Raw genomic sequence first — 60,611 nt, 5'->3', positions numbered from 1 at the left:
GTTTTGTGATTCAGGGCGATGGCTATCTTGCCTGAATAACAAAACGCAGCGGAGGGCGGTTGTATAAAGCCCCGTATCGCCCCGGCATAAAGCAGCACCCCGGCGGGGGCCATTACGGGCCGGATCGGCCTGGGCCGCGCCTATAGCCCCCTCTTTGCACATGTAAATAACAACAATGCGCGTCGTAAGCGGTGGCCGTCGGTGGGTCGTTGAGGGGTGAAAAGGCCCGAGCCACCGTTCTGTCGTGCATGTCACGATGAGGCGCCCCGCGTGGCGGAGCGGCCTCTGGAGGGGGTAAACCTGCATACCCCACGGCGTTACCCAAAAACATGAGGAAAAACATAGCCAAAACCCCCAGGATGGCCGTATTCTGCGTTTGTTCCGCCAGCCGGCAGCGCCCAGCTTTTCGGCGGGCCTAGTGCTGCTGCTCTGGAGATGCCAGGCTGCAGCGCAGTTACATGCAGCAAACAAAGCCTTAAAATTTATCTTTTTTTTCCCAAGTATTCCGCTTGGAACTGAGGAGCTTTTTAGGGCTTAAAGGCAACTTGTACCCCTGCTAGCAAAGTGCTTAATCTCTGCTAGACTCCGAGGTTAGCACCTTCCCCAAGCCAGCGGGATCGGAGAGGTGAGCTTCCCTGTGCTCCGTCCTGGTTTTCCCCCAAAGCCACACCGAGACCTGTTAAAGTCAGTTCAGTTTACATCAGTAGCTTTACATCACACCCAGGGGCTTATTTGCTCCAATATAAAAATCATCCTGCCTGAATGGAGGGCATTCCTAAAATAATTGCAACTAAAATGACATGGGTTTCTTCTCTTTTTTTTAATGTTTTTTTAAAGTTTTCTCAAAATGTTCTCCCAGTCTAAAATAAGCAACGCTACACGCGTTGGAATTTAGGTCACTTACATGGCAAATGAAGATTAATCAAAAACATTACAGAATGTGGTAATATACTCACCAGGTAATTCTGGAAGATGAAATATTTTCATTGGCAGATTTGAATTCTGTTTCTAATTCGTGTGAGGCAAGATTCTTTTCATAAAAGGAAGGTCAAAACTGGTAAGGCCAAACTCTTAAAACATCTGTGTTTAAGACCTGGCCTTTTAACTAGTCATATAGGTAGATGGTGCACCCTTACGAGCTTCTTGAAAGATAAAAAACCTCTGCGTGAATCAGCTGTGTGAACCAAAACCACAGGTTTTTGCCTTAGTCTGCTGCTTTACAGGTTTTATGGCATTAGGTCTTGGTCCTCCCACGAATCTGAATGGTCCAAGAGTTTTGAATTGATACAGGAAGAAACTGATGTAGAGCTTGCCCCCGTGCAACAATTTCAGTTGTTTTTTTTAAGTTGATTTTTTTTTTCCCCAGTATGATGTATCCAGCAAGGTGTTTATACATGCATGCAAAATATTTCACTGTATTGCAAGAGCTTCACATTTATTTGTAACTTGCTGCACACTAATTTGTACTATGTGACCAAACCTGATCCCACAAACACTCCCAAGTTTAAGCATAGGAGTAGGCCAGTACACTTCAGTGGGACTTGCTATGTAAGTTTGAAGTATCGATTACCTACAAACCACAGCATGGCAAGAAGAACAAAGGAGAATTTTGCTGGAAATGGGTGTGGGAGGTACCAATGTCCTGAGTCACATGACTCTCTCAAAAATCATGACTGTTAAAAAATTAAGTCTTCAGATTTTAGTATTTTGAGAGTCCTTATATTGAAAGGTTACAAACAAGTTCAGGGCCCACAAACTTTTAAAAATAGTAAACTTCTGCTTTTGCTTTTAACTATGTCTCCTAGAAGACTCACACAGTCAGGTTTTGCAATATTTCTTGTTCTCATGACATACCAAAACCCATTACTTTTCCCCCCTTTTCATTTTTTTACCCTTTTTTAAAGGTTGTACTTCTCCAGGTGAAATATACTGACCTTCTTGATCACAAGAGGAGTTTCACTGGAGCCAGGACTCTGGGTGACTGTAAACATGATTTAACAGAGAACATAGAAGCTGTATGTTTTTTATCCACTTAAGATGTGGTACCTCTGTAGAAAGCATAAGAAAATATTTTTAAAAAGTTTCAGGAAAAAATAAAAGGCTCAGAATATTTTAAAACTTTTCTTTTTCCTTTTTGCGCAAAACGCATCATATAATATCACATTACATGACTGAAATGAAAACATCCAATTTATTTTTACAGATTAGCCACAATGACCTCTGTGATTTATGTTCATGGCACTGGAAATGTTTGATATGAGGCAAGGGCCAACTTGTAAAAATAAATCTTAGATTTTCTTCTCCCTCTGTTTTGCCTTGTGTTGAGGACATTTGCTGCCTTTCTGGAGAAGCTTCAGCAATCCATACATATAAAGTAAAAACTTCTACAACAAATGTACTGACAGACCTGTGTTTACTGTTCTGCACTATATGTTACTACACAGTCTTGCAATATTAAACCTAGCCCCAAACTAGACTTTGGAACCAGGCAGCATGCCCAAAGTTGTGATAATCTCCTCCATAACAACAGAAGAAAATAAAATAACATTGCTGAAAGCTGAAAAGTTTAGTTTCAGTCCCCAAACTCCTAATGTACTTAAATTTATAAGTTCTTTTAAATTGCATGCTGTACATTTACATTATGTAAAAAAACCATACTAAAAGTCTCTCGCAAACTGGCTCAAGTCCTGCTGTTCTGCATAGTGCACATGAGAAAACCCTCGTGGCGTGGCAGAGAGAATGAAAACAGAGCTGATCAGGCAACAAGGAAGCCTTTACCTAAATTTAAAGTCTTTCAGGATTACTGTGAACGTTTGTCTCAAACAACTGACCTGAGTAGCAAAATACCCGCTCCATACCTGGCAGCAGCAGATCAGCTAAGTTCTGTTCTTTCGCACAGGGACCCTCTCATTTTAGATTCATATTTAGGCAGCTATTCAGTCTGGCCCATCGTGTGGTTAAGGCACAAATGGGATTTAGGGGATCTGGGCTCAGACCCAGCTCTGCCACAGACTGTCTGTATGATCTCGGGCAAGTCTTCTCACAGGGCTCTCAAAATTGAGCAGGTTTCTTTTTTTAAGCCCCTGCTCTAGCAATCAAGTAATTACACGAAATTTTTCCGTTCAATGGCAGGAACAGATACACAGTGTTTTCAGCTTTTAAGGAGATAAGCTTGAAACCATGATAGAGTGTAACCTAATGGTTCAAAGTCAGGGAGCAAATTTTAGAAGGACTTTTTAAAATTATTTCAGGCATCTGGGTCGTGAGTTGGAATATAAAATTCTACAGTCTTCATTTGTACACAACAATTTCTATCTGTAAAATCAGGATCATTTTCCTTCCTTGCTTACAAAGTTGTTCCTAAGTTGCACAATGTTCAGATGAGACCCGAGACTAGAGAAAAGACAGAATCTCTTATGAGAAGGCTTTATCAGTGTTTTGTGGCTTGTTTTTTTGAATTTCCCCTTTGCACAAATTACTTCTTTCAGCATTATTTCAGCAGCAAGAAAAGAAAATCCCATCGTGTCAGATGATTCTCCTGTTTTTGCCTCTGCAGAAGCAGAGGCAGTAGTATGTTTACAGGAAACGCTTGCTGCAGAGGCACTCTGGTAGTTAGACACGGTCTCAGATTTGACTAACATGCTCACATGATTAGATTTACTAAATGAAGACACAGATGAGACAGTGATGAGAAAGCTGCAAGCAATCAGGTTCTTGCAACATCAGATAATCCATGAAGCGACTTTGTGCAGTAACCATGCAGAAGGCTCTCTGAGCCCTCCCCCCCAAGAATGTGCCTGGCTGTTGCATTAGTAACTATCTCCTCAGCCCATATTCAGTTACCAGGCTCCCTCTCAGCAGCAGCAGCGCCCCCCCCCCCCCCCCCCCCCCCGCCCTTTGCATTCTAGACCAAAGTGCTGCATTCTTTAAAAACGCATTCGTAGGTATTTTTATGCTCAGCTACAATTTGAAGGTTTAGTTACTTTCTAAGCAGCACATTTAATGCAGAACATCTTATTTTTATAATGAGAAAGAAATTGCAGGGTTTTTCTTTCACTGTTTCATACATCCTGTCTGTATAAACCCATAGATTTCAAATCCTGCGAGGCACGTTGACAGTACAGCTATTAAAGATTTTCTATTTGACCTTGATTTTGTTTTGTTTTTGCTGCGTATGAACTTTAACAGACTTGAAGCATGACATGTCTTTTCTTTTCACTTATCACAGTACATGCAGGGTAGGAAAAGACATGTAAACAGGAGCTTGTTAATAGCGTGTAGATTGCTGAAAGAAAATACATCACTTTCCTGAAGCTCGTTTTGCTCAACCTACAGTTTTGTTCCTGTACTTTGCTCTGCAAATGGATCCTTTTCAAAATGATGGCACACCACGATGTGTATGTTCTCTTTTCTTATAACTCATGGGGTGAAAGATCTCCAGGATCTTACTGTTCTTTATTAAAGCACACATTAGCTGTTTGATAGGGTATATCACAATAGCAATAACAGCAACAGTTGCTACTGTGATAGAAAGAGAATAAAGATTTGCATGGAGAAGCAATACCTTTTATTAGATGTAGTTGGAAGAGAGAAGGGCTTTCAGTCATGCAAGCCTTTCCTCAGGACTGAAAACAGAAACAAACTTTGAGCATGCATACATGTGTGCTGTGCAGTGAATGAAGACAGATACATGTATTTGAAATACAAATAATGTAAAAATAAAAGGCTGCTTGAGCAGATAAACAAACTGAAGGTAATGAAGTCATACCCTCTGCCCCGAATGGCTGTTATCAGCACCAGAGGCCCTAAACTTTTGTTGTAACTTTCCAAATTGTCCTTCCCGGTATCACATGGCCTTTACTCTGAATATCAAGAGTGGGATCTACAGACTGGCTGTTAATCCTCTCCCTTCCTTGATTAGTTTGAGCTTCCAGCCTTCTCACTCTCAGTTTATAAACTACATCTTCCCATTGCTTGGATATAGCAAAAAAAAAGCATATTCACCCATGCTAATTAGCACCTGACACCATTCTTCAATTAAAAAAAAAGTTTAATATTAAAAGCCCAACCCTGAGCTGACTACTCACACATACAGATGTAGGTATACACTGAACTCATTCTATAATCAAAGCCCAAATATATTGTTTTGAAACAATTACATGCTTAAATTCTGTATTTGGTAATACAACTTTCCTCACTCAAATAGTGTGCTCTGTTCATGCTTGGTACAAAATAAGTTGACCTACACCAAAAATCCAAGATCTTACAGAGCTCACAAGTCTGTAAAACAAAGAGTTTTACAGCCACATTTCAATTCTGACATTCATGCTGTGCTGTAGGTGTAATTCAAATGTCTTTTTCCCCTCACTTCTCCTTTTGGTGGTCATTTTCCGTTTTGCCTTCCATTAAAGAAGTTTGCCTCCTCTTTGTTTTGATCTAAAATAAATTGAATCAAAATTTCAGGCACACCAGTAATATCTGGAGCAGGGTATATCATCAAAATAATGGAAGTAGCCTCTCAGTGTTTGACAAGACATTCCCAGATTGAGGAAGGCATCTCTACATTAATTCCTTTCCTTTCCATGGCATATTCCACATGCATTCAAAGACCAAAACTGCCTTAAAGGGTGGCAGTTACTGCTGCTTGTAATTGCGATGTGAGGCAGACCCCTAAGAGCTGACCCATGGGCAAGGAAACAAAATTATCTGCCTTAAGACAGCGGAGAGCCTGAAGACATCTATGCATATTAATTTAGAATTAAGGAAGTATTTATTTTGTAAAGCTTTTTATGTAAGATTACCCCAGGTGTGAGCCCCAGCAACAAGGTGGTGAGTTCAGTTAATTTGAGTTGTATTTTTGCAAAAGTGCTTTAGAGTATGTCCTCAGAGTCAGCTGCAGTGCTACTGCAGCACTTAAATGCCTAACTGTAGGGCAGAGAGGATGGGATACAAAAAAACAATTTTGTGATTCTTTCCAAAACTTTCATTATGTTAAAAATAATAATTATCTCTCAAACTGAAAGTGCTGATACATTAATAATGGATGATAGAATTCTTGCACATGTGTTTATTAATTTATAAACACTGCACAGCTTCAGAATGAAAGGTGCTCTATAAATAGAAAGCTAATATTGATCAATCCTGAAGTGGTATTACCATTCTTGGAGGGTTGCAACGTTTTTTTCTTCTTCCTAATCTGATAGCAGAAAGAATTCCCTGAGCTTGGTTCTTTGTTATCATTATTTGTTTCTTCCCATTGTACTTTCATCAACACTTCCTCCTTGTATCAGAAAGGTAGGAAGAAAAATTTGAGGCTTCTTAACTTTGTGAATGCCATAGAGCTGGTATGACAAAAATGTGCATTTGAAAGGTTATAAAAAAAAAAGACAAGCAACTGTTTAAAATGAGGTATTAGCATGACAGTTGACAAAGGGTGGTACGTTGCCAGATCTCACTGGTTTCTAATGCTGGTTAAGGAGAACGAGTATTCCTTGATCCAAGGGAGCGGGAGTTGCCTTGCGTGTTCTTACACAGTGAATGTGCTTCCCCATTTTGAGAATTATCGTTCTGACACTTTAAGAAGATATCATTTTACTTCAAAACACATTAGCTTTTTTTTCCCCTTTCATGACTGACTAGTAACCTGATCCCTGTCCTTACATTTGTTATGTTTATTTGATTTACATTTTTCTGCTTCCTTCTTCTTGCAAAAATAACGTTCTTGCAACTGTGCGAGACGAGGCAGTCGGTGCTCTCATAAACAGGTGATGAGCATTTGCCATTTATGTTCTGGGTTAAAGGAGGAGGGGGAACAGAAAAACCCACACTTCCCAGATCTAAGAAGCTTTCAAGAAACTTTCAAAACCAAGCCCAAAACACAGCCTTTTTGCACGGCTTCCACAACTCCTGCAGCACTGACTTGCGCCAAAATTTCCCAAACAATCCCACAAGGGAAGTTTTGTCAATACGCTGCCAATACTCCGGCTCAGGCACAGACAACTCTCGAGAGCCAGCCAGTATCAGAAAACCCTGCCAAATTGTAAGACATGTAAGAAAATACTGAGTTCCTGCTTACCTGGTGTGCCTTCCCTGCCAGCCTTCAGTCACTGCTGGGATGCAGTTGGAGGCTGGGACTGGGGCTCTCTCTGCTAATGGTGCCAGCCAGGATCTGCTCCGAGCATGGCTTCAGCTGGTGCATATCAATATCACACTATTGCCTTTAATGGAGCTACAATAATTTCCAGCAGCTGTGACTTCACCGCAGCATTTTAGCATGCTTAAGAGGAGTTTTGATTTTAAAACCTTAGCTACTCTGTGAGGCCTAATCCTGCGGTGATGGGCAGGCGGTCGTGGCAGACCCCTGAAGTCTGATCATCAACAAGCAGGATTTCCATTCGCATGTGGAAATTCAAAATTTGACATTGGTGTTTTGCTGCAATGGTAGTATTGTGTATGGGACAGAGTGATATCTTCTCTGCAGTCTGTGTCAGGATATTATTCAAAGCAAATCATCAGATTTTGCTTCATTTTTGCCATTGTTACATTATTTCCTGTATGACCTTTTTTTTATTTCCTCAAAAGAAATCAGCTATTACTTCGTATTGAAGTTTTTGAGAGGACTTTATAAAAAGAAATTATGAACATAGCTGGAAATGTTTCTACAGTTAAAAAGCCTGTTTTCAAACAAGACACTCTGAAGCCTCACAGGAACATGTGAAACTGAGGACATTTAAAATTTAAACTACTGACATTAGGCAAAGAGGAGGGTGATTTGTTCTGTGGAAGCAAATGCAAAACCTAAACCACCAGAAATGAAATGACAAGTAGAATTGAAATGTAAACTCCTTTCAGTTTATTCATCTGAGATGGTGTCACTGCAGATTAACTAGGAGAAAAATTTTCTATGGGACTTCTTAAACATGGGAGCGTTCTTGCAAAGTTACATAGTAATTAAGTTTCTATCAGCAGTTTGGGAGAAGACAGCTTGTTTCTGTGATTAAGAAAGCAGGACATTTGGTATAGACTATATATAATAATTGGAAAGTATGTGTACATGCATCTTTACAGCAAAAAAGAAGTATATTTGCCTGAAGCATACTGCAATAGCTAGCTATTAATATTGTTGAGAAGCAGACCTCTCTCCCAGGTCTCCTAATAACAGCTTTTGGTGCTGACAAAATCCTTGCCCAACAGATGCAACCATAGCTTTATCAAGGACTTCTGGTGACACTATAAACCATGAGAGTGAAAAAATGCTTCCTACTGCAGACTTCCTGCTTCTGCTGCTGGAACAGCACAGACCAGTTTGTGTCAGACGTTAGGTTTTTATCAGGCTGCGTGGTGAATTAAAGCCTTTAATACAGCACACAGAAGTTTAGAAAAATGTGTAAACCACTGATGCTCCATCCTCTGGTGTTGTACGTAGATTTAGATAAATACCTTAAGCAAATGTTGAAAGGTAATAGTGAATGTGATCATTTTATAGTGTGAGAAAAGCTCCAAATCTATTCTAGAGTTAGAGACCAAAATGGCTTTAGACATTCGTCATCAAAAGTGGATTTTCAACAGAAATTAGGAACTTGATGGAGTATTGCAAATGTGCGCAAAGTTGGATGGCTGCTTTAGGCATGTAATTATTTTAATTCAGGTATGTAAACCAGATAATTGTACATGGAAACAGCTAATTGGGCAAATTTTCATTTTCCTTTACCCGTACAGGCACTCAGGAGAAATCGGCAGAGGTTGCTATGAATACGTACCCTCTGCATTTCCTACCTGCACCAATACCAAACAGATCTAGAGTTCTGTATCCTGCTATGGGTCCCCGTACCGGAGTATCTTTGAAGTAACCGTACAGTTCTCTGTGCCCCCAGCCATGTCAGCTCGCTGACACACACACCCCCCCCTTCTCCTTTCACGCTGCCTGCCAGGAGCACAGCTTTGCTGCGCTCTTCCTCCATCCCAGGACTCTCTTCTGACTTTTTTGCAGAGTCGTTTTCTGTGCTGCCCCTCATTCTGGTACTTTTTAGACCTGTGCACAGAGGCAAAGAGAAGAAAGGAAACGCAGGATGTGTCTTTCTGGGTTTGTCAAAAGGATATTTTTTTTTCTTTTCGAAGTTGCAGTGAATATAGATAGACGAGGGAAAGAGCGAGTGTGCATATGTACCATGAGATACAGGAATATCTCAATAGGCATTTTACTATAGTCTCAGTTTCCCTACCCCTAGCAACATGCTGACAAATCAAGAACTGCCATCCTATATACAGTACTCCAGCTGTCAGCCTTAAGCAGTGCATCTCCTTGCCAGAGCACAGCCTTTCCTTTGTTTCAGCTTTGAAAATAAAATCACAATTTGTAAAATAAAGGGAAAAGAATTCTTTTCTCAGGCAGGAAAGTCACTAATCCCTTTTAAAGGTTCATAACTGCATTAACTGCTTTGAACAAGAAGCCACACAGTGAATGATAATGGATTTGTTGTAACAGTATGCCTTGTATTTAATATAATTATGAGTTACACAAAGTCAAAAGACTCACTATACTCACCTACTACTTAATTTTGTAAATATTTTCATTGATTTAAATTATTCTTAGTAAGAAGTATTTGTCATCTTAACAGACTTTGTTTCTACTTGATCATTTTTCAAGGGAGGAAAAAGACTTTTTGAAGATAACTGTGACTATATGAGATTTCTGAAGCTAGCTCAGAGAGGGTCATGTACTATGTTAACATCCTAGACTTTCATGTCTCGCGTCTTAGAAACAAGATAGGTCAAAGGTAACATGAGTTTTGTGGAGCTTTCAAAAAATCTTTTGTGTAGGAGTGAGTGACTTACAGAGGCACAATCTGCATAGGTAGCACAAGTCTTACTTAAAACCGCCCACAATTTAATTAAAAGTCATAGATGGCTGTAAGAACAAGAGAACCACTGATGCGTACTGGTACAAATACTTTACAAATAGTGGAAAGCATCACCATACCCATATTATACATGGAGAAACAGAGGCTTGGAAAGGCAGAGTGTTTCCCCCAAGATATTACAAGTATGAGACACAGCCAAGTGTATAAAACCTTTAAAGAATACTACACAACAGCCATATGACATCTTCTAATGAACCAAAACCATGGATCTGTCAGTAATTAGCCAAAGGAGGAACAGAACGGGAAGATGCAGTACAGTGGGATTAGCTGGGGCTACTCCATGCTTAGATATTTGCGTGCATGTCCTTTTCTGTCACCGACAAGGGAAAAGTAATTTTTGTCCTTTTCTTCTTTGTTCAAGAAAAATTCAAGGGCTGGATTTGCCCTTCTGGAATTTCTGGCTAAAAGGGCAGCACAGTTAGAATTTTTGTGCAGTAGCGTCAGGTGAATGTTCACATAACCCAAATTCCCAGTATCTGTGTGGCAGATACGTAGATGTTGTACCATTTTCTTGGAAATGTTGGATTTATTGAGCATGCGATGCATGGTTGATTCACACACATGCAGTGTGTTTGGTGCATCCCAGATCTACCAGGTTTATTCTACATGCCATTACACAGCGCATGTCTATGTCTTTCTGTCCAGGATGTCCCAGACAGAAAAGTGTCAGCCCCAGATTAGCTCTTCATGGCCAAGGAAGGGCTGAGTGGATTAGGGAGCCACTGGCTGTGAGGAATTTATCAGCTCATGGCTTCGGAGACAGTACCTATCATCCCCAATGCAAAATCCCAAGGGGAAATATGGGAAATTTCCATTAATGAGTCAGCTTCATTTCCCCCCATTCATTGTGTAGGTTTATTTTAGGATGGAATCAATCCAAACCCCCTTTCATCCCACAGTATTCAGGAAGTACCAGCCAGGCTCTGTCTTCTAGAGAAAGGCTGCACAGTGTCACTGAGAGCACGGTTTGGGCCATTGCAGTCAGATGCAGGCAGCCTTAATCCAAGATTTTTTACAAAAGGAAACAAAGGCATCCTAATCAGATTGCGTATTAGAGATTCACGTCTGGGACTCCCTCATTGTCTACAAGCCAAAATTGATTAGAAAAAGTCCATGATTTAAAGAAAAATCCCTGAAACTGCTCCTTTAGTTTGCAGGAACCACTCATTTATAACAGAAGAGGACAAAATAATGTGTAATATTTCCAAAGTCTGCTCTAAGGGTGGTGTCTTGAACGGAAGTATTTGTTAATACAAGAGTAAAGCCAGTTTGCACATGAAATGAATCCTAATGAAATGAATAAACTCAACTATTATTAATATAATATCATGCAAAGCAATAAAAAATAGTAAGTACTGCAAAAGCAGGAAATCACTAGGGAAAATATCTGTTGCCCCAAGACTTTAGTTGGAATGAATGCCTAGGATCTTAAATGCTAATTTGAAACTGCTTCATTGCAGATTTATTTTGAATATCATATCCTGTCAATAGACAAAGGGTAAGCAACACTAAAGCACTGTGTTAAAAAGCAGTTGTAATCAAGGTCAGATGTCTCCATAAGCTGAGAAGTAGTTGCATGTACTGTATTTCTCTGGTTCACTTGTAGAATTTTCTTCTCCTGTATCTTTTAATTTGCTAAATGATTTGAGAGAAATCAAACCACCTACATTTAATTAGCTTTATAAATCAAAGGTGACAATTCTTTAGTAACCTGTATTATTTCCCAGCACGGCAAGCTAGAAAAATGCTGACAAATTTATTTATTGACCTGTTGTGTTTTGCAAGGACAGCCAATGTTATATTGATCCAGCTATCCAAAATACTGTAGCAGGGGCAATAACATGCAAGTGCCAGTGTCTCCACATAATCGCTATTCTGTACTCTCCCTACCTCAGTGATATCCCCCACTCTTACGAAAATGCAAATGCACCCATCCCCCAGAGCGACCCTCCTCTTGCTTTCAGGAAGGATCCTTATTGTTAGAAATTAAACTGAGAAGAGAGCAGAGACCTTCAAATTTACTTGGCAAATAGTTTGCCTCTTTCATCGGAACTGATCATTAGTAACTACTGTTGCAACTTTAATTATATTTTCAATAACAGCTCCCCCACCCCCAGCACTTTCAGTAAACCTCCCTTTGTAACACCCAGGAATCCGATCCTACAATCCTTCATGGGAAAACCTCCGTTGAAGTCAATGAGGATGACTTCTGATTTCCTTAGGTCTCGCTTCTGTAACATATATACTTGCAGCGTAGGCTTTTCTTCCTAATGCTTAAAAGTATGAATGTGTGGCAGGCTTTAGGAGATCAGAATTTCCATTTTTAGTTCATGATAAAATGAGAAAAATAAATGAAGACTTCAGTATTTGACCTATTGGGATACCTCACTTGACAATCACTCATGAGTTAGGGTGACAAGGTCACGTTCCTTATTCTTTATTCATTTAACCGTTTTATAATTATAAGTAGCAGTGGAAAGCAAGCAATCTTCCCAGTTAATAATACTCCCAGACCCCAGGGTACAGATCTGGAAAACGGAGGAAACAATAGGGAAAAGTTAAAAATTGTTTTCCATAATTTATTACCATCAGGTAAAGAAAAAAAGTGTCTTTGGAAATGCATGTTCATTTACATTTCGAGCAAAACCCATCCTGAACATCCCAGTCAGCTAAAAAGACACTGAAAATAGATCTGGAATATTATTACCCAGTTGATGTTCTCTTTTTCCCATGTGCATTTTTATGCAAATATTGTTAGTTTCACCACCTCCGATGATCCTTAATTCCCACTGAAACCTCTGAAAGCTGAAGGTCTTCATCATCACGCAATTATTTTATATATTAAAACATGACTGAGGACAGGAGGTTAGGCTGTCTTAATTGCGTGTGCGGCTGGCGTTCCCCATGCATATTTTTTGTGTTGCAATGACAAAGGCCACAAGTCAAGAAATCACTTTCGCACATGCTCAAATCCTGCCCTCCTCGAGACCACATTTAAGTGCGTGACCAACTTTAAGTACTACCTTGTGCGTGTTGTTAACCACATGCTTAAGTGTGGGCTCAAACAAGGATGCATTCCTGAATCCAAATCAATCTATCAAAATAGCTGCAGGTGAAAATTCTTCATACGTGCTTTCTGTGTACGTAATGAAATATGCGTGGTCATACAAGTACAGGCCTGTATTGTATTGCCACTTATTTAAGAAAAAAAAGAAAGTATTTAGTTTTACGTGCTATGCAGTTTAAAAGCTACCTCTGGAAAAGGCTTTTTTCCTGAGTGTTAAATTGGTTAGATATTTCATGCTTAGAAAGAAGGCCAGTAATTAAAAAAAAATAAACAGCGTTTCAAAAATACATATAGTTTTTGTATTTCAGACTCTGATATTTTTTCTGTAACATTTCCTTATGAAGCCTGCTTCAGACAAATATGTAAATTTTAAAAAAGTAAAGTGTTTGTATAACCTTGTAGTTTGAAAATAATCAAAGTGATATGAGATACATGCTGAGTACCCAGATGGATAATATTTTGTTTTTCTTTGTGAACGTCTTTTGTCTTAAAGCTGGTGTGAAAATCTAGAAGAGGGCCCCACATGATTGATCACCACAAGCATCAGAAGGAAATGATTCACCACAACACTGTAACTGAAACTGCTTCAACACCTGATTGCAAACTTCACACTAGGGGACTAATTAACTGCTGTACCTGCTCAGAGATTGCTGTAACGAACAGGACCCCTCATCTAGTATAATTCCAGCTGTGAATACCCACTGCTCTGAGTCATTATTATCAGTAGAAAGGTACACTGCATTCAGAAGTGAATGGAGAACTTTTTTCTTTTTTTTAACAATAAAAAGACAGTAAATTATAATTCCATCAAAACATTGTTTCAAGAAAAATTAAGTGCAACAGGACTTCAATAGATACTTAAAGATAAGTATACAGATTTTTTTTGTCTCACGATAGGACTGTTTTCAGCTTCATGGTTTTCCTGCTTTTTCCATGAACTGCATTTCAGGTACAATATTAACATTTGTGAAAGCTTTTCAGAATTGGCAATATTAGGAACATAAGGGTCATATTGTCTGAATTTAGATATAAAACAGTACATGAAATATCATCCAGCTACCCATGCATTGTGCTCATAACTAAGCCAATGTCTCAGCAGATTTATCATCAGAAATACAAGCCTGCAGTCTGCAAACAGAGATAAAGTATTCCTAGCGAAGCACTTATACGTAGTGACTAGAAATAATGGAAGAATAGCTGGCTGTGGGTTTTTTTTCAGGGGAAAAAAAAAAAGACAAATACTATTAAATTATTTCTTTAGCCTGACAATAGTTACATGGCAGCAAATTAATCTACTAAAATACAGGTTTTATAACCAGAGTCCAGCATTATGCTGTACTTTTTCACTACATGGACAACGTCAGATGTTTTGACAAAATCTTTCTTCCCTTTCCCCTTTTCTCCCGTCTCCTCTGCTCAATTTAAATCAAAAAATATTTTTGAATACTGTGTCAAGCAATTAAATAAAAAGAAGTCCTACAGTTTGGCAACAGCGTAGAACAATTTGGCAATAGCAGAGAGCAATTTATCCTTTGTTCCGTTTTTCTAAATGATTCCAGTAGTTTGTCTTGATGAGAGGAAGGAATTGGTGAGCTCTTCAGGAAAGAAACACAAGAACCTGTGAGTGCAGCGTCACAGTGCCATCACTTTGATGCTTCTAAAACTAACTGTGCACAACTCTCCATTAAAGTCACCTGTGTCACCATGAGCAAAGTTCATTAAGCAGCTGTAATAACAGGTACACTTCTTGTTCATCAGATGTTACTTTTCCTTTAAAACCCTGCTAATTGTGTGCATACAAAGCTCCAATCCCTTCCATTAGTATGTATCTGAGGGAGGGTTTAGGTAAAGCATTTTTTTAACCTGCCCTATGAAGTTAAAATGTCTATAAACCCCATAGTCCCAATGTCTGTGCAGTATTTGAAAAAATTTTTAAAAAAAAATTAAAAAATTGCTATTTGTTCCCTGTGTGGCCGGGCCAGGCAGAACTGCGGGGTCTTCCCTTCCGTTTTTCCATACGCCTTTCTTATCTCCCTGCTCAGAGCACGGCTGGAGAAGGAGTGCGGGAACACATCAATACACAGCTGCGCGATTTAAACATACGATGGCCAGTCATCTCGCAGCCGGCTAAGATAAATTACATATTGCATTGCAAATTTGCCCTAAACTGCCGACTTCTGAAGATGTTTCCCAATAGGCATGCATATGCATATTTTTAATGTAAATGAGTTTGAGGACTAAACCAAGGTTTGCTGTGTATTTTGCCTTCTGAATCCGCAGCAACCCTGAGCTCAGTAGCAAACTGCTAATTTCATAGTTAGCAAATTCATTTTATGTGTGTAGACAGTTGGTAATTTCATCTATACGTGCTTCCAATATTAATCAGAAATATACTTCTGTTCACAGTGTTTTGCCAAGAAGACAAAGTATACATTTGAGGTGGGACTGCTCCAAATTTTACTGGCAATCAAGCTCAAGATTTTGGGTCACACTTTCCAGTTATCTGTAATCAGGTATTAGATTACTGCTTGAGTTAACACTAATCCTCAGGGAAGAAAAGTAAGAATCTAGTATTTATTAAAACTTCACAACCCTGAGAAATAAAGGTCTTTCTCTTAAAACAGAGCAAGGAGGAAACGTCTCCTAAGATACCCTGACCGTTCAAACACAGCCAGAAGCTCAGTTTTGAGCTGAAAACAACAGCTCTGGAGAGAGAGACTGAATCACCATATCCCCCCAGCTCACCTCCATGGGATTCACTCATCGCCACTACCACTGAGGGCTCTCAGGTGTAGAGACTCATGCAGCTGGAGCCACTAAATTAATAGGCCAGTCTCATCAATAGGCAACAATTTTCAATCAGAATTAATCTGTGTTGGATTCACATGCAATTGGTTTTCACTAGTAGGCTCTGTGGCTGTTATTGCATAAACATTATGACTCAGATTGAACAAAATAAAATCAGACACACACCAAATGCAATAGCTTAGTGGTTAATAAAATTATGAAGATAGGACGCTTGGAGAAAAGTTTTCTGACAAGGTCATATGATCATTTTGCAGAATGTGTTTTTCCCTTTTTTTTATTTGGCTGAAAAACACCCACTATTTTGAATAATGTGCAGTTACTAGAAAAAAAATAATTAGTGAGGATATGCAAAGTTACTGATTATTAGTCTTCCTTACAATAAATTCTAACTCGTGGAAAAATATGCACAAGTTCATAGAAACATACAAAAAACTACTCACTGCTGTGATTTGGCCCCTGCGGAGATTGCAGGGGTAAGGGCACAGGTTAAACATGGCATCAGTGTCACGAATGGGTTTCAGCGCCTGTTTCACTGCAAGTTTTTAATGGACTTGCTGTAATTTGAACATCCCCAAATCAGCAGATAAAATCTATGGCTTCTGGCAGAAGAGCAGTATGGAATAGGTTTTTGTGTGTGTGGAGCTGAGAACACCGAATCTCTTACCTGGGAAGCAGAGCGAGTCATGTCAATAACTATCGGAGGAACAGGTCCATAAACCAGAACAGCTGCAAGAAGCACTATGATCCGCCTGGGAAGGGGCTGGGTGACCAGCAAGGCAGAGACCAGCACGCACAGCACGAACCTGGGCAATGCCAAGAGGACCAGGCTGGGGCTGCACGTGGCCTACAAGCAAGCAAGGGGGATACTGATAACATGCTAAAACTTTATACCCAGGTGAGGGGGAAGATTTGGCCTGCAGAACAGAAGCAGGCTGCTGGAGAGAAAGTGGTGTGTGTCTTTTCATCTCGCCACCTTCCTCAAAAAGCTCCGGTGATGCCGTCAGGCACCACCCAGCTTCCTGCTGGCAGCACTGGCCATCTCCTGCTCTCCTGGCTCCTTCTGCAGGTTTACAGCAGCAGCTGATATACCTCCTGCAAGCACAATGCCCCATCATCAAACAGAAACACCTCTGGACTCTTTATTCAGTCCATCAGATCATTCTTCTCACCTGTGGTCCATTCCCCGCTGTGCCAGCCACATTTAACGCTTCCCCCGCAGCCGGCTCTCTAGGACACATGATTTTATGTTAACCGACAGGCATCACCACAAAGAGCCTTTTCTCAAAGAGCCTTTTCTCGGTTTACACAGGCATTTTTCATGACAAAGCCACACTTCACACTTTGCAGATATTGGGCTAACTCTTCAACTCCTCCCTTGCTTTTTACACCCAGTCAAACTCTGCGCAAAGATTAAATTAAACGTGAGCTAACTTAATGAGTTTTTAAAAAACTGTACAGTTAATTTTTTATCGAGGGAAGTGTAGCCACTTCGGGAGTCAAATGCAACAGCTCGTAAATAACATGCAAAAATTTAATGCAATAGCAGAGGGAATTTTAGGTGACTGCAATGTAATTTGTCAGTTGTGGACTAATGGAGATTGCATTGTAACACGCTTTTGCTTTTCTGCCTGGGTTTGAATGAGCATCTTTGTTTTCCAAGCATCCTCCTGTCTAAAATTATTGTATGCTGTAACGGAGGGTGATCACAGGAAAATACAAAAGAAAAAATATGAAAATAGAAACCACGAAAGGACACGACTCTGTATGAAAATGCTGTTCCAAATATACACAGGCAAAATAAAGAAAGATTGAACAAAATTTCAAAAAGAGGATGGAGCAAACAGATGTAAAATTATTTGTGCTGCTTAGCTGATAGGTATGCCAGGGTCAATAATTTTTATTGGTGATTTATGAATAAGTGAATAAAGAATTATTTTATCAGTCCATTTCTCATATGAATATTTCATTGGTACTAATGTTTAACTGTGATCACGGTGACTTAAATGCTCAACATTTCCCAAATCAGAAGAAAAGCATTTCCGGAAAGAATAGGAGGAATTAGTATTCCTTATTCATTTTTGAGCAAACTATCAGCATCAGATATAATTTAGCCCAAAATGAGAAAATAAATCAGTGGCATAGTTAGAAATAATTCCCCTGCTGGAGAGATGCCTATAATAGGCTATATACATACTGTCCAGTTATGTTTCCACATTCTAATTATGCATGCTTCTTAGTCATAGCATTAATAATACGCATTAATACTCTACACATGTATATGACTTCCACCCAAGAATTTCAGAGCACTTTTATAAGGATTCATTTGTTAAGCATTACAAGTCAACTTCGTATATGCAGAAACTGAAGATGCAAAGGACTGATGAAATTGAGTCATACGTAAATGCAGTGGCTGAGCTAGTAATGTAGCCATGTCTCCTAATTCTCAGCACAAGTTTTCCTATAAAATTTTAAATATATTATACAACTTCTTTTTAATATTTTCATTGCAGAACTGTTTGTACGTTTCTTTATTTTATAAATAATAATTCAAGGACAACAGAAGTGGTGTTTTGCATAGTGTGTCAACTCTAGCAACATCACTAAGCCTTACAGTAATTGGTTTTGGTTTTTTTTAAGATTCAGTTCTGGGAGGCAAAAACATTCTTATGTGTTTCCATGAGAACTGTAAGTACTTTCTCAAAGTTATTCCTTTATTGCTTTTAGTCTTTCTGAATGAAAACAAAAACTTGAAAATATGAACTGAGAATACATAAAGTCTCAAAAATCACAAACAAATAAAATGAAAACTAGTTTTAAAACTTAAGGCTTTGGAAAGTCAATCTTATGACTTTGTTTCTAACGCTGTTGTTGGGCGACAGTCTTGGTAGTATTGTACAAGTAGTGCAGATAGGCGGTAACTTTTTTAAATCTCGCCACTTGTGTTTTGTCAGTTACAGAGTCTGCAGGTGTGTACATTTGAACAGAGAAACTCATCTCCCTGAAGCTCATGTATCAAGATGAGAGTGCGTAACCAAAGATGGAGCCCTTAGAACAGGCAGACACAAAATTGCAAAGGGTTTTGATTTGAGGTATCAAGTGTTATACATATTTTTTTACTGTCTGAATATAATTATCCACTGGAAAACTGATTTAAAAAAAAAAAAGCTTGTGTAGACAAGTTTGCAGAGCATCTGTTCTTTTTATTTTCTAAATAAAACAGAGCAAAACTCTTACTTAGTATCTTGACATAACGCACTTCATCTTTGTATATGCAGAGAGGTCTTTCCTCTTATAAACAAACCTCTTCCTGTCTCCTTCATTTTCTTCCGGTATCATCTATATATCAGCATATTTGTATTACGTACTTTTGAATTTTCTTTTCCTCCTCTGCCATATGCTCCGCTGACTTCAACTTGAAATGAACTTCAATGCTTCTCAATAATACATTAGTAGCAACTGGGGCTGTTTTAGACTATCCATAATAACAATTTTTATGGACATACATAGGTGAGTGTATACGGGTACATTTCTGGGTGTATACTGCCATCAGATTTAGTAAAACTGTATTTGATCAAGGCTTAGGAGTCAATTGTAAAATTCCAATTGACTTCACTGGGGTTTGGATTGCATCCACACTATTCAAGGAATGAAAAACCTCACTAGCAAGGCCAAACCTAAGAGCTACTGCCCACCTGCAATGCAGGGGTAAACGCATGCAAGAGGACATGCAATTAAGCAGGAGTTTAGTTAAGCATAACCCAGAGCTGTTATGAAAACAAGTAGAGATAAAAGCGATCATGATAGGTATATTTAAGGAGAAATAAAAAAGCTTGTAGCCATTAGGGCCACCTGGAAAACCGTCCAAGGGAAGCTGTGAGGTGCCTTCATAGGACACCTGCTGCTGAGGGGCTGATTCTGCCTCTCCGCCCCATCCCACTCCGGCCTGGCTGGTACCAGCCTGGCCCTGTGCTCCTACCTAGGGCAAAACAGACCTTAGCCTTCATTCTCCAAGCATTTCTATAGCCATGAGATGAAGCCCGGATTAACAGGGACTTTCAGACCCTGACAGGAGTCTACCACCACCAGGGACTTGCAGACCTTTGCGGGAATTGCAGCCAGAGCTCAGTGCTACCCAGAGCCTTTCCCATGGAGCAGTCTCCAAAAAGGGCAGGCAGGAGCTCGGCGTTGCTTGCGTTGAGTAGGGAAAAGGCAAAGGCCTCACTCACCTTCCCCCAGTCCCCTGTTACTCTGACACAGACTTTCACTCCTCTTATACAGCAGAGCTCCTCTCTTATAGGGAGGTTTCAGTCCACTGTAATTAGATTCCACGGATTTAATCCCCTGGGAATGTAGCAATTACCATATACCTGACAAGTGCTAAATGCTGCATTCCGTAGGGATTATCACCTCCGGCTGAACAGAGAGAAAAGGGGAGGGGACGAGAAATTTCCACTTCCCCATGGGGTGGGGAGCATGATGAAAACTGCCTGATTTGCCGCAGCTGCTGGCTCTGCGCAGGGCAGGAGAGAGCAGGGCATCCAGGAGGAGGCATTCCTGAGAGGGACCAGACAAAATGTTTCTAATAAAAAGAATATGGTTAATGCTGCACATGTGGGTCACCCTTCTCAGTTCTTGTGTTGCTTGCTCCAGCTGGCATGTGTTTATAGAGGGATTTTTTTTAATACTGTTGCTACACAGAGTAAATAGACTGCAGAATAAGTGAGATTAAGACAATTGGTTTAATAGACTTCAGAAATAAGTGACATTAAATCAGAATCATATGCACAAAATATAGCATTAGCAAAGAAGGGGCATTTATGTAGTGTTTTTGCACCCAGTGATGCACAATTTATTACAGCTTGTTAAAAAGCATGGAGTTGGTGTAAAGCTCCTTCTATTCTCTTGCATTCTCTTATCTCGGTTATTTATGAGATTACAGTGATGTTGTGAGGCCTCGTTCTTTGTTGATAAAATACTTGGGATCATCAGGTAAAAGGCATAATTTAACAGTAATAATGGTAGCATTTATGTATACCAGCATTCACTCTGGCTGATTCTGAAGCGTTTTGGAGGTTTAGCAAATTGGAATTAAGGGACAGATTCTCTACTGGTCTAACCAGCACTCTTCCTAGTGAGATTACACCAGGCCAGACCCAACTGGAGGTAAAGATCATCAAAGTAATTTGATTTTGATATGAACACCCTGTTGTTGCAAAAACTGTTGCTGGGACTCTGACAAGCAGAGTAAGGTAGGATCAGCTTGATATTTCATGGCAATGACAGCGTTTTGTGGCCGGGAGCATGCAGTGTGCTGGCTGGATGCAGCTGGGGAGGCAGCACCCGCTGAGCTACTTCTGCTTCCTGCCACACCTTGGACCAAGTCCGTACGATGGAGACATGGTCTGCCGTGTCGCTGTACTGCGCCACTTAGAGCAGTGAACCCCTCCCAGGACAAATACAGCTTGTCTGGGCAGTACCACACTCTTCTCTTGTCCTAGAAGTGAAAAAGTACTGCTGTATTTAAATACAAAATATATATAATGCATATGTGTATACATTATTGTGGAGAAGCGAGAACAAAGAAAGAAAAGGAAAATGAAAAACATTTTAACAGTGTGTGAGAGTCGATCAGGTCAGAGGGTGAGCAAGCACTGGAGTCCTGATACAGCCTGAACAGGAAAACCTTCGCTGCCTGTGAAACCATTCCTGCATAAATCAGTTTATGACACTGATTTAATGTCACTTATTTCTGAAGTCTATTAAACCAATTGTCTTAATCTCACTTGTTCTGCAGTCTGTTTGCTCTGTGTAAGCAACAGTATTAACAAAAAGTTAGTCCCATATTCCTACTAAGGGTTTACCTATTTTATCGCACAAAGTGAAATTCATTAACGTAGTTGTATTAAAACTGTACTAGTATTAAAATTTATGCACACCACTGCAAACGTACAGCTCTATCTGAGGCACAGCAGCGGCTGACCCCAGCACAAACGACCTGATCTGCTGGGTTTGCAGTGGCATCAGTGGGAACTGAGGAGGGCTGCAGTCCGCACCCACCTGCTGCACTGGCAGGAGCCCTGCCATATAGACAGCAATACTGGGAGGACTGTGACGTCCTTCTGGAATATTTTTGTGCTATATGGGAGAAAACCCAGCTCTGCATATACAGATGCTTGCATGCCAAGAGCGTATATGGATGCTGAAATCGTATTTTGAAGATTTCAGGATCAGAGAGCCAAGCTTTTTGTTGGTCTTTCCTGAGGGCCAAGGTCACATATATATGTTTACTGCTGCCTAGATCCATAAAGGGTTTGTCATATGACACCATCTGTGTTCTTCATCATGCACCAAACCATTGTATGGCTGAAGTCAATCAAGTACAGGGCGTGGTGCTTCTGCATTTCCTAATTTATTAGCAAGACTTTTAAGATTACTCCTGTCTTTCAGTAGCATGATAAACGTGCTTAAACAAACAGAAAGTAAACAATTATTAATTGGCCAACAATAATAGGTCACTTGGATTTCTTGAAAATCTCACCTAAGACAAATCCCTTGAGAGCAACAGCAGTGTGTGCTTCTAGTTCTCATAGCTCATCTGAAAATCGGATTCAGATGTGCTAATATAGTTTCTATTAATGTTCCCAGTGGTGTCTCCCTGTTTCATGTGCTCTGGGACACAACCTGCTAATTCTGTTAGACCTCTTACCAAGTCACGCCGCTTAGGACCAATACCAGCATCAATAAGGCACACAGTTGCCAGCGGTGATAGGAAGGAATGCGATGCAAAACAGGGAAAATAGTCCGTAGGACTGCACCTGTGCCAGACCAAAGGGAAAGAAGGCACTTCGATGCCGCTCAACCCCAGGAGGGACTGGGGTGTGAATGTGCTGACATTTCTGCTGGCAGTGTCATTCCTATCTGTTTTAGGCACCCGGGAGTATAGCAAGCCAAATCATTCGCTGCTCTCCCCTTGTCTCCTCAAACTAGTTCCACCCTTATTTGTGAGAAAAGCAGCCTGGCCTTGGCCAGACTGTGGTCCTTAATTCCTGAAGCAACAAATTTCAGACTGGCCCGTAGCTGAACAGCTTTGAGGCAATTTTGGTTCTTTTGAACTTTTCATAGTCATCCCAGAACAGAAGCCTGAGAGTTATGTACCTCCTTACCCAAGAGGGCATGGCTCCCTGTCCCCGGTCACCTCCCTGCAGTCAGCAGGGCATGTCGAACCCATCTGCCCTTTTGAAACCTCAGCTGTGTCTCTGACTGCATGTGAAATCTTGTCCCTGTTGGAATCAGTCTGAAACCTTCCACTGACTTCAATAAAGTGAGGATTCGCTTCTTGGCTAAGACAAAGAAAAAAAAGAAAAAAAAAAAAAAAGGTAGGAAGAGCCTATTGACAAGTTAATCCTCTCAGTGGCTCTGGGCTGACATTAAAACTGTTGCAACCAAACCCAACCAGCTAATGATACCAAGTTAAAAACCTGTTCTTGTCTTTGCAAGCTGTCACAGGGCTTTGTCTTCAAATGGGGGGAAGAAACTATATGCTCCGCAAGTGAATGAGACACATGCATGTGATCAGGGTGATCAGAGCATGCAAAACACATGGGAACAAAACATACACTGAGGTCAAAGCAACATAAAAATGAAAGCGTTTTGTGTTCCTTATTTGCTTGACTCATTGAATATATGGTTATGTACGTGCCTGAACCAGACTTGGCTTATTTGCCTTACATACTATGAAGTTGCATGTTCTAATCGGCACCTGTTCTGCAGTAATTCTGAATTAATGTATTAGCCAAAGCCTCAAAGGGATGAACAAGAATGTTAGCTGAAAACTAGTTGCTTCTAATTGTCATGAAAACAAATGTCAAAAGAACATGTGTTTCTACTTAGCTAACTCTGCTTACTAGGTTTGAAGCTGTTTTGTGTTAGTTTCTACCATTTAAATTAAATGTTTTGTCTCTAACGTACTTGATGTGGCTTTAAGAAGCTGTGCTTTCCCCCCCATCCCCCTTATGAATCTTAATGTTTGGCTGGATTTGTTTGTAACATCAGACAAAAGAGTGGCAGGCTGCGCTGGAGTGACATAGATTTTATGCTGAAACAAAGCAAAGCCAAAAAAAAAATCAGTTAGGGGTCATTAAAACCCAAACTTTTCAATGAAAGAAATACTGTAATGGAATAGTAATACTTTGGGGTTTAGGAGTTCTTTTAATTCCTGAAAGAGCTATTTTGCACTGCCCCTCCTCCACTTCATCTCTGTGAATCTGCTGTGTTGCAGAATGAGTCAGCTCTGGAATATCCAAACTCCACAGCTGTGCATTAGCATTTGGGAAGAGTATCACTGGGAGTTCATATTTTACATGTGGATGCAGTGACGCTCTTTTTCAAGCCGCAGAGAAAGAATGGTTCAAAACATAACACGGATAGGTACAGCACTTGCCCTTCAGCAGCACTAAAGCAACTTTCTAATGGGAGTTTTCTACAGATTTCCTTGGGGCAACAACATGGCCCATCATGGAGATAGAACAAGCATAGCAGGAGCTGTTAAAAGATTTTCTGTACAGCACAATTTAGTGCTTGATGTCTTAAAAAGTGGATGTCTGCTTTTCTTTTTTTCCCCTCTTACCCATTCCTCCAGGCCATCTCATTACAAAAGGAACAGTGCATCTTTGTTTCCTAAGGAATGGAAGATCAACTTCAGTTCTTTCCATAACAAATGTATTATTAGAAAAGAAAAATAAATCCTACTAATCGCAGCACTTCACCGGAGCTTGGCAACAGGAGTTCTGTGGATACCTTAAATCAGCAGTTCCCAAAGATGAGCTTGTGACCCAGCTGGGTTCACGACCTGGAAGTGCAGAAGGAAATAGGCATGCAAACCCAGAACAGGAATCGCAAGCTGAAAGCTTGGAAATTACCGTTTTGCATAAAAACCACAGCAGTGACAATTACACTTTGTATTTCAAGGCGAATTCAGTCACCAGCACAGACCTGGGAATGGGAGCAGGACTGTGGATAGGGGCAGGTCTCTGGGAAAGGAGTGGGATGCAGAGCTACCAGGGAAGCCTGAAGACTCACTCGGTGGTGGCGGTGGTGGTGGTGGGACAGGGCTGTCTCCTGGCCAAGGCACAGCTGGGTCGGGCTCCGGTGAGCCCTGGCTGGAGCAGCCCCTTCGGGAGCCACAGCCACTGCTGGCCCAGGGCACGGTGGTGAGGAGCATGTGTCTCCTGGCCCCATGAGCTGCGGTGACTGCGGGCAAGGAAGGGAGGAACGATGTTTAAATGTCCAGCTCACATCTGGACTGCATCTGTCCCTGCTTACAGAAGCATATTTTGGAAATTTAGGCTCACAAAAATGACTCCATTTATGAAACCTGCGTTGTGTCCACAGAAGCACAAGTCCTCTTTTATGTGCTGATGGGATGTGCTTTTTTTATGAGTCTCAAAGTAGATCGTCATGTTGGCTTAAAATCACGCTGCACTTAATGGGTGAATGTTGATTTACACCAGTGGAGAACATGGCAAATTCACTTTAGTGTAAGATCATTAAGGTCTCCAAATATATTAAAATGTTCTGCACCCAGTTTGCGTTTGGGAGTGAAGAACCCGCTTCTCGCTGAGCGGTGAGCTGCCAGAGTGCTCCTGGCAAACGCACATTTTCATTTCAGTTCGCCTAATAGATGTATTTGTGCATAAGTCCCCCCCCAAGTAAACCCACAGGATGGTAGGGAAAATCACATTTTGAACATGAGAGGACAGAACAATACAAGCTACAATCGTTAGGCTGGTGTATAATTAAATCTCTTAAAGACTGCCCTGTACCACCATCCTTCAAGGACTGACACCGTCTTGCCCAGCACAGTAATTCTGCTGCACTGGAGATCTTAGTTCAGCAGGCATTTCATACCTTTAATTTGAACCATGTTAAGTGTTCATTAGTATAGCACAAAACTGAATACAAAACACTTCATTTACTGGATAACCACACTGTAAACATGTTTTGCCTGGATTGTGATGGGTGATAAGATCTATTCACAACATTATTTACAACAGGATGCCCAGTGAGTAATCCTTAATCTGTAACATCGTGCACACAGCCAAGGTAAGTCAATTCTTAAGCTAATATATTTGACATATGTCAGTTTAAAGAATGGCAAGTGAAAAGGGAAGACTTGGTGTCTGAGGACGCAGAAAAGCCACCTTCTATTAAATTACATGGGTGAGAACAGCAATTTTCTGTACACCTTAGATGGCATGAGTAATACTGCAAATGTCAGTTGGATTTATAGAGATCTGCAGAGAATATATTTGTCTTACAAAGGGAATGGGATTTAACTTACACATCTAATTTTTCATGAAGGTTTGGAAGACATTTTAAAAGTGGAACAAGTATCTCTGTAGTCTTTTTCCAGTCTCTTCTTTTTATACTCCTCCTCCCTCCTTGAATCTGGCACTTATCCCAAAATGCACACCATGTTCAAGAGAGGGAAAACACTAACCCTGTATAATTTGAATAAATGAGCTCTACACATATTGCCACTTTTAGTTCAAATTATGCAAAAATCCAAGATAAATGAGGCTGAGCATAAAAGCCCCTTAGTGTGTAATTATAAATACTAAAATGGTGTATTTTTCCAAAACAAGAACCTTTTTTTAAAAAAATTTGCATACTCTGTCGACTTTTGACCTGCAATAAAAATGTAACACAAGTTGGTAAGTGACTGAGTCAGAACAGGACCTTCTGTTTGCATCATTCCTCCTGCCTTCTGGAGTTTCAGTCTTTAGCAATTTGCTTAGATTTATAGTCATCGACTGAGCAGCTACAATGTGTAACCAAAAGCTCTTGTCTTTAAACATGTAAACTGTTAGATTAAAATTCCTGGGCTTCAGGATATACAGAAATTCCATGGGTCAAACTATAGATAATAAGTATGGATCAAACCCGGCTATCCTTTTGGCTTGAATGTGTTTTTCAAGCACAGCTGTAATAAACAAGCAGGATGCCTCCTGCAGCTCTCAGCTTCCATATGTGTGCCCAATGCAGTCCCTGTTCGGGGATGAAGCTCACTCACAGCTCTGATGTGCAGCATGAGGACAGAGAAAACAATAGTGGGATAAAATCAGGACTGAAATTTTTACTTAGCCTGTATTCAAGCTGATTTCTATTCCCTTCTATTTCTGTTTCTATTATAATTTCTAAACTATATGGATTATTGTTAGAGAAATGAGATACAGAAATTTCAGTGTTTCAGGGTAGTTGATTGGAATACAGACTTTTCCAGTGATTAATTCGCACAGACAAAAGTGCTAAAACCTATGTTTTCAAAGCATCGTACAACTGTTCATAACTTTTACAGGCAGTAAGTTAGAAAAATACTTTGAAGATCAAACCCTAGTCCTTTTTGCCTGAATTGTGTTTGTTGAACAACACTGGAATTGTCAGTCTGGCATTTACAGCAGAGAGTCCCTTCACTTGACTTTACTGCACACTCAGAGACTGAAGGTGAGCAAGGAAGACTGAGCCTGGACGGGCAGATCCAGCCATCGCTTCCAGCCCTCTGCCTGACCACTGCCACGTGGAAATCTCAGCACCTGTTAATTCCTGGTCCACCCTGGTGTTCAGAAGGTTGTTTTACAGAAAATTGTATTTGCTAATGAAAATAGTGTGGTAAATTCAGCAATCGGAGCAGACAGGAGGTGGTAAGGTCTGGCTGGACCAGGAAGCAAATGTATTTTATCTCTTTATGCCAAGGAGAAACAGCAGCAGTGTTGGGAATGGAGCTATTGCAGAACTCGCTCCCATCTCACTGTTCTGTAATCATCCAGTTAATTTCAACACATTTACCCAACTCCTGACACATTTACCCACATTAATGCTGAAATATGAAGGCTACATTTAACACAAAAATTAAACAGCCAGTTCTCTTTACGTTTCTCCAATCTCTCTCCCTTGTTTCATGCAAATAGCTCTGGTATTGGCCTCAGCAGGACATTTTCAGTAGTAAAAGTCCCTGTGGGCCCAAAAGTAGCAATAGTGGACCTGCTTCCGGTTCATATTAAAAAAAAAATAATAATTATATCTCTCATTCAGCCAGACCCTGGGAACCACAGAAATGGGAGGTGGAAGGGGAGATGGTGCTGCCACAGTAGCTGATCACTGCTTAGCATATTTTCAATCTAGCCACTGAGTCAATCCCGTTTCAGTCCTAACAAGGCCATTTTGCTTGTCCAGGCTGTTTAGCTTTTGGGCCACAGAACTGTCCCAACAGACCTGCCCAGGGGCTCTGCCTTTGAGCAGCCACCTGGCCATCAGCAAGTCACTGGTCCTGGGGCCAGAAATCCCTGTCGTGAGGCTACAAGCTGGACAAGCTCCCATGTCTACCCTTCTGATGTGTCCATCACCTCTGAAAACAAGGGATGGAGCATGGCAGAAAGCAAGGGGAGGCTGTGGTGCTCCACAGCTGGGTGTGTGTCAGCTTTCTCCTTCCCGTGCAGATAAACCACAGGAAAACGCGAGTGAAGCAGGAGTCAGCACTCAGCGCGTTCACTCTGCTACAAGAACAGATTCCTTGATAAGGCAAGCTTAGCATGGAGCAACCCATGAAGTTATTGGACTAATCATATTTCTGGTTCATTTCCACAATTACAGAAGAGGTCAAGTGGATCCTTCATTTTAATGAGTTGACTAAAATCTGGCAGCATGTTGTTATGAGGCAGATAATTTGTAAAAGCGGTGTGTGTTTTAGATCACATCTTCATTCCGTGTTGAACCGTAATAAACAAGTACCTTTCTGTGGAAATACTGTCTCTTTTAAAATGTCTGTTAATTTTACTTCTGTTATTATACATTTTGGTTGTTGTCTGGCCTGCAGTTTACAGGCAGACTGGTTTCCTTCTCTGTATTCTAATTTTAACTGATTATAACTGAGTGGGAAAGTGCAAGACCTCTAGTTGAAATTCAAAAGAAAATAAATGGATTTTTTATGGCCTGAAGAATCTATTCATTACTAAATCATTTATCTTTGCAGAAGGAGTGCCTATATTCAATATGCCTTCCTATTTCCCTGATTTTATTTCTCTGTAAGAACGCTTTGTGCTTGCAAATAAATCTCCATTGAACTTCCATTGATAGGCTTTGCTCTTTAAAGTCTGATCAAGAGCATAATTAACAATATTAAATGCATATCAAAGGTTGCATATAAAGCTTAGACGTTGCTGTGTCTTCCCTAAAAATGAAACTTGGATGAAAACGTAAAACAACAGTGTATACTCCTGGGATTATCAAAGGCATATTGCACCAAGGGGAAACGGAGCAGATACACATGACCTTTAAACAGACTCGCTCGTGCTTTTTGGCTTACTTCAAAGGTTTCTTAAGGGGACGAGAGTCATTAAGAAGGAGGGGAGGGAGGAGAGGCATTAAGATTGTTTAAATTGCTTTTTCTTAATTCCAAATTGTCTTTCTCTAGTGAATCCTAACTTTATTACTTCTATTGCATTTCAGGCCATGTAATTACATTCTTACCTTAAACAAAGAATGAACTTTGGACAGTATTTGGAAGGGTTTACAAATAAAGTAAACAGCTCTGTTGCATAAAGCGTATGTATCTGAGGCAGAACTTCCTTCTTCCCAGATTAGACACATTCATGCAATTTAATTTGTAAGCTTCTTCAGCTTTTCTGTTTGTGATAAAGGGAAAGTTAAAATTCACAAACAAATCCCACACAAATTGTTAAACTTTTGTGATCCTGTTAAAGTTATATCAAATGCTGTCTTTACCAGTTCATATATTAAATACTGGCTTTCAGTTTCAACTTGAACTGCTGTCTTTGTGCAGGCTGGATTAAACCCAGATAGGTTATCCAGTTTAGTTATTACTGTATTGTTCAAGTGGTGCTTATCTGTGTGTTTTACATTCAAGTGTAGAAATGGGGAGGGGAGGGGGGAGGTTTGCTACTTTTACATCTTAATTGAAAAAAATCAGAACATTTTCACATACCCAGGTTAAAAATTAACAAATGTGAATGTTGGACTTTTAACTCACTAGTCAGAGAGAATGTAAGGTTGGAATATATTCTAAGTACAAGATTGAAAATGTATGTGAAAATACGCTGGCCACTTCCAGATGTAATACTTCAAAGGTGCCACATTTATTCTAGTTGACTTATATTCTACTGCAAACACTGCTGAGATAGCTGTCACCTTCACATCCCCAGGTATTGTGCGTGGCCAACAGAATTATTGGATTGTACAAGGTAGGATTTGCAAACATTTGCAAAGAGCATTTGCTTTTTACAATCAATGTTGTGCTCCCTTTCATTTGCTATTTGTGAGCATTGGCATGAATGAGTTTTTATTAGCAGAGATATTTGAGAATGTGGAGAAAGGGTGGCTGTGTGTATAACTGACTTCTGTTAAGTAAATTTGTTATTTACTATTTATTATACTTTCACATTCTAATTATCCAGGCCCCCCAAAAAAGGCATGTCATATGACCTAGGTCCTAGGGAACTGATTGTACGTACCAAGTAATGAATAGTGAAGGGAAAAGCTTGGGAACAATTAGTTGGTTGAATTTGGTTTGAATAAATAGTTGGTTAATTTCTAGATGGTGATTTGGATTCTGCATCTGCATATGACCAAAGGAAAGAAGCAAGAACAGCGCTCTTCTGTGGTGCAGCCTCTGGGAGCCAAGGCAGAGGACCAAACAACCTCCTGCCTTATGTTTTAATGTGCAGTATTTGTATTAGTCTAAACAATTGGGATTGCCGTTCCCAAGTGTTCAGAAGTCAAGACATCCCTTACCCATACACCCCCAGCTGGCCTAGGATTCATAAGGTTCTTAGAAAACACAACAACTATTCATTTGTTTTTAAGCTGTTTGGCTGCATATAGATCTTAATTTTAACTTCCCTCTGAAATAACAAATGCAGACAACCTTTTTTTTTATTATTAGGAACGAAAAATTTTACACTGAATCATGGGAGTCTGATAGATGGGGCTTGGGAAAAAAAAATAAAATCCAGGAATTCATCAAGCATTGCAAAATTAACAGGTGGAGGGAGAGCATCTCCTGGCAGCTTCCCCCAGCCTCTGCCAGGACCGTGCTGGATGCTGACGCCTGCCTGTGCGCCTGCCGGTCAGCATGATTATTATCTGTATTGTACAAGATAAGCAAACTGAGTCACTGAGTTAAGATCAGAATACAGGAGTTTTGGCTTACTGCTACATCTGCAGTCTCCTAGACTACACTGACTATCTACTGCTTCCTATAATTACATATATAAATAACATTAGACTTTGGCACAATTCAAAACCACTTCTGGACTTACTGCTTGGGTCTGGGTGTGAATTTTGCAGTTTGTCCTATACCAAGTTGAAAGAATCCCCTGTGCCTGATGACATCTGAGGCTGGACAAAGGTCCAAGTGGTAAAGTCATTGTGCTGTGATACCAAACTTCTCCAAAATGGGCTGAGTTCCCTTTCCAGAGATTTCTGAGAGCCAGACTTTTGCAGAAGTTAGCTTTTGATGTTGTAGTGACAGGTACTGTATAAAATCCCGAGAAAGTTCGAAGTGGGCACAGGATTTTAGGGCACTGTTTAACCTCACAGTGCAAATGGTTTATGCTTCTGGCAGAAATAATCATATGGTGTGCAGAGGGCAGGCTGGAATGTTGGCCAGCATTGATGCTATTTTAGGCATATTAAAGCCCAATCGTTTGCCACCAAAATTAATGGAAGACATCACTAGTGCCCCACCATGCCCAGAGATCAAAAGCAGCTCTGGGTTTGCTTCAGAAAGGTCCACCCTTTCTCCCTCCCCCCAAGTCGTAATTAGGTCTCTCTCTTTCTCCTCCAGTTGCGGTTGTTCCCAAATTTGCTGACCTCATGTAATTCCTAATTTGACAAGCTGGCTTTTTTTTTTTTTTTTTTTTTGGCTATTTTTGTCATAACAAGTTCAAAACAGAACAGCCTGTCTTTAGAAGCCTCCATTCATAGGAATGCTGGGACATTTCACGCAACACAACACCGCCACAGAGGAAACCCAGCTTTGTCTCCATGAAAATAAATGCTTGCAAAGGCAGCAAAACAACAGGAGGGGAAGCTGCTTTCTTTTTGTTCCAAACAATTTTGCCAAGAGCACACACAGGGAGGAAAAAAAAAAAAAAAAAGGCACCTTGGGAAAACAAAAGATGAACTTGTTAATAAGAGATAAGTTATTGGCCTTGTATTTCAGAAGAAAACAAAGATTCTTGGATGCCTCTTATTTATATAGCTCAAGTATTTCCTCCTAAAATATGTGCTGTTTAAAAGTCAGATATTCAATGGTAGGAATTACTAGAATGCTGATGTGTTGTTTTGGACTTTTTAAGCGAAAAGTGTTGTCTTGGAAATTTTTTGTAAGTGATTTTTTTTGGAACAACCAGAACTAGCTGGCGTCCTGATTTTTTATGCTTCTGCTTTGCTTGGCTTTACTAATATCCTTGTTTTCCTACTAACATTCATCCTTTTTCCCAAGTTAGTTGCTTGGTGACTAGTATTAATCTTCATGTAGCTCAGAGTTCAATAGCATTTTTATTACCATCCTATTACAGAAACAAAATTTAGTCAGAAAATCTCTGGGAATCCTTTTTTTCCCTTTTCTTTCTTTTTTTTTCTTTTTCCTTTTTCTCCCTTACTATATCAAAATTAATCAAAATGCTTGACCTAGCCCACAAAATTTATGGCTGGAGACCCAGCCCTGCTTGGGCAAGGGCTACCAGCAAAATGTTTTGTTTTTCTTGCTAAAGCTTACTGGGAAAAAAAAATGCAAGTCATATTCAGACAAAGACCTAGTTGACTAGAAGAAACTACATCCATCTTGCTGTCCTCTGTCAGCACGGTTACATCACTGATGAGTCAGTGACTATAATAGCTATATTAGCAAAAGTCAGCAGTTGTAGCAGCACACACTTATAGTAACATCTCGTCCTCTTTTCAGCTCACGGTAGCTCTGTAGGAAGGAGAGGCGCGGGACGTGGCCGGCACACAGCACCCTTGCCCCACTGCAGTTCCCGTTGGAGCTTATAGCAGCACAGGCAAATCAAACTGGTGTGCTTGTGCTGGTGTGAAAGCTGCATGTGGGGCAGACCTGATCCCATCAAAGTCAATGTGTATGCTAATTAAAAGAAAATAATTAGTAGGATCTTCAGGATATAGTGAGATCATGGGAACCTGGGAAGTAATGTCTGAACCTAGCAGGGTTTATGCAGCCAATACTTTTACTATCAGCTGTTTAGCTTCTGCATCCAGTGTCCTTGCTAGTCTTTCTGGAGGGAACCAGGTACCATTACACTGAGAAATGCAACATTTTGGATTTTTTTCCATGCCTGAGTGACTGGACCATGGGACTTCACTGTATTTATTGGAGTCATACTGCTAAAGAGCATGGATGGCATGACAGGAACCCAAGGCAATTCTCAAACCACAATATTTCCCTTTAACAAATAGTGTGGGATCTGCTGGATGGCCCTGGAGTTTCCATGGGAATTTTATTGGAACTAGATAGGATGATTCATACGAAGAAAAATGTAGTTTTCTCTCATGCAGTATCTCTTTTCATGCAGAACAGATCTAGCTTAACACTGGCAAGCAAGAGCATTTGGACCTTGTAATTGCTTATATTCTGGCTCTGTTTTTTTCTTTTATCCACTTGTAGAGAAGATAAGAAAAATAAACAGAAAATGGACCACAGGGAGGAATGCTGATTTCATCTTGCCACTTAACTAATACCAATCTGCTCTGATTTAATGACCAGTGAATAAATGACAACGGGTTGCATCTTTGCAGCGCCGCAAACCCAAATAAGTTTTCTATTGTGTTTTGACTGTGAAATCATGCCCAGTTTCTGTTCAGATTCTTCTAGTAAAATGAACAGATTTTTGTATTATTTCCAATCTGCTTAGATTTATTTGTGAAAATGTTTTTTAATTCCAAAATGTAAGCACACTATATTTTAGTTTTGAGTCTGCAGATTGCAAATAATGGAACCCATTGGTGTCATAAAACCACAAAATCAGACTAAATCCTCTGAAATAAAACTTCAGAATACTATAGTATTCTTATGCTGTAACAGCAAGCTTCTCCCAATTTTTTTTCTGACATTGTTCCAGAACCTGCTAAAACTCATAAATCAAAGGCCATAATAGCTCTGAAACTCTCTGAAACTGTGGTATGGCTTTTTGTTTGTTTTGTTTTTTCCTGCTTCTGAGGAAAACATTTCAATGATGTCTTTAACAAATATGTGAATAACCTAATGGCTGATCTGTTGTTTTTCAGTCATAAAATTGGAGCTAGTTGTAGCAATACAGCTTATTCTCACAAGCCAAAGTTACAGTTTTGGCCTCTTGGAACATACCTAAAACCTGAAAGTCTAGTTTATAACAAGCAGATAGCTTAATCAGGAACTTTATGACCTTCTGAATGCAACATAAGATGCATCTGCTTGACTGGAAGGGTTTTAAAATTGGTTCTCCTGAACCAGCAAGGATGGGCTCAAGGCTATTCAGAGTTTCCAACTATTCCCACTGGATCCACACTTAACACAGACACAAAGATGCTCCAGCTCCTGGCGTGGATGGGCTGCACCTAATCCAGTTTCTGTCACACAGGCCATCCATCTTTTCCACGGCCATTCCCTAAAACAGAAGCTGATGAAAACTACAGGCAGCCTGAATGTGGGCGGCTGTCGGGATGTGGGCATCCTTGAAGCTCAAGGGATATAAAGGAAATGATACAGGCTGTGGGTGAAGTGGGTGCTCTGCACCCCTTAATCTCTAGGTCAGGCTTCTCAAAAAAGTACTGTCACATGCTTCAGATCAGGAGTTCTGAGGGTAGAAATAGACACAATATCCAAAATCATGGCTGCATGTCTGATAAAGTTGTATATAAAGAATTGATACTGCTCTGATGGCCATACAATCCGTACAGATCTGTACACATCTATACAAAGACAAATGTTGCCCTTTGTTATAGCTACTAGTGTCCTACTCTGAAAGTAAACCTGCAACAATGAGAGTGTGTGGAGGGCTGACAGATGTGAGAGCCGAACTCAGGCTGTAGTGAATCTATATTTTTAGCTAGCCCAAGCAAATAGCAAAGCTAAGGTGGCATAAAATTCAGAGAATTTACCACTCTGCATGTGGGAGCACTGTGGACACTTATTTAGGAGCTTTCACATCACACCTCCCAGCTGCAGGGCAGAGAATATGCTTAACCATAAACATAAATTCATATTAAAATCTTTGTTTCTTGGCAAAATATTTATCTGGAGTCAAGTTTTCCTACAATATTTTGATTTGCTAGATGAAGGTGATTTACTAAAGTGTTTTGGAAAACACACATCATAAAAATGCAGTTTTTGCTAAATGATCATCATCTGCAGCATGCGATATCTGAAATACACTTAGTTATTTTGCTGAATCGACAACATTTTATTAACAATGTTGTGGCAGTTTGTGACTTTGGTAAGCCCCATGCTTCGGGAGTCACGTGATCACTTGAGATTTTCAGTTTCCCAGCACAATACAAAGCCAGGCTCTAGCCCTCATAGCAGGGCAGCTGGAAAATATGAACCACATAGGTTCAAGATACAAAAAGACAATAAAAACATCCCAAATTTCTAATTTTAAATATAATTTTGCCACAGTTCTGCAGGGTCTGACTTACAGATTTTGAATTCTTGAGTTTGCAGTCCTGGAACAAAGTCACACAAACACTTTTCTGTTTGCTGTCTGGGAGCCTCATGAAAAGTCCCTTAAAATCCAAAGGGACTGATTTCATTGACCTTTCTAGACTTTGGGGGAGGAGTAAAACCCCAAATACACACAGAAGTTCCAGGGCCATGGGAGAAATTCTGCTCCCATCCAAATACCCTTTGAGTTTGGTGCAGACAGGTTTTACCTGATGTGCTACTGCTGTCCTGAACAGGAATGGCTTTTCCAAGCCGGGGTTAAAGTGCACAGATCTCTGACACAAATACTAATGTGTGCCAGTCTTAGAAACTTTGAACTTTTTTGCCAAACATTTGTTCCCTGACTCAATCACACATACGTTCTCAGAAAGCAAAAGAGAGACAGGATACAAGTAGAGCCAAAGGGAATGTGTTAAAAAAATTCAGCAAATATTAACAGAACGTATTTATTTATTTGCAGTTCCTGTCTGTCTCAAGCATTAGCAGCAATAATCAAGAGAAATTTCAAGCACAGCCAGCTCCTGATATCATATCTACTTATCATAGTGTTTATTTTTTCCCATCCTTTCCAGCTTAGATTAAGCACTCCAGTACATAGATTTAAAATGGACTTGGAATTATGCTTTGCCAACGAAGTAACTATTTAAGGCAGTTCTATTACCTGTGCTCCATTTTATTCTAGTCTGAGTGAAAAGGAACTATGACAATAAGCAAACCTTGTAAAAACCACCTTGTATAATAACAAGAATGAGAAGTTATCTCAGCAGTTCTAGCATGCTGTTTTCATAATTGGATGTTTTGCATACTCCCAGCATTTCAAATATGTTTTCAAGTATGAAGAGTTTTGCTTTTTTTAATCTTCCTGCCATGTTTGGTGCATAATTGCCTGCTAAACACAGCTTTATATTGATTGGTCGTATTGCTGCTTGCAAACTTATTGTTTAGCCACATCTGTTATTTTTCATATAGGTCGTTAATCCCCCATAATTAACTACTGGGAGGCCTGATTTTCTCAGACTTCAGGATTTATCAGAGACTGTTCCCTATCTCACCAGAGGTGCTCAGCACCATGCAAGTCTGCACCCTAAGAGGGATACATTGAGTTCAATGAGGTCTTATTAGTTACAAAATGCTGTAATTGGGTTTATTGGAACTGATCCTAAAATGGTATATAATCAGATGTGATTAATCTTCTTTTGATACACCCATGTGTGCAGTATCTGAAGACTAATGATAACCTGGTCAATGTCATTACAAATAACAAAATATCGATCATTTGGAAGAGGCTTCCTTCTCCCAGACCTGTGCAAATTAGCCTTTTTCATATAAAATAGATTGGACTTTTATGGACCCAAAGATGGATAGTTTCCCACAACAGCTGCATCTACATATAAAAGTAGGTGTTTTGTCTAAGGAGTACTTGCTGTGGCTTTGTGAGTAGGATTTTCCACTGAATGCTGCCCTAAAGAATTCCTTCTGGGTTGATCTTCTCAGGAATCATTCTTTCCTCACACTAAAACCCACAAGAGTCTTTGGATCTCAGAAACCACAAGACTCAAGAGATGTAAGGGTGTCAGGAGCTCTGAACTGCCTCCTAAGCCTTCTGTGATCACCTTGCAGGGTGCTAAAATTTTCAAGACAGACCAAATTGCTAATTTCCTTATGGCTACACCTTACCAGCTACTGGGGCTTGCCACTGCAATGCAAGTCTGTGCTGTGCACAATGAACATCGTCCTGATTGTACTCCGGAATGATAAAATTGGAACTAAAATTTCACACATCGTGCGCACTACTAACCTTTTTATCAATACAGTGTCTTACTTTGATGGATACTGTGTCCGTATCTTTGCAAAAGGAATTGGTCAGACTTGCTATATAGTGTCAAGTACTAGTATTTAATTAGAATTATTAATGTAGTTAGATTAAAAATAATGAAGAAGATTCTCTGCAGGCATAAGTATTCATGGTTCACTGAGTACCAACAAGTTATACTTGTTTACACCAGCCCAGGGAATGAAACAGTTGAATGTAATAAAATATTTCCTACAAAGCAGCTTGATGCAAGTACTGTGCAGCACAGCAGATACGAGGAAAAAAGCATGTACAGCAAAACCTCCAACAGATTTCAGTGTGACCTCCATCAGGAATAAAGCCAGCCCTTTCCTCCACTGCCAAGAAAGTCTGCTTTTTGGTAAGACTGGTGGTTCAACAACCTAGCACACACACTTTAAGCAAAAGGAAATTTTTCTCTTTTGGGAATCCTCTTTTCAGCATTGAGCGAGCAAGCAAACTCCCGAAGGGCACTGGACATGGACTTGGACAATTAGGAGTCAAACAAGAGCCAAATGTTTTTGCCCTGAGGCTTAAAAAGCTGATGAAGATGGTATAGGGAAGTATAGGAGCCAGGCGGGTGACCTGGTCACAATGAACATCTTGTACCCCCCCTCCAACTCCTCTGCCTCCAGTGCATCTCTGCCCCCGTGCTTCAGCACAGGCCAGATCACAAAGACCTATTGTGTCTATTATTTTAATCCACAAACAATTGTCCAAACAAAGGCATACATGCAAACAAGCCTGCATTTGGATGCAATACTTGCTTTCATTTGGAAAGTTAGGAAATGATCTGGCGTGTTGCAACAGCTGGAGCAGGAAGAGAGGACGGTGACTGCTGTTTCCCAGCGTAATAAGCAAGAAATGCATCACGGAGACGTAGGCTGTTTGCAGATGTAAGACTGCCAGGTATTCAAATGTGGCTTTCTACAGTACTAACTGGTACATACCAGCCAATTTATTCATGAAAATCTGGATTTTTGCTAAAGACTGTGTTCTGTCTAATGATAGCATGGGTTTACTGTAATGATTAAGGATCAAGTTTTCTCACATCTGTGAGGAATGCTTAGACATTCAAGTTTAAAAATAAAAATATCACTCTGGGCAGGATTTTAACATTTTTTTGAGGGAGTGTGGGATGAGGGGTGGGTGGATTAGATAGTAATCAGTTGAATAAACTCAGCTGAGCTTTGAAAGTTAAACTTCAAGCTATATAGGAAGATTTGCATCGTGGGACATAAAAAAAGAGTTTAATTGTGCCTGACATGATCTGTTTTTATTAAGGTCTACTAATATAAATGCACTTTTATGCAATCATTTTTATGAGATATCCAAGTGCTTTAAAAACATATAAATGACTTAATAATATGCTTGGAAATTCAACAAGTATAATTGACAGACAGGGAACTAAGGCACAGAAGGGTTCAGTTAAGCAGGGCTATACACGAGCAAATGCCACTTTTGGGAATTAAGTTAATGAAATTTGCCCTGTTGGTTGCTGCCAAAGGAGGAGGAAGAATTTCCTTCCCAATATAAATGTCATTACAGAACATAAGTACACACTAACTAAACATAGTATTTTGATGTGATAAGGCATGTTTCCCTTTGTTACACATTTTGCATACAAGTATGCACTGCGCTTGTGCATTCAGATGCTTATGCTATATTTAGCAGGCTCTTTTATCACACACTCTTTTCTGCCTCTTTCCACACATAAAGATTCAAAGAAACATCTTCCCATAGCATGTAAAGAAGTAACTAATGATATGCTATCAAGGAAGAAGTGTTCTCCTGGAGGAGACAGTTTCCTTTCAGAGACACTAAAACAAAACCTCTATTGAATTCTTGCTCATTGCTTCATATCATTGCTTTTTTTTTACCACACTCAAAATTGCACATGCTGACATGAGATTGTACAACGAGCTTGAGTATTTTCACATTAAGCCTGATATTTATTCCTGAAAACTAGGAAGATACGCTTTCTAACCAAAGTGCTTAGAACACAATTTAGTAGGTCACTTCTTAGCAGGAATTTCTTTGTTACAAATGTTTTGGTCTTGGAACTCCACATATGCTACAGTTCATTTCACCGCATGCATACAAATTTATTATTGAGGATGCGTCCCTGCCACTGACGCATAATCAGGCTGGTTAAATGTTCTAGTGGAAACAAAATATTCCAGGAATCTTAAACATTCAGTAGAAAGATAGTGTAAAAGAGCTTTTATAATACCAGTGAAAGAGTGTGGTACACTAAGCATTTCCAGTAAAATAAAAAATGTTTATGCTAACTGCAAACTATGCATTTCCATCAATAGCACAGCCTTTCCTAAGCCCTGCGGAAAACCAGGTAATGTTTTAAGTTTGCCAGATGTGGCAGGTCTTTACTAAATGTTGCATTGCACTGTTACAAGCCCTTGCTTGTGTTAACTTGTTGTGTTTGAAAGCAAATTTGCAAGCAAGTGGAACTTGTATCCCTATCTGTCAATAATTCCTCATCACACTCAACAAAAAGTCACTGCTTTCCTTTTTCCCCGCCCCCTAAATGTGAAATTGCAGTAAATCAGTCAACAGCACTGTTTAGCATATAAAGCAGAAAACTTCAAAGCAAAGCAGTCTTTTCTCTCCACCTACGAAATTCCAGACCATGCTCCTAAATTCAGGGAAATCTACTCGTCCTTTCTACTTACAATTCAGAAAGCCTTGGCGATGCATATTAAAGGCTTGCTGTCAGCTTACATTGTTTAAAAATGGACTGATTAAAAAAACGTTTGGGTAAAACACCCTTTATATACTGTGTGAGAAACACACTCATCTGGTAACGCTGCTCTCTCACAGCCCGCAGAGAACTGAATTATACCAGCTGACGATCCGTTCCGAATCTTAAGTATATTGTTTTACTGTTTGACTTTACCAATTCCATTTCAATATTTTTTCCTCTTTTGTTAAGGCTTTCCTTAGGATTTACTCAAAGGAAGCATGCCCACATGTGCTCACTCCCACTTTTCTTCTTTCCACATAACCCACCTATTAGCAAATATTCAGCTTTGTAGATAGTGAATCGCCAAAAATTATTTTTCCCTCAAAGTGCAGGGGAAGGGCTGCCCATGTTATTACACTATATTATGTTAATCTTTATCTTATGTAAGATAACATAACGTTACATTAAAATTCTTTTTCTGTCCAAAAAACCCCCACCGAATAAAACAACAACCTTGCCCAAGTTAAATGATACTTTCAAATCATATATTTGATACGGAGGGTTATGCTGTATGTTATGGCCAGACTCCACCACTCCAATTTATACGGATTAAAATGCCTGTAAGATTGTGTTGTAACCCAGATCATCCAAATTACCCTTTTAAGTAAATTTCTTCCCTGAAAAAAACATATCATCAAACTGTGCCCTGAGAGTCCCCCCACAATGCGCTAACCATCCATCTGTATAAGAAGGACCCGGTCCATACCGAATTAGAAGATGGCTATATTCTGCAGCTGAAATTAATTTCTTTACATAGAATCAGCATGAGGTCTATGCACTATTCAATAACTGCTGAACCCTGATGATATTAGGTTTCTTCACTCTTATTTTAACCAGTTAATTATCATGAACGATTTCCCTCCTGCTTCGTTGTGTGTTTAAGTGGTGCAGGAAGTAAAGGTATCAAGAATTCCTGCAGTTACACCACAGGCTTCTGTTAGTGAACTGCTTAAATCTGGGCTTTATGTCTACATTACGTTAACAAACCTCTCATTTGGATACATTGCCCTTTCCCAGGATCTCATGTGCAGCTTTCCGTATGCCTGATCCACATTCACTGAAATCAAAAGAAAAACTCCCATTGGCCTCAATGATTTTGAGGCTGTGCCCTGCGTAGACTGAGAGATGCTAGAAAAATGGAATAATCTTTACACTAGAGACCTAAAAAGGATATGCTGCAATACATCTTGTTTTGACAAAAAACGTTTTCTTTTATTAAAAACAACAGCCTCAAAATTCAGAGGTTCAACAGGGACTGTGCTCTCTGCGCTCCTTCACTAACACGCCTAATAAACTCAGCCTGGTTCAACTTCACACATACTTATTCATAGCAAAAAGTACAATGTTCATCATGGTTACCAGTGTAAACAATTCCTACCTGCTACTCACAGGCTACACACAAACCAGCTTGCTGAACAGGATCTAAATTAGCTGCACTCTGAAAGCCATAAATAGGATTTAAGAAGTATCCCAGCCGAGCAACGGAGCAATGTTTGCATATTTGTTTGTGCAAGTGAGCTTCAGAAAGTGTAAATGATGCTGGGGTTACAGAATCGGGGACGTTTAAACCAAATGCTCAAGTGTGGAGTTTGATGTAGTAGTTAGACTAGTTTAACAATTATTCTTTTTCATGCCAGTTACCCATTAGGCTGGCTTAAGTATAATGTTAAATTGCACTTTAGTTGCTGTCTATGCAGCAACACAATGGGAAATCAAGATAGCAGATAACAAGTAGCTATAGCAGCACTGCTTCAGGCTCAGACTGTACAAGTGCCTGAAGTCCATGTTTCAGAGCTTTCAGATCTTTACAGTTATCAGTACCTAAATTAGCTAATTTAAGTGAGGGTTAGATATGTCAACACAGCCTGCAATCATGCCTGCAACTGCAATACAGACATAGGTTGTGGGCTGATATTCAGGACAGATACAGCTGTAGCAGTTGAAGAAGTTACTGCCTCCAGCTGTTGGTTACTGCCCGGTGGGTGTACGAGGTGCCCCAGCCCCAGCGAGGCAGGGCAGAAAGGGTGCAGGTACCTCAGCAACAGCAGCTCAGAGTGGGGTGGCTTTGATGGGACGTTATGGAAGGACTTATGCCCTCGCTTGGTGTGTCCAGTTTGAGATAGGGCAGGGACTTACCTCAAACTACCAGTGAAGGTGGGCTTAAGCTAAGCCACTGAAAAGCTGTGAAAGATGCATGTTTTCAGTATACTAATTTCAGCTGTGGAAGCATATTCTTAAATGGCTGCAGCAATGTTTGTTAGATGGTGCCTAGCCATCCTGTCAGTACCAACACAGACTGAGAGAACACCTTGTTTACTGGGATTTGCAGGAATTGTGGTGGCAGCTGTTAAAATACATAAAAGGAGTCCATTCTCAAAATGCACCAGACCAAATAATAAGTCTAAGGATCCAGAATCTTCTATCTGATAAAACCACACTGTCTAGTGATTCACTTTTTTGTCATTCTACAAGATGTTGCTATTTGTACATCATATGTGTGGAGGAAGACACAAACTGCTCTGTGACTCATTGTGTCTGTGAGGAAAGGTGACTATACCTCTTGCGAGTCTGTCTGTGTGTCTGTGACTTCATGTGGAATACTGACTTCAACGATACTTGCCGACAAAGACATCTAAACAAAAACACATATTTTAAATACACTACGTCCTGCTGCCTACCAAGTTGTATCATTTCATCATAAACCAAAATCTGTTTGTAACAAAGGAGGTGCTGTCTATCCATTGATCTTCTTCCTCAGCTAATCCTGTATATGCTTTAAAAGAACTCTGAATTATCTTTTCTGCCATCATGTTAAACAGGTACATGAAGATTTTATTCTTCCCACTATTCTAAATTGATGAGTTTTCTGTAAGTTATGCTTGTATTAGCAGATGGTGATGTTTTATCCTTCATCATAGGTCCTTAAATAGATTAAGTCAATGTTGTCAAACCCAGGGGAATTAAAGAAAAAGTCAGACACACAGGAAACCTTATGGCCTGTGACAAATCAATACCTTTCTTAATCTCCATAAACATTGGGATTTCTACTCTAAGAGGCTAATAGTGAGAATTCCTGGTCTCCCTTCTGATTTTGATGCTGAATTACAGAGACAGGGTCTTGATTATCCCTCATTGTTGTGGTTCCTCATTTTTAGGAGGAAATTGGATATGAAATAGCTCCTGTCCACTAAGCTAACTGGATGCTACCACTCTACACATATGTCCTAATACTGACTTGACCTGTGGGTCCAGCCCCTTGTTGGCTTCTGAGCCACCACAGAGAAAACCAAATCAGAGGCTCAAAACTTGCTGCTCCCCCATCCTGAAGAGTCTTAGCCACAAAGTTGTCAGTTATTTTGCAGGCAGTACCTTCTCATTAAACAGCAAATCTTCACCAAACATTGTCTGGGTCAGAAATTCTATCCCACTGATCAGTTAGTTCACAAAGTTCCTACATGCAGTGCAAGTATTTTGTCACCAATATCTCGCCACCTTTTTAGCTGAATTGAGACAGATCCACAGCTCGTGCAAGCTCGTGCGTTTTTCTATGTCAACATCAAATTGAAATATTTACTCTGCGTTGTGGTTAATGGCAGTGGCTACTCTTAACTTTTGCCATCTGGATTAAATGCAGAAGCCAGATCTGCATTAATAACTCTTTCCACCTGAGATAAACCATCTGCATTACCCATGCAGACAGTTTCAGTAGCATCAGTTCCATTTTTCTTAAGCCACAGGGCCATACACTACCGCTCTTTTAAATATCAAGGAGGCAGCAGTTCACAAAGCCGGTGCAAAATGAAAATGAAACAAAGCAAACCTTCCCCATGAGTGCAAACCAAAGGCAGAAAATGGAGAAGGGGGGGAAAAAAAAAAAAAAGAAAGGGAGGGTTACCCACAGTTTATTTTAACTTCTGCCAGGTTTGGACTTCTTTCCCCCAAGGTTAGGTGTTCCCAGAATTAAGAAAAGCTGAACATCACGGCTCGGTACTTTAAACAGAGAGAAAACTATGCCTACGGACTCTAAATCAAAGCCAGATTCCTGTTCCCCTCACCTAATCCTTCTCAGGAGCTGGAGAGAAAAATCTGATGGTGGGTGGGCATTAAGGACCAAACCAGAAACATATTTTCCTCCTTCGCCAGATATATGCCAAAAGCTTTTGGTTGAGCACCTCCATGCTTTGCAAGACCCTCAGTCAAATGCTTCCTCACCCACCAGCCAAGAAAGTTCCAATAATTTCAGAATGTTGAGACCCATCAGGTTAACCCAGCCTGGTAAACCCAGCCCTCTAAGTATAGGTGAAAAAAATCAAACCTCCCCTCATCTGAGAAGCAAAAGCTTCTCATCTCAGAAGTCAATGTTCACCAGTCATTCAAAACCCTGAACAACAATACACATTTTGATTAAATAATCAAGTGAAAATAGCCCAAATAAATCTGATCATCTCAAAATAGCAACAATGGGGCAGCCAAAATTGAGATGCGCTTTGGAAATAATTAATGTTGGTAGGGCTGAAGGACAGCACAGACATCCTTTATGATGCCAAGTTCTAATGCAAGTTCTCATCTAGAGGAACCTGTCTCACGTGGTTAATTTTCCAGCCACAATCGGTCAGGTGTTAAGGAAGCAGCAGCAGGCAGGTCCATGCCCATGTATCCGTCCCTGGTGCAGGGCCACGAGCATCCAAAGGGGAGATGGATGCCCAAAGGCAGGCGTGAGCGCCTCGGCTGTCCTGCTTAAGCCCATATGCACCTATGAGTTACAGCCCTACATCTCGGGGAAGCTGGAGCTGTAAAATATATGAATTCTCTGTTCAGTGTATACTTCTGACACCGGCCATCATCGGTGACACACAAAACCAACCAGCTTATTTCTTAGACTTTTTTTTTTTCCCCTTAAGCAAGGGGACTTTGAAGTAATTTGCTCACGGGCAGTGTGATCTTTAAAGCTCGCTCTGAACTCAGCTCATTCAAGTCCTGTTCTTATGTGAACACTTTAAATACAGCACATAGGTCTTTTTCTCCTCTCCCCAAAGTGACAAACAGTAATGATGGCTTGTGAAATCCAATTTTGCATTTTACTTCAAAGTATTTTATTTCATAAGCTCCTGAAGCTTTTTGTATTGATCCCAGTTAAGGTCATCTATCTGCCAGTTGCTACTAGTCTTTTCCTCACTGCTGACTGTGGCACGTCTGCCACCGAGGAAAATACGAAACCTGACAAATGGATACAGCCAGAGAACTTCTGAAGCTGTGTATATGTCTTTCTGCATCTTCGCAGAGAAAGACATAAATCTAGGCTTATATAGTTATATATTTTGTGTACATAGAGACAGTTAAAATGTACCTAATATAGACAGGACAGAAATGAATGTACATTTTAATATGTTTCTCACAGAACAAGTTCATATACGTTTTATAGATGACAGTTCAGACATATTAAAATATAAAGAGGTATCAAACAAAAAAAATACCTATTTGAGTTCAAGCAAGCACAATTTTGTCTTCTTAGACATGCACTCCCCCAAAATCAGGATATAGGGGAAAAATAAATCTTTGTATAAATTATTACTATGGTCACAAGAGCTAGTGAAGGACCATACCAAATTGTTCTGACTTCCTGACAAATCAGAATAAAATGCCTTTTGAACTAGATGGCAATCCATTGAATTGGAATTATACATTAGGGCTACAACTATCATGTCGGGCGGAGATTCAGACCCTGTAAAGTCACCTTCAGAAACTGGGCATGACCTCTTTTTTCAAGAGTAACGGGTGCAATAATTTGGGCTGCTTCTTTTGCTTTGTTCTCACATGTCCCGAGAGCTCCAAAGGGAAACTGCAAAGGCAGCAGGACTCTCACCACGCCGATTTGCTGATGTCCTACTGCTGATAGGAAATTAGCTCGGTGTAAAACAGCCACAGATGGGCCTCCAAGCCAAGCCTCTGCATGGCAGGCAGGCAACGCTGCTGTGGCTGTCAAAGAGGGGGCTGAGTAGCAAAGATTAATTCAGATCGGATTCTTCCCAAAACTAGGAGCTGAGCTCTGGGGTGCTGGTTCAGATCTTGTTCTGGTGACTGTATGGTCAAAACATTTGCCTGTTAGAGCTCTCCTCTTTTTATCTTTGCATTGGGAAGATGGGAAATGAGAAAGAGGAGCAGCAAAATTCACACACATAAAAAAGCATATCTCAGCCCTCTCCCATGCTAGCTCCTCAGCTTTTTATAACACCACTGCCAAGTTAGTTTTATAATGTTTACGCTACCTCAGTTTCCTCATAAATACTGTTGAACTGGCATTAGCGAGACCAAACCACCACAGTTCAGATCAACGATCTGATTTGTCTAGACATGATGCATATTACAACCATTTGCAAGTTCTTCGTGCAAACGACATTAGGGGCTTTCTCTCATGCTGGCAGTAGCTGAGATTATGCAGGGGTTTGGTAGTTGGGGGCCTGAAAGAAGGAAGTTCATCTTAAACCCGAAAGATAAGGCTTGGTCTAATTGCTATATTGTGGCTGGTAGGATCCTCAGAGAGAAGCCAGGTAATTAGAGAAGGAAGTGTGGCAGGTGGAAGAAAGTGTTACGGTCTTTGTAAGCTGATGATGGGAAACTTGCATGCAGGAGACAATCAGACAAGGGCAAGAAAGAAGTTTTAGCTTCTGTGTGAAGATAGATGAATACCAAAGAATATGGCAGCTCTTTGAGTTCTGGCCCTAATACTACAACACCTTGTTTTCAACTCAGCCTCTGTGGGATATGGCAAATGTAAATAAAACCAACTCAGAAATGAAAGTGTCTCTATTTGTGTAGTACTTGTAGCTGTTTAAACTACTTTTTATGTCTGTGTTTATTTGATTCCAACCTGACATGGCAATTACTATGAGTGGCATTTAAATGACTAAAGCATTTGCAAAAGAGACTGCATCTCCATTTTTTTAGGCAAAACAGCAGCACAATCGTCATAAGCGTTGGACCATCTAAACTTGAATTTCTGTCCTAAAATATCCAATTATTTCCCAGTAACTTGTAAGTAGCTTTTCTAAGGAGAAGTCCTTCACAAAAGGTTCTTAAATAAAATAAAAAAAGCCCCATAGCTCTGTCAGATTATTCTGTTCGCTGCAGCTTGTTACACCAAACACACACTCTCAGACAGGTTATGCAGCTCCCATATTTAAATATTCTTTGCCCGTAGTTGATAGTCCTCTGCTTTTAAAGTGTTGTAATGCTGCATTCTTTCAAGATCACTGTGAGGTGAATCATACACTCCATGACTTTAGCAAAAGAATAGCTTAATTAAGGAGTAAATGGTGGGGTTTGCCATTTTGTCCTAGATGAACAACTGAAATGGAAGGATTAAAGGTTCAGAACAGGAAGACACAATGTAATGCAAAAAACCTATTTTAAGTCCATCTTACCCCTCTACATTGTATTCCATAAAGAAAAATAATCTATTGTCTTTCCAAAGACAATGGCCCTGACTGTACATCTCTTGTACAACAGAAAGAATAGCAATCCTGAAATTATTCTAAATTTCACATGCCTATCGATTCCTTCAAGTTACAAGAGCTAAACAAAGACAGAGAATCACACTTTGACCCCTTTAAAAACATCAAAGTGCCACACTATCAGTCCTGAATCTTCCTTACAATCCAACCTTTGGTGATTACGTTACAGTGCAACTGATTATTCATAATCTGACCTGAAACTACAAATTATTTATTGATTTTTCTCTAATATTATCAAGTTCTAAAGAATAATTACTGGTGTAATAGTTAGCCAAGTTGTTATGAGAATTGTAAGCCCTTTTGGTTAATGCATGGCATATGTCTGAGGCATTCAACTAATTCACATATCTGTCTGCACTATTAATAGAGAAGGTTACATGCCAATTATCCAGGGTTCAATCAGCCTGTTAGGATACAATAGCTGCAGTGTTCACACACTTGATGTGCCACATTCCTCACAGACATTATAAGCAGCTGGTCCAGATAAGACCACTGGGGCTTTAATATTTAGGAATCACTCCTTCATCCAACCTGGATTGCCATTTTTTTTATTGTTATGTTAACTGTGGTTCTTTTGTTACCTCTAATATCTCTCTCCCCCTTTTGTTTTTTTTTTTAAATTATTTTTAGATTCAGCAGTATTGAAGTCAACTGACATTTCCCTCCTGTTAGGAGGGAAAACAGACCATTGTTAATGGCTGTAGCAAACCCATAAGACACAATAGATTCAGGAGTCCTCCAAATTCCACCAAACTAACAGCTTTCTTCTGTCATGAGGAGGCATGTCAATACCTCTGGTATCACCCAGATCTGCGAAAAGGAGCACGTTGAAAAGACTGTTCCATACTAAATGCTTATATCTCATTTAATTATTTTGCCTGCCTTACTTAAATACAAAATAATTCAAAAAAAATCAAGACATTAATTCAGGTTGTTACTTGCCCTGCATTTTTATTTTGTTGTTGTATTTTGGGGAATAGTAACTTTAGAAGAAGTATACTTATTTAGTTTAGGGAAAGGTAAGAAACAGCATGCAAACAACCAATTTAGAGTGCCATGTTAGTGAAGCCACTGCGAGCTCGATTGGGGATTTCACCACATGAAAACCAGACATTCATCTGTTCCCATGGAGATATTCCTTCTCCCAGTCAATCAGGGAGCTGTTCAGGTCAAACAATAGGCAGTGGTTCCTTTTCTCATCTTACAAATAGATACCCCCTCCCTCCTCCTCCTTCTATTTACGGGTATTCTCGATAACATTTAAACACCTACAAAACAAGCAATTATATTTTCAAATGATGAGGGAAAAGTGTTTGCTGAGATTTTTTCAAGCTTCCAGAAAAATTAATAGGGGCCTGAATTAAATAAAAATGAGACCATCCTGCACTCTCACACCCTAACATTACGTGCACACTGAACTTTTCTCATGCAATATTTATATGAAGGTAAAATTAAGATTATCTTCACAGGACTCGAGCATCATTTGTTGCCAGGCCACCCTAAAAGTTTGTGAATCAGTGTGAGATAACTGGATGTAACTTCTTAATTGTCAGAACAGAGCTAAAAGAAAGGCAGCACAAAATGATGCTGGGGAAAGCGCACAGTGAGATTACTTACACAGCCATTAGATATTTCCTAAATATAAAACAGCACACAGAAGGCAGTTGTTCAACACAGAACAGAAGATGGAAATGATGTTTTTTAACAATGCTACTCCTGCTCAGGTATTTAGGCCAGGCTAAAGGACCCCATATCAGAGCACGTGGGTGGGATGCTTCATTACAAACTCAGTCAATTTAGAATTACATTTTTTTTCCTCACTGTTGCCCATTTCCACAAATTTGTGCATTTAAACATACTGTTATATAATTTACATGTAAAATTATATATTTTTATATGCTATTACTTAGGAAACTACAGATGCACTTTTTCTACTCTTAAAAAATTCTTACCTTATACGTGATCAGGTATTGCATTTTCCTCTCTCAGAACACCTCCGTATTACTAAGCTTTGCAACTGCCCTACCACTTGGGCCTGCACAATCACTCCACCTAAGGAAGGGCGCTCATTAAACCAAACTGTTTAGCATCCTCTTTCCCCTTATTGACAATTTCAGAACCTGCAGACCATTTTTGACAGAGCTGCTGAAATTTCTTAATTAATTTCTTGTTTAATTCATCACAGTGATGATTAATCCCTTGGTTTTTATGCAAAGGATGACTTGGCAGAGGGGAAAGAGCACCTAAACCAAGGGAAAGGCAAGTAAAATTCCATAGTTATTTAAGCATCAGGTAACTAATCAGCACATGCGAGGCCAACAGTCGAATCCTGGTGCCCCTGCTCAGCCAACAAGCCAAGAGATAGAGAAAGAGATGAGTTGCAGCTGGATAGGGAGAAGACATGGGGTTATTGCACAGAGTGGGAATCAGATTCATGCCTGGTGTTATGTTGGAAGGACAGGGGGATGTAAGAGTATGTAGCAGAAATGCATACAAAACTGAAGTTCATTAATTCTCAGAAAAGAAATTCCTTAAAAGGTTTGCCACAAAACTTGTGCCTGAAAAGCAGTGTCACAGCTTTGCGTGTACATGTGTAAAGTTAAGTGTCAGATACCAACACTCTGATATCTGGCTCAGTGGTCACGGCTGTGTAATGGCTACTAGTACTTAATCATTTAATCAGCACTAATGTGTGAAGGGAACTTCCCACATTAAAAAGAAACAGCAAATCCACCACACGACTCTCCTCCAGGTTCCTCCTTAAATATCGTCTCTACTGGGAGGCACCAGCATCTGTTCAGCTGGGCTGCAGGGACTTGTCCCCCAGTGCTCTCGCCCCCCCAATGCTCTTGCCATCAGGTTGTGCTTCCCCTGGTTTTATTCACTGATTGTCTCCTACACTTGGAGGCTAAACTCCTCGGGAAGGCTGTGTACACAATGCCTGCTTTTATGGAGGATTCATAGTGGGCCTCTTGGTGTTACTGTATTACAAACACTAAACAAAGGTAGTCAGCTCCTGCCAGGGGTGTGCTCGGACACCACCTAGCCCTTACAAAGCATGGCAGCGTTCGCCCATGCAAGCGGCTAGGATTTCAAAGTGGCATTAAACCAAACTAGAAATGCATTCACAGCAAACCATCAAGCATGATTTTCCAACAGGCTTTTAAGAAAATGATAGGAAGGAAATCGCGCGGCATAAGGGGGAGATCTCTGTTCAGAAGAAATCTCAAGCAGAAGTTTAAAGAAGAATTCGTGTTCAGCTCACTGAGTAAGAATAGAACAGGAAACTGCAAATGACACCAGCGGTTTGGGTTGTACGATTAAGTAACTGCCCTCCTTTTTAATGAAGTCACTGAAGTACAAACTAAACAGCAAAGCAAAGCAGTAAAGTCAATAGCGTTAAATTCTCTTAGCTTTAAACAAGCTCGGCCAGTTATACGGCTTCTCACCAAATTGCATTTCCATCCCCACACGGGGCGATTGCATTTCTGGGAGCGGTGGGGCTGGAACAAAGAGCCGTGCGCTGCGGCCCGCTCCTGGCCCGACCCCCTACACAGCCGGGGGGGGGAATAAATTATAAAGTCAGAGATAGTTAATAAACAAACAAAATTAAATTTCACACTGCAAATGTAACTTGGTACGAACTGCCCTTTGTGCCGTTTAGCAAGAGCCCGGTGACCACCTATTCTGGGCAGTGCTTTCTCACCTATTGAGGGAATGCATTTGCAAGTGACTTACCCTTTGAAACACTCAGCGCTGCTGAAAGGGGGCTGATGGGCTGGCACCTGTAGTTAAAACGCTTTTATCTATTGAATAAGGCTTGACTGAATTAACCGTTTTAAAGAAGAGCTCTCTGTGGGCGCATACTGTAGTTAACCCGTTCCAGGCTCATCGTTACCACTGGCTGGCCCTGCGGGGGGTTCGGCTTTCCTCCCTGCTGGGAAGAAATGGTCCTGTGCAAAACAGAACGGCTTCCCAGGCGTGCCCAGGGCTCCGGGCAACATCCTACAGGAGCTTATTCAAAGCCAAGACTTCGCACTGGGTTCCCGTATTCCCCTTGTGCCTTGCTAGGTACCGCCCTGGGCGGCCGCCGGCGGCCCCAGGGATGCGAATGGAAACCCGGATAAACACGTGTGTGTAAACATATCCAACGGTATTTTATGGAATGATATTTTACAATAAGGCCAACGGTTAAATAACATTATCAAGATGGGAAATGAAGTCGTGGATTTTATTTCCTTTTACTTCTTCCGTGGAGTATTTCAAATACAGAATAGTTTTGCAGACGGCTGAAACTGTTCAACTGGCTACGGCAAAGCAGGGCGAGCTGACAGCCATTCAAAAGGAAGTTACATGTCGTATTAAAAATAAGCTAGAACTGTATGTAGTATTAATAGACAAATACAAAAAGGGAAAGTAGCAAACAAAACATTACCTGGAAAGGGGGGGGAGCGACACGAACATTCTCAAACCAAAAACAGAACTTTTGAAGAGCTAGAGCCTCAACCTCTGGCCATACCTAAGAAAAGGCAAAGCAAATCAGTGGACTAATTGATCCTAGAAGCAAACTGAATCCTCGTTAGGGATTTTATGCTTGCAAAAGAGGGTGGAGGGAGATCAGGCAAGAATAATTAGTAGCAAGAAACCTTTCCCCTCCCAGAAAAGCCTGTCAGGTCTGAGAAGGAAATCCTAAGAGAAACTCTGCTTCCACTTAAGTAAAAAGGGACATACATGTTTCTTTCACAAAGATGAAAATCTTAGCCTAGGTGGTGGAATCATTCTGTAAGTGCTGAAGATTTACTGCCCCTAACATAGGAAAAGCACCCTCAAATGACAAGTTTACTCCAAGTTGAACTGGTGCAATTTTTAATATTCCACAGGAAAACATCTATTTGATGGAAGGAAAGGAGCACTGCCATCAGAGGGACCAAGCTGGGTTTTGCCAGGTGTGGTATCTTAAACTATCGACAATGTCCTGATCTGAAGTTACAACGGTGCAGGAAATGCAGGCTCCCAGCCCGTCCTGTGCTCAAGGCATCCAGACCCCAAGAGAAGTGAGCAACAATGAAATCAGCAGCCAGCAGAACACAGCTATCATTTTAAAATAATATTTGCATTTTTATATTGCCCCGATGCAGCAGAATAGTCACAGGAGTGTGGCATGTACGTGTTTAAACTGGTGAAGTGGAAGGCTAAACTGCAGAGGCCTAAAACCACACATCACCAGTGATTCATATGAATTAATTATTGTATGCATATTTTCTGATTTTTTCTGTTCCATTATCTGGGAAATTCTGGGGAAATCCTGAATCCTTTGGCATCAGTAGCAAAACTCATTAATTTCAAGAGGACAGAGTGAATATTTATACCAAAGTCAGATCTCCACCGCTACCAGGTTCCATATACAAGACTATTTCCAGGATGATGACAATTAGGCTGAATTTAGATATCTTTATCCCTGTATGATATTTATTCAAACCAGATGCCTCAAATTCCTTATGAATGCTTACAATTACTATTAATCAAGTATTCATATTGTACAGATTGTAATCAAGTGTTCAGATCTGCAGTCTGCTTCAGATATCAAAACAATAATTTTTTTAAACTTCCTTCACCAAAAAGGGATCAAAGAAAAATACAGTAACCAATACGTAGCTCCCATGAGCTGTCACACAGAATCAGTCTGGAAAATTCCTACAGAAAAGAAAATATTAGTAGTAATATCTTATATGACTTGTGCTGGGTAGTACTCAGGAATCCCAGTGATGAATTAGGACCTCATGAGAATCCTAACACAGACTGAAAAAGTCCTGTCCCAAAGGCACCACAGTTTTGAGATTACTGGGCTCTGAATACTAATCTACTTACTGGGATGAGGTTTTTTTAGGAGCCAGTTAAGAAAATAGTACCTACAAGACAAATCATATGGTATGTGTTCTTTCCAGTGACACACAGTAGTACCCTACAGACCACAGTTTCTGCAGCATGGGCTTTTCATTGAGAAAGCTGTGATGCTGATGAGACTTAAGCTGAGTAACGTAAATATACCCTGAAATGAATAAACGGGGCTGACACATACTTTATTCACACCCTGATGCATTGGTTGCACAATCTTTAACTTTAGAAACAATTCAAACAATAATACTAAGTGTAGAGGCATAGAGAAGAGGTATGCCATGGAATGCAGACCATGGGCAAACAACAGACCCGATGATTGTTCTTGGTTTAGAAGAATATGTAAACAAAATGGCCATAAAACACTGAGCTTATGCGTACTACATATTTACCTAAGTATAACTGCTCTGTGGAGCAACCAAATCCTACTGTATGCAGGAAATAAAGTTTTCTAACAGGATGTCAGCCAAAGGAAATAAAATAACTCAGGGTTTTTTAGCTATCCTTACTGCTAGTTGCTATTAATTTTCCTGAATACACACAAGCAAGGCCTTTGACATCAGACCTCAACAAAATGCACCGATACGCTCACTGATTTACTTCCAGGCAAAAACGATAGTAAGCCTATCATATGGCTAATCAGTAAGTTTAATTGTAAAGCAAGCTGTTTACAGTAAGAACATATTCACCCCAATATATAATGAATAATAATAAATGATATCCACCAATTCTTTAAACTCAGATAATAGCCTAAAGAAACTGAGGATATTACACAGTAAAAAAAAAAAAAAAAACAACCCACAAAAACAACCCAACACTGAAAAAACTCCTTATTTCCTCTTAGGCCTTGTTGCTCTGTTTGGAAATGTGGGCAAACATATTTCTAAGAATGCCTTTTGTTAGTGCAGCATGATTACATGATCCTAGCAGTACCACAGACACAGGAGGAGAAAGAAGCAGTGCTAATGTGGACTGGCTTTCATCACTTGCATGAAAGTAATTCCTGTAACATACTTTTGCATGACGAAATTAAGATACTGCAGATACGTCATTGATTGGAGTGCCTTACCTGAAGTCCAGATTTTATACATCAAGGGACTTTTTACTCTAGTTCTTTTCTTGCCTCATACTCATTGGTTTTCTATTAAAACCAAAATAAAAAACACTAGTTTTCTGCTGAGTTTTCTAAAGCTCAGTCTTCACTCCATGGGTGACAAATTTGGAAGGTTAACTTCTATTGAGCTGTTGTGGGTTTTGTTTTTTGATTTGCACAACTGAAACTCAGTCAGTAAGCCGGTACACCAGCCCTGACTCAGCTCTCAAGTATGTCAGTGTATCTTGGGTGTGACTGCACTAAAGTCAAACCGGTATAAAATTAAAACAAAAGTAAGTGTGAAGGGTAGTCTGAGTGCCGCTGGGTAACAGGGTAACAAAGCAGCGACCAGGTTTATTCCAGAGAGTCTCCTCCCTGATTTTCCAGTGGGGTGCACTACGCCTCAGCCTGGCAGAAGTGATTCCCACCTCCCCAAGATACACAGTACAGTGAAAAGCCAAGCTGTCAAACTCAGAGGATATCACCGGTGAAACAGCATGTGCACGCACCTAAGGGAAACCAACAGATTAGCAACAAAGCGTTCTGAGTTTAAAAAAAAAATAATCTGCAAAAGGTCAGGGACAGAGTAAACAGAAATCTGCCAAATCCTGCCTGCGTGGTGGCTGACACCCTCGTTTTTGGTTTCATCTTTAGGCAGCTGTAAAAAACAAGCCTCTTCCCTCCCCCTGCCTGGATGCAGGCGTTTGCTGTGCATTCTGCTGGGACATGAAGAATATTTCTCATTCGCGGTGCTGCAGCGGGACGCCCGGAGAAGCGGGATCCAGTTAAGGTGGGGCCCAGCCTTACCCAGAACCTTGGATTCAAGGGAGAGGCAATGACACTATGGAGCTCTTGCAAAATAACTAAGGAAACTGTTCTTAATACAAGAGGCCACTCCTGGCCGTCAGAAAAGAAAAAAAAAAACTTCATTCAACAGCACAAGAAAGTGAAGGTTATTTTAGTCCAGGCATGACAGTGTAAAACCATAAGCATTTGAACTTAGACCTGCTTTGAAAGGCATAAAAACTAAATAGGATCACAGTTTGTCATAAATTGTTGCTTAAATTGTTCCTGTTTTCTGGCCCGTAGTTGCTCAGGCCCCTGAAAATTTGGCAGCAGACGCAACTCTCAAGAATATAGCTTTCCACTTACAGAAAGGCTGTATATATTCCCCACGGAGAGCCGAACCTAAAGCTGAGAGCAGGCTCTAGATTGTCATTAGATTGTCACCAGTGCTTGCACTGGGAACTAAAATGAGAAGAGTATGCCAGTTATTTTTTTTAAACTTTTTTTATTTAATAAAACCCAGTGAACCATGTGCTTAAAGTTAAGCACATGTTTAAAGTGCTTAAGGATATAGAATGGCTTAATGTATGTCTTTGGAGGGACAGAGCTGATAAAACAGATTACAGTTTTACCACAGAACTGACACAAAAATGGATTCAAAACCTCTTTTGAACTAAACCCAGCTATAATACATCCTTTGTCTACACCAAAGACTTCTGGCTTCGTAACCAGCAAACTGGATTTATATTACATAAATTTTCCCCAAAAATGTTAACTGTGTCCTCATACCATTTTTGTTAGCTCTTCTGAAAACAAATCATAAGTCTTATTTATATGGTTCTGACATCCTTGGTACAGACCAAGTGGTGACTTTAAACCACTCCAGTTATATTAATATACTTCACTGATGACTCTTCATTTTGGAAAGCAAGCAGTCAGCTCAGCATGGTTGTGCAATAGTAATTCAGTAAGCTAGAAAAGTTGCCCATGTGGGCAAGCACACATGACTTTTAGTTCTGGCATATAATCCCGTAGCGTTGGCAAAGCGAGTTTCTGGGGGAAAGGACTTGTCGTTCCCTTTTAGCATTTTACAGCGTCTAGCTCAAAAGCTCCTGATCTATGACCACATGGATTACTTAATATTAATCGTTCCATTATTAATAACATTATTAATTGGGAAGCTACAGCTACATTCTCTCCACCACAACCTACCGGTAGCCCTGCAAAACTTTATGCTGGCACGGTCCTGAGGGACAGCACAGCGTGTGTGTGTGTGTGTGTGTGTGTGTGTGAATGGAAAGCACAGGTAACATGAGGGGACAACAGGATACCCTAAAAAAGAGCAACATAAGGAGGACTCACCTATACAGGCCAAAGCTGCCTGTCGCACCTGCTTGTCCTACCAAAGCAATAGCGGAGCGAGAACTTAAAGCACATGGTGGGGTTGCCTGGTGTGATGTTCAAGCTCAGCAGGGTGTTTTGCAGGGTCTTCCAAAGACAGCAGGCACAAGCCCAGCTGCACATACAGCTATTCCCTAGCCCCAACAGGCCAAACTGACCCCATCTAAGTAAGAACAAGATTAAAGCAGTTTGGGAGTGACCACACGTGCCATTATGCGGCCAGAGGAGTGAGCAACAGCCTCGGGCGGGCAGTGAGGAGCCTGGCCCACCAGCTCAGCCACAGCCAGAGCAGTGCATCTGTCCGCAACCTGCGTTTCTTTCCTTTTACACACACACACACACACACACACACAAGTCAGTATTAAAATTAGAGATTGCTAAACAGCTTAGCTAAATTTATATCCATACTCAGCACTGTACTGCTTCCTTAAGGGAACAGCTTCCCTATCGGAGAGCTGTTGGTTTACATCTATCATTCTCTTTTCCAGCCCGTACAATGGTAAACACCTGTTCATTTAGCAGCTGATGGAAGACATAATAGCTGTGTAACTGTAAATAGTCAGCAGCTGTAAACGTTGATGCAAATCATACCTAAATGATTGAAAGAGCTGACAGAGCCCATTATGCATCCTGTGAGCAACACCGCTCCACTCTCCTGGCATTTCATTTTTTCTGAGCAGTGACAAGCCTGGTTTTGCTCAAGTTAGGGGATGGAAGTACATTCTTCACTAGATCTAAGAATCTGTAACACCTTACTCTTGTGGTTAAAGTTTTTAAGTGATCTTTTGATAAGAATTACTGTGCTCTGGCTCCTGTCCCAGCTCTGCTGAGGGCTGAGGCTGAAAGATATATTTGAAGTTGCAACGCTAGAAAATCGGTTGCGGGTGGAGGAGAATGGCAAAACTGCCTGTTCTAACTGAAAATGACACTAGTTTTGAAAATATCTATGGTAACACCATTTAGCAAAATCATTTTTAAAAACAGATCAATGCAGGCGAACTACCTCTCCCAGGAGTTTTTGGCTGAACGCTTACTATGCCAAAACAGGGAACAGCTTTAACTGAAACACACACGCATGCACACCCACCCACCCCTTCACATACTTCTTTTCACAGCTAGTAGGAAGTAGTATGGTTTAACAGATAAATCACTGGAGTGAAGTTCAGGAAGCTTTAACTGTATCAGTGCTATTAACTCAAATTGTGCCCTGCTTCTCAGGAAAGGGCCCTTGGGGTGCTCATGCAGGGCATGGGACAGCACTTGCTGGCTACGCTGTGCTCTCCTGGCTGCCTGACATTTGTCCTATCTACCTGCCTTGTCTCCTGAAGGTGCGTTGTACAGAGCAATGTTTTGCTGCTGAGTGGCAGATGTGCTTTTCAGGCAGTTCCTCAGCTGTGGCCGTGGCGTTTGTCCTTCCATGCTGGAGCCCCTGGAGCTCACCTTTGCCAAACTCTTCTGCAACTGCAATGAGGGGGAAGTTGATGTGGCATCACCAAAACACACTGAGGAGTTCACATGGAGGGGACAGTGGAGATGTGTGGCATACTGCTGCAGTTGCTGCTCCCAGGGAAGCCACCCAGGCTGTGGTTTGTACTGGGAACAGTGGTGCCACCTCTTCCTGTCCTTTCTTGTTCATGCTTGCAGGGATGCCGGACCGGAGAACTAATCTGTCTGAGGATGAACACAGGCACAGGGAGAATTTATGCCAAGTTAAAGCTACTGTAAAACCACAGCCTGAAGGCTTATGTTTACATTAAAAATGCCACACAAAAATGTCATAACCTGATTCAGGATGACTACATTGACAAATGGTTTCTCCTGAAAATCTGCCCAGCATCTTGTAAACACCTTATGGAAATTAGCAAAATTCATCAAAATTCAGAGATACAGGTTGAGTATGTTTTTGTATTGCTCATTGACCAGATAAAATATTTATAACCAGGGATTTTCTTATTGCTTTATCTGTTTTTATGAAGTCTAATTTAAAGAAAGAAACCCATAAAATAGGAAATTACAGTTTTAAGCACTCTTCTTTAGCATTGACTGTTAAAATTTTGAGAATTTTAGCTTTTAAGCAACGATACAGTATTATCTGTGACAACACAAAACCCGGTAAAACATACTACTTGCAAAACAGTGCTTGTATATATTTTTACACTAAATATTGTTCATTTAAATACTGATGAATAAAATGAATAAATGTCATAAAATAACATCTCATGTTATAAATAACCGTGTTGTCTAACATCTTTAAGCTGCATGTCTTCTTTCTTTTTGGCTCCTTCTTCCTCCTACTCCAGTAGTGTCAAATTGCATTGAAGTCAATTAAGAACTGCTCATTTATTATACACACCTTGTTAAAGCAAGAAGGATAATTGAATGCCAAGACTCCCTTTCCTTCATGTCCATGATTTAAAGTAACACGATAGGTAATAAGGATTTTTGAGATTAGGTGGCTTATAAATAGATGTATAGGATTTTTTTTTAAAGGCCTCATTGTAAGAAGGCCCATTTCTTTGATTTTAACTATTGAAGTGTGCATTAACCTGTGGGGTTGATGTTGCAGGGACAGGGGGATTAAGCCCTTTTTTTGAATTTCTGTAAGTGAAAGGTTTTATTGGAGGAGGAGAACAAGGAGGGTGGCAAAGGCAAAAAGACAGCTGGGGAATGAATGATGAGCACAGTCCTTTGTGCCACCATTTGGTTTTAACACTGGGATTGCTGTGAAATGGTGGCTGATGCTAATGCAGTGGCAGCACAAAAATGCCCCAGCCATGATCCCTTCTGGTTAAGCAAGGTGATGTAAAAAGGAGAGAAAGAATCCCTAAAACATCTTTCTGACAATTCTTGCTTGTGACGATTATGAATACAGGCTGAAAGATTAACTTCTGCCTCTTACGCATGCATGGTTCAGTCCACCTGTATTGTGTCAACATTACCAAAAAGACTAAGGATGAACAATAAAAAAAAAGCGCTCTGTTGCAACACCCAAACCTGGATTTTGTCTCGCAGCTTTCAGTTATTAAATAATAACATTTAAGAGATTCTGGACAGGTACTTTGGACCCAGACAGCCAGACTGATGGAAACAAGTTTAGTTTTACTGGTCTGAAAGCACATGAAAGGTCCCAGTAGCCTTATCCACTGTGATGGAGAGAGCTGCATCTGGGCAGTGACGGTGTGTCTATGGGTATGCACGAGGAAGTCTCCCTGTTGTGAAAATCTCCCATTTCATAAGTGACTTTTGCCAGAAAAGCAGAAAGATTTTAAACATAAAATACAGGCACTTCCCCCGCCCCCCAGTGCCTGTTTCCATACTGCTTTCTTTTAGACCACTTTCCTGTGCATGCAAAAATCTGAATAGTCACTTCCCCCCACCCCGAGGAATGTAGGTACAAATCAGATAAAGCAAGGTTCAGACTACTGAAATTTGCACCCATAAATTACAGTTCAGACAAGAAAGCCTTGCCCAAGCCATGCTGAAAAACATCTCCTTAAATGTTCCTTCCTTCTAAGCAAGAGCAGTCTAGTTCATTCAAGGTGACTCATTGAAATACATATTTAAGGCCAAGTGTCATCCCACTATTATTTATTAGCTGAACACAAAGTCCCCAAACCGAATTGGAAAGCCACAACCTCAAACTAGGGGAGTTTGCAATGCACTCGCTATACATTTATTTTGCCGTTTCTGAGAGAAAAAAAATTTACTCCAGAGGCTTCAAAATATTAATTATCAGGTGTAACAAAAAACCAAAACCAAAACAACCCTCTTGAAGTACAGTTACTAGTTCCACATACCAGCCGTCT

General features: G+C 40.4%; 2 long non-coding RNA genes across 3 annotated transcripts; both read left to right on the top strand.

Annotated features, from left to right (window-relative positions):
- The first annotated feature begins 13,271 nt into the window (after nt 1–13,271).
- LOC129785215 (uncharacterized) lies at nt 13,272–18,953 on the top strand. The gene is made up of 3 exons (XR_008748897.1): nt 13,272–14,725; nt 15,394–15,500; nt 15,612–18,953. It is a non-coding gene; the product is annotated as an uncharacterized LOC129785215 (long non-coding RNA).
- A 10,455-nt stretch (nt 18,954–29,408) lies between these two features.
- Nucleotides 29,409–57,125, top strand: LOC114011725 (uncharacterized). Of its 2 annotated transcripts, XR_003553787.2 has the most exons (3): nt 29,409–30,050; nt 36,497–38,267; nt 55,273–57,125. It is a non-coding gene; the product is annotated as an uncharacterized LOC114011725 (long non-coding RNA). The 2 variants fall into 2 exon arrangements; XR_003553786.2 differs by lacking the exon at nt 55,273–57,125 and having other exon boundaries at nt 36,497–38,268.
- Nucleotides 57,126–60,611: the final 3,486 nt, after the last annotated feature.

This window comes from Falco peregrinus, chromosome 9 (assembly GCF_023634155.1).
Source record: "Falco peregrinus isolate bFalPer1 chromosome 9, bFalPer1.pri, whole genome shotgun sequence".
Classification (NCBI taxonomy): domain Eukaryota; kingdom Metazoa; phylum Chordata; class Aves; order Falconiformes; family Falconidae; genus Falco; species Falco peregrinus.
Note: the sequence above shows the minus strand (reverse complement) of the source record. Positions and strands in the feature narration are given on the sequence as shown.